Raw genomic sequence first — 72,089 nt, 5'->3', positions numbered from 1 at the left:
GCTTTGGCTATTCGGGGTCTTTTGTGTTTCCATGCAAATAGTGAAATTTTTTGTTCTAGTTCTATGAAAAATGCCACTGGTAGTTTGATGGGGATTGCAGTGAATCTGTAGATTACTTTGGGTAGTATAGTCATTTTCATGATGTTGATTATTCCAATCCAAGAACATGGTATATCTCTCCATCCGTTTGGATCACCTTTAATTTGGATCATCTTTAATTTCTTTCATCAGTGTCTTATAATTTTCTGCATACAGGTCTTTTGTCTCCTTAGGTAGGTTTATTCCTAGATATTTTATTCTTTTTGTTGCAATGGTAAACGGGAGTGTTTTCTTAATTTCACTTTCAGATTTTTCGTCATTAGTGTATAGAAATGCAAGAGATTTCTGTGCATTAATTTTGTATCCTGCTACTTTACCAAATTCATTGATTAGCTCTAGGAGTTTTCTGGTAGCATCTTTAGGATTCTCTATGTATAGTCTCATGTCATCTGCAAACAGTGACAGCTTTACTTCTTCTTTTCCGATTTGGATTCCTTTTATTTCTTTGTCTTCTCTGATTGCTGTGGCTAACACTTCCAAAACTATGTTGAATAGTAGTGGTGAGAGTGGGCAACCTTGTCTTGTTCCTGATCTTAGTGGAAATGGTTTCAGTTTTTCACCATTGAGGACAATGTTGGCTGTGGGTTTGTCATATATGGCCTTTATTATGTTGAGGAAAGTTCCCTCTATGCCTACTTTCTGCAGGGCTTTTATCATAAATAGGTGTTGAATTTTGTCGAAAGCTTTCTCTGCATCTATTGAGATGATCATATGGTTTTTCTCCTTCAATTTGTTAATATGGTGTATCACATTGATTGATTTACGTATATTGAAGAATCCTTGCATTCCTGGGATAAACCCCACTTGATCATGGTGTATGATCCTTTTAATGTGCTGTTGGATTCTGTTTGCGAGTATTTTGTTGAGGATTTTTGCATCTATGTTCATCAGTGATATTGGCCTGTAGTTTTCTTTCTTTGTGACATGTTTGTCTGGTTTTGGTATCAGGGTGATGGTGGCCTCATAGAATGAGTTTGGGAGTGTTCCTCCCTCTGCTATATTTTGGAAGAGTTTAAGAAGGATAGGTGTTAGCTCTTCTCTACATGTTTGATAGAATTCACCTGTGAAGCCATCTAGTTGACTTTTGTTTGTTGGAAGATTTTTAATCACAGTTTCAATTTCAGTGCTTGTTATCAGTCTGTTTATATTTTCTATGTCTTCCAGGTTCAATCTCAGATGGTTGTGCTTTTCTAAGAATTTGTCCATTTCTTCCAGGTTGTGCATTTTATTGGCATATAGTTACTTGTAGTAATCTCTCATGATCCTTTGTATTTCTGCAGTGTCTTTGTACTTCTCCTTTTTCATTTCTAATTCTGTTGATTTGAGTCTTCTCTCTTTCTTTCTTGATGAGTCTGGCTAGGCATTTATCCATTTTGTTTATCTTCTCAAACAACCAGCTTTTAGTTTTATTGATCTTGGCTATCATTTCCTTCATTTCTTTTTCATTTATTTCTGATCTGATCTTTATGATTTCTTTCCGTCTGCTAACTCTGGGGGTTTTTTGTTCTTCTTTCTCTAATTGCTTTAGATGTAAGGTTAGGTTGTTTATTTGAGATGTTTCTTGTTTCTTTTGGTAGAATTGTATTGCCATAAGCTTCCCTCTTAGAACTGCTTTTGCTGCATCCCATAGGTTTTGGATCATTGTGTTTTCACTGTCATTTTTTTCTAGGTAGTTTTTGATTTCCTCTTGGATTTTTTCAGTGATCTCTTGGTTATTTAGTAGTGTATTGTTTAGCCTCCATGTGTTTGTATTTTTTACAGTTTTTTTCCTGTAATTGATATCTAATCTCATAGCACTGTGGTCAGAAAAGATACTGGATATGATTTCAATTTTCTTAAATTTACCAAGGCTTGATTTGTGACCCAAGATGTGGTCTATCCTGGAGAATGTTCCATGAGCACTTGAGAAGAAAGTGTATTCTGTTGTTTTTGGATGGAATGTCCTATAAATATCAATTAAGTCCATCTTGTTTAATGTGTCATTTAAAGCTTGTGTTTCCTTAGTTACTTTCAATTTGGATGATCCGTCCATTGGTGAAAGTGGGGTGTTATAGTCCCCTACTATTATTTTGTTATTGTTGATTTCCCCGTTTATGGCTGTTAGCATTTGCCTTATGTATTGAGGTACCCCTGTGATGAGTGCATAAATATTTACAATTGTTATATCTTCTTCTTGGATTGATCCGTTGATCATTATATAGTGTCCTTCTTTGTCTCTTGTAATAGTCTTTATTTTAAAGTCTGTTTTGTCTGATATGAGAATTGCTACTCCAGCTTTCTTTTGATTTCCATTTGCATGGAATATCTTTTTCCATCCCCTCACCTTCCGTCTATATGTGTCCCTAGGTCTGAAGTGGGTCTCTTGAAGACAGCATATGTACGGGTGTTGTTTTTCTATCCATTCAGCCAGTCTTTGTCTTTTGGTTGGAGCATCTAATCCATTTACATTTAAGGTAATTATCGATATTTATGTTCCTTTAACCATTTTTTCAATTGTTTTGGGCTTGTTATTGTAGGTCTTTTCCTTCTCTTGTGTTCCCTTGCTACAGAAGTTCCTTTAGCATTTGTTGTAAAGCTGGTTTGGTGGTGCTGAATTCTCTTAGCTTTTGCTTGTCTGTAAAGGTTTTAATTTCTCCGTCGAATCTGAAAGAGATCCTTGCTGGGTAGAGTAATCTTGGTTGTAGGTTTTTCCCTTTCATCACTTTAAATATGTCCTGCCACAGCCTTCTGGCTTGCAGAGTTTCTGCTGAGAATTCAGCTGTTAACCTTATGGGGATTCCCTGGTATGTTATTTGTTGCTTTTCCCTTGCTGCTTTTAATATTTTTTCTTTGTATTTAATTGTTGATAGTTTGATTAATGTGTCTTGGTATGTTTCTCTTCGGGTTTATCCTGTATGGTACTCTCTGTGCTTCCTAGACTTGATTGACTATTTTCTTTCCCATATTATGGAAGTTTTCAACTCTAATCTCTTCAAATATTTCTCAGCCCCTTTATTTTCTCTTGTCCTTCTGGGACCCCTATAATTCGAATGTTGTGCATTTAATGTTGTCCCTGAGCTCTCTGAGACTGCCCTCAATTCTTTTCATTCTTTTCTCTTTATTTTGCTCTATGGTAGTTATTTTCACTATTTTATCTTCCAGGTCACTTATCCGTTCTTCTGCCTCAGTTATTATGCTATTGATTCCTTCTTGGGAATTTTAAATTTCATTAATGTGTTGTTCATCACTGTTTGTTTGCTCTTTAGTCTTCTAGGTCCTTGTTAAATGTTTCTAATATTTTCTCCATTCTATTTCCAAGATTTTGGATCATCTTTACTATCATCACTCTGAATTCTTTTTCAGGTAGACTGCCTATTTCCTCTTCATTTGTTTGGTCTGGTGTGTTTTTACCTTGCTCCTTCATCTGCTGTGTATTTCTCTGTCTTCTCATTTTGCTTAACGTTCTGCATTTGGGGTCTCCTTTTTGCAGGCTGCAGGTTTGTAATTCCCATTATTTTTGGTGTCTGTCCCCAGTGGGTAAGGTTGGTTCAATGGGTTGTGTGGCATTCCTGGTGGAGGGGACTGGTGCCTGTGTTTTGGTGAATGAGGCTGGATTTTATCTTTCTGGTGGGCAGGACCACATCCAGTGGTTTGTTTTGGGGTGTCTGTGAACTTATGATTTTAGGCAGCCTCTCTGCTAACGGGGTGGGTTTGTGTTCCTGTCTTGCTAGTTGTTTGGCATGGGGTGTCCATCACTGTAGCTTGCTGGTCGTTGAATGGAGCCGGGTCTTAGCGTTGAGATGGAGATCTCTGGGAGAGCTTTCGCCATTTGATATTATGTGGGGCCAGGAGATCTCTGGTGGACCAACGTACTGAACTCGGCTCTCCCACCTAAGAGGCTCAGGCCTGACACCCGTCTGGAGCACCAAGACCCTGTCAGCCACACAGCTCAGAAGAAAAGGGAGGAAAAAAAAGAAAGAAAGAATAAATAATAAAATAAAGTTATTAAAATAAAAAAATTTATTAACAATAAAAAAATTTTAGAAGGAAAGAAGAGAGCAACCAAACCAATAAACAAATCCACCAATGATAACAAGTGTTAAAAAGTATACTAAAAGAAAAAAAATAGAACCCTAGGACAAGTGGTAAAAACAAAGCTATACAGACAAAATCATACAAAGAAGCATACACATACACTCTCACAAAAAGAGAAAAATGAAAAAATACGTATATATTAAAAAAAGAGAGCAACTAAATCAATAAATAAATCTACCAGTGATAATAAAATCTAAATACTAAACCAAGATAAACATAAAACCAGAAACAAATTAGATGCAGAAAGCAAACCCCAAGTCTACAGTTGCTCCCAAAGGCCACTGCCTCAATTTTGGGATGATTCGTTGTCTATTCAGGTATTCCACAGATGCAGGGTACATCAAGTTGATTGTGGAGATTTAATCTGCTGCTCCTGAGGGTGCTGGGAGAGGTTTCCCTTTCTCTTCTTTGTTCGCACAGCTCCTGAGGGTCAGGTTTGGATTTGGCCCTGCCTCTGCGTGTAGGTCTCCTGAGGGCGTCTGTTCTTCACCCAGACAGGATGGGTTTAAAGGAGCAGCTGATTAGGGGGCTCTGGCTCACTGAGGCCGGAGGGAGGGAGGGGTACGGAATGCAGGGCGACTCTGCGGTGGCAGACGCCAGCATGACGTTGTAACAGCCTGAGGTGTGCCGTGTGTTCTCCCAGGGAAGTTGTCCCTGGATCACGGGACCCTGGCAGTGGCGGGCTGCACAGACTCCCGGGAGGGGAGGTGTGGATAGTGACCTGTGCTTGCACACAGGATTCTTGGTGGCTGCAGCAGCAGCCTTAGCATTTCATGCCCGCACCCTGAATCAATGGTCTCTTTGCCTCTTAGGCAGGTCCAGACTTTTTCCCGGACTCCCTCCCGGCTAGCTGTGGCACACTAGCCCCCTTCAGGCTGTGTTCACGCAGCCAACCCCAGTCCTCTCCCTGGGATCTGACCTCTGAAGAAGCCGGAGCCTCAGCTCCCAGCCCCCACCCACCCCGGCAGGTGAGTCAATAAGTCTCTCGGGCTGGTGAGTGTTGGTCAGCACTGATCTTCTGTGTGGGAATCTCTCTGCTTTGCCCTCTCCACCCCTGTTGCTGCACTGTCCTCTGTGGCTCCAAAACTTCCCCCATCACCCCCTGTCTCCGCCAGTGAAGGGGCTTCCTAGTGTGTGGAAACTTTTCCTCCTTCACAGCTCCCTCCCTGAGGTGCAGGTCCTGTCCCTATTCTTTTGTCTCGGTTTTTTTCTTTTTTCTTTTGCCCTACCCAGGTACATGGGGAGTTTCTTGCCTTTTGGGAAGTCTGAGGTCTTCTGCCAGCGTTCAGTAGGTGTTCTGTAGGAGTTGTTCCCCATGTAGATATATTTTTGATGTATTTGTGGAGAGAAAGATTATCTCCACGTCTTACTACTACTCCGCCATCTTGAAGGTCACTCCGCCATCTTGAAGGTCCCCCTACCATTGCCTTTTGATGGAATGGCCCACCTAGGATACTTTCTTGTACAGCTTCTTTGCTATTGTCACTTCTGACTTGGTTTGCCATGCTTTCATGTTGGTGTGTTGGTCTAATTTCTAATGAGTATACCCTCAATGATCCAGATTATCCATATAGAGTTCTGTGAGCACCCTAGGTCGCAGGACTTAAGTATCATGTATGAAGTACTAGTCAGAAAACTGGAATTAGGGTGCCTAAGTTGTAATCCTGGTTCTACTACCACGTTGTATTACACTGAATAATTACTAAATATTTCTAAGCCTCAATTTCATAATCTGTAGGGTGATGGCAATAATAACATTGACTTCATAGGATTGTTCAAGGTTGTATAGAGTGATGAATGTAATTTATGCAGGGCAGTATGATCATTGTATGTTAGCTATGGGGGTGGGGGGAAGCACATATTATTACAGCTATTCTAGTAAAGCCCTAAATTTCAGTAGAAATTTACCTGATCGGGGATGTCCTCTTCTTTGGGCTTATGCCCTCAGTTTTGGATCAGCTTTCTTTTTTCCTGGACACTGTCCTAGAAATAGCTCTCCCTTAGTGCTCAATATGGAATGTAGCTTATTGGCTTCTCAAAGATCATGTATTAAAGGAAGACTTGCTTTCACTGCAAAGCTGACATCTTGTCCCTGCTGGAGTGAGCTTTTGTGCAATACTAATCAAGGGTCATTGACTTGGTCTTTCCGGACACTCTGAATAAATAAATATTGTCTTCAAACCTTAAGATTATAAAGGGATCCCCCTCCCCCCATAAAACGAATTGTATGTCTCTCTTGAAACTGTCAAAATTTTCCTTAGTTCTTCGTTCATGCCAGAGAGGCACTGGGGCTCATTATGCAAATTTAAATGACTTATACACAACCCAAATCACCTTAGGTTATACTAATGAGTTCTAGATAAGAAAGAATGGACATAAAACTGCATCAAGGGTATTTAGGAATAACTGCCCAACTGAAGGAATAATGAGATACATTGTACGGGAAAACTATGGAGAGATTTTTAAAGTAATGTATCACACCTTCAAACATTTTGAAAAATAGGTTCACCTGCTAATGTGTAACACATCTGAACTATGTGTGTGAGCAAGAAGCCCTTCAAATATTAAGCCAGGGGGTGGTCTTGGTTAGAAGAGGGGATTTTGTCAGCACCAGTCTTGAGGGCAAGGGAGGCCCATTCTACCCCTAAACCTACAAAGTTGGTGACTAGAGATGTCAGTGAAATGATTTCACTGTACTTAACAGGGATGAGAACTGCTAAAAGCTTTGACTCTTCCCGGACCATATAACTCTTCACCAAACCTATGAGCCACCACCCCACATGGGACTTCAGACCTAAATGAAAGTATTCAGTTGTCAAAAAAGCATGAGGAGCATTGCTAAATTTACAATTAAAAAAAAAAAAAACAAAAACAGATTTTTCAGAACCCTGCCCCTTCAGGAATTCTCAGTTTGGGGATCTACTTTAATGCCCTTTTCAGAGTTTATCAGGAAGGTTTCAATTTCTAAGGGAAAAAAATCCATTTTAGATAGTTCAAGTAGAAAGACATTTATTATTGAATGAAGTTTGAGCAGAAATGGTGTTAAATCACTTAAAACTAGTTCAGAGGAGAAAGAAACAAACTCTAGGCTCTTTCCAGGAATGGCTCCCGAGGCCACACTGAGGAACTGGGTCACCAGAATCCTACTGCTTCTACCACAGTGAGACAGTCGTAGAATCAGGAAAACGTTCAGAACAACTTCTCAGTCCAGGATGACACTGCCTCGGCCACAGTCCACTCTAAATGTATGACCAAGTCCTACCTCTGTCCTCATCGGACTCCACATCAGGACTCAAAGGGGGGAATCTGATTGGCAGGACCTAAAGCACGCCTGGGAGCCCAAGCTGCAAGGAGAGTGCTAAAAATGGAGATTTTAACTTCTCAAGCTCTGTATACTAGGAGGCCATCACAGTGTATACTGAATGAATGAGCAAGTTCATAGTCTCTGCCAAACTGCCATTGAAAATCCCAGATGGTCCTGATCGTACAGAGTCGATTCCAGGAAACAAGTAAGGGAGTGAAACTCACATATCTTGAGGGAAGGAAATGGTGTTGGGAAGAAATAGGCCCATGAACATCTGAGGGGAAGGTCTCTCTCCACATGTGGACGTGTAGAGGAGTACAGAAATCATCCTTTTTGTTTGGCAATGTCTGCTTCTCTCTGAGTTTGTCCTATTACCAATTTTGTGGTGGTGTGTTTTTTTTTTTTTGGAGTGATTGTTATGGCTGAGAAAGATGAATTTAACTGTCATCCCTACCAATAGCGGCCTTCTTGGTGTGCCAGTATCGAGAAAGTTGTCTTTATAAGGGGTTCTTTCAGAGGTATTTTCAGGAAAGCGTGGTTAAGCACAGGAAGAGGGGGCAGCGGGGGGCACTGAGGATAAGCACTATAACCCTGTGACTGTTTCTACCCATTTTAATATTAAATGAAACGAATCAATGTTATAATAGAAACAGATAGCTAAAGAGCATCAAATAAGTTTGTAATTATAATAAGAAGAACTAATATTTAAAACAATAAAGCAGTAGAGAAATGTGAAGGTTTCATTCTAAGGCCAGCTCATAAGGTAAAAATTGTGTAGTCAAATTAAACCTTGAATTTCTAAATCACCTATAAAATAGTGTGTGGCATATTTGTATGCAGACCTAGAGTGGAGTTCTTATGAACCCTATGATTCACATCACTGAGCTAGCCCAGAAGAAGAAATAAAAAAAAAGGCTATAATATTCAGATGTCTGGGCATTCCAACTACCTCCCTTTGGAAAAACGAGCAAATGCTATGAAGTGAATGGGGGTTAAATGGAGAACTTTAAAAAGTTCCTGTTGAAGGGATTCCTCAGATTGTTGTTTTTTATTAAGAACATTAATTGTAATTTACGTTACTGTTATTATGATGACTAATCAATACAGAAGAGTTAAATCATAGAAAGGGCACAAAATCAGCTCTAAAATTATCATGTGCTTATGGAAATACACAACTATTTAGAATAGAGATGAAACTTTAAAAGTTTGAATATTATTCCTGATTCTATCATTAATAATAACCTTAGAACAAGACATTCCATTTTCCATTAATCTTAGTTTTTGTTCTGAGAAATAAGGTAATAGCCATAGCTTCCATTACCTAATATTAGAGTGAATTTTCTAACCTTCCTGCCTGTAAGACCTTCTCCAGTCTGGCCATTTCACCAGGCTGCTCCTCATCCTTTAGTACTTATTTTGGTCCTTACTCCTTCAGGTGATTTCCCATCTGAACTGATCCTGTAGGACAGACTATAATTACCTCTATTAAAGTTTGAACTGTTTACTTTAATTGTTCATCTTTTGTTTATCTTAAGTTTAGAAAGTTCCTTGTGATTATTAGCTGTTTCCCCACTGCTGAGTACAATGCTTGGTTAATTATAAATGCTCAGTAAGCATATGCTCAAGGAATAGAAGATAAAACAATAGAATCTTAGGAATGAAAGGGAATAATTTTTAAATTTCTGATTCAGTGTTGGCATCTCTTTATAATAGTCTTGATATATAGATTCCAGGCTTTTATATTTAATAAAATGAAAGCCTACGTTCTTATACAACTTGTATTGTTACTTTATCCTTAAATTAAATGAATAGTGCCTGCCTCTAACTTCAAAAAGTGTTTATCCAAGGTCTTACTGAGCATATTTTAGTTCTGTTCTAGTTAAGGTAGGACCTTGTCCCTGACTTCAAGAAGCTCCTAAGTTAGTAGTAAAAACAGACATGAAGACAAGTAATTATAACATTTATATTTACCAAGCATGATATCATTAAGAAGTGAAGGTCTGTGTTGTGAGACCAAGGCTTGCCTAAATATATGACTTCCAGTGACACACTGAGTGATGACTAGTACATTCTGTAGAAATTTCTACCAGATGGCATTCCAGATGTATCACAGAGGAATAAAAATCATGACAGTGCTTATTATGTGCTAGGCACTATTCTAAGAAATTTTCACTATGAAATCCATTTAATACTGACATACCACTGTGAGGTTGGTACTGGGACACAGAGAGGCTAAGTAACATGCCCAGAGTCCCACAGCTGGCGACAGTCTGGCTCCTGAGTTTGCATTCTTCACCACCACACCGCACTGCAGGAGAGAAGCGTTTTCCCATGGAAGCTTCGTAAAAGGACGGGTCATTTGCCTGAATTCTATTAGGCAAAAGCAAAGTAGAAAAACAATATCTAGAACTAAATAGATATAGACTCGTGTGTGTGTGTGTGTGTGTATGTGTGTGTATATATATACATATACATATACATATATATATATATGTATATATATATAGAGAGAGAGAGAGATTAGTGTTAGTATTATACCATTTAGTGATTAATATAAGAATTTTTCCAACAGTATAACTCCATTTATACCCCTTCCTTCCTTTATATTCTCGTTAGGATATTTTATATATATATATAATTTCTCTGGATTATTTATTGATCACAATTTTTTAAACCCCTGCCTGCTAATGCTTACATATGGTTCTTCTGTAGGTCTTTTTTTTTTTTTTTTTTTTTACAGACTGATTTTTCTCATTGTATATCTCCGTTTTCCAAAAAAAATTATGGATTATATTTGTTGAGACTCTGGGTTGTATTACCTTTCTCTGAGGAATCAAAGTTTTTATTCTTATAAGCAGTTAAATTGCTGCAAATCTGCTTGGACTGGTAGAAGCTTGGTTTTTAAACGTCGTTAAGGTGGGTCTATTTTAGTTTTGTCCTTAATCCTAGTGTAAATAGCTTAGTCCTTGAGTAGTACTCCTAAACCTTGTAGGGTTTCAATAAAAAGCCGAAAACCTTTATCAACCTCTCTCCTAACTTGATGAGACCCCAGTTCCTACTTCAGTGTAGTGGGCAGCTCTGAAATCCCCATTAGCTCCCTCAGCTTTAAATTGCTATTACCCTGAGCTCCTGGGTGCCTTGCCTCACATAGACACCATTCAAGGTTTGAAGAATTTGAAGGGAGTTTATATGCCAATTTTGGGGCTTCTCCCTCTGTGGTTTCATTCTTTTAAAGTCCCCCCCACCCCCACCTCTCAATTCCCAGCCTCTCTGCATCCTGAGACTTTATCTTCTTGTACATCAGACTAATTACACTGTTTCTTTTTGCCTGATCTTATCCATCCATGGCTGGGAGAACTAGGGGTTTCCTTCAGAGGAAAAGCTGTATTACCTCGGTCTCACCCATGTGGTTTCCTTCTGTAATGAGTTGAGCCCCCCGAGTTTCCACCTGATTTGGTCACTCTCCAGTACCTTCAGACATCTTTTTAAAGATAATTGTTATCAGCAGGAGAAGTAATCCAATACAAGCCACTCTGCAATTACTGAAAGTCAGAACCCAAAGATATATTTTAAAACATGAATTTATTTTTATCTAAAAAAAGAATTCTATTTGTAAGTAACAGAAGTAGAATGGCACAGTGGAAAGATCTGGCTCTGAATCACTGTTCAAACTTGGATGACATCTGTGACTGCAGGTGAGTTGCTTCATCTGTAAGCTTCATGTTCCTCCTCCCTAAAAATGGCCCTTTTCCTTGGAATGCTGTGATTCTCAAAAAACATTAGTTCCTTAGCTCATCCCTCAAATGAAGAAGACTGAATTTAATATGAACACTACTGGGGAGAAGAGAGCCCTAAGAGTTAGTACAGATCCCTAGAATGTCTAAAGAAACTGAGAGAGGCATGTGTACTATAAGAGTCTGATTCGTTAAGTTCTAGAAATAACACTATATAGCCTTATTTCTCATTTCTTGGTTTTGACCTTACCTCCTTCATGGGAGGGGGGAGGGGAGTGATCAAGGTAAAAGTTGCCTTCCCCAATTATTTTTTTCCCCCAATAATTTTTAACAGCAAATAAAGATGATGCTGCCCGTATATCTGCTCTCATTTTCACTAAGTCCTCTTTGAGAAATAAGTTAGAGAGATAGAAATTGGTGGTTTTTCAGGAAAGCATAAGCCACAAAGAATATTATGACAGTGAGAGGTTTAATAAAAGGGAGAATTATTTTTCTGTTTGGGTATATCATGAATGATTGTTTGATTGATTAAAGCGAATAATTATGCCATGTGACTCCTCTTTTGATCAAAAAGTTATTTTCCAACCCGTGTATTATGGTATTTTGTTAATCCTCTTCACTTGTTCCCTTGAATTAGCCATCTAGTCAACTATTAGAAAATAGTTTTAACAGCCTTTCATATACATTAATCATATTTACTGCTAGGAGAAAAGTCTACTTGTGAAATGTTGGATGGTAAAGTTTATAAACCAGAATTTGGGTTTGTGATCAAATTCACATTCCTAAAATTGAGGCCTTCCAGTCAATGATTTTATTTATTTATTTATTTTTTACCTTTAAACAAAGTAGACCTGAAAATAAAACTGAAAAATAGTGGGAACAAAGCGTGTAAGTTTCCATCGTTATATTTAGGATTTATGCTTAAGTTTGGGCAGGAAGAGGTAAGAGGACCGTGTCAGGGAGTCCTGGAGTGATGACACTCCTGCACTACAGGAGGATTTTTTCCTCCTTTTATTAATTAAAGAAAGAAAATAGCAATAGTACTTCTCAAAAATCTTTCCAGATAAATGACTATCCTAAATAAATTACAAAATATTGTGTAGAAAGGAAGGTACGTCAGGCAGAAGAAATATGCATATGGAAAAAATAGGGAGGAAGGAAAAGAATAAAGAATAGAGAACCCTGGGATGATACAACTACTGTGACACCAAGAAGGTGACATGTCATTATATCATGAGACAAGGTTATGTCAGAGAAAAACAATAGTCTTTGTTATCAGACAGCTGGGTGTGAATCTTGATTCTGCCTCATTCTTGGTGTAATTATGGAAATTATTTCCAAGTTTTAGTCTTTTCATCTATAAAAATGGAAATCATATCCAAAAGCCTAATATATTTCAAAGTTATCATTAGGGTTAAATTAGTTAACGATGTGAAAATATGTGCCACAATATCATATGGTGGAATCTTAGTGGGTAGAGTACAGATGAGTGGATCAAATCAGTGGGCCAAACTTCCAAATTCACTTTTGTTTAGACATATCTTCTTGGTACTTTTGTTTTTCTTTTTAAAGAAAAGCAGACCACCCCATAACCCCCCAAAATATTTTTGACTCCACTGTCTATATAAAAGAATTTCTTTTGTGTCCAATATGTAATTATCCTGCACAGTACAGATATATCACTAAAGTTATTTCAGCATTTTATGTTTTTCAGTAAACAAGTTCAAATTTCCATTTCTAAATTTTAAAGAGCAGGTTGAAAACCTACTGTTGCAAAAGATATTTCTGAAATTGTGTGTTCCAAAAAGGGTCAGAGCTAAAGAGATAGCTACTGCTCTTAGTGTTCAAATCCTAAATGATATTCCAGGTGGTGAAACAATACATGAGCTACTTCATCCACCCATCCCTTTGATCAAAACACCAGAAGGGTTAGCAGTAATGTTCGCTTGAGATGACCTCATGTAGCCACATGGGTCACCTTTTGTTTAGCTACATTTTACTGAACATTTATTGACCTTATCCACATTACCTTATATAATTGGCAGCAATCCTCTAAGGATGGTACTATTTTCTCTTCTTCATAAGTGAGGCAGCTGAGATTCAGTAAGTTTTCCCAAAGTCATAGGACCAGCAAGAGATAAAGGTAGATTCAGAATCAAACCTCTTGCTCATCAAAGCTCCACTGTTGCATTCATCCTCCCCAAGTGGATGATCACAGAAATCTCAATCGTTTCTCTTGGGTAAGGAGATCAGAGTAATACACACTGTATTTGGTCCAACTGTCCCACCCTGACCCTTTCAAAATTTTGTAAGTTGGAAGTATATGAAACAGAACACAGAGTCATTGGTTGAGAAAGTAAGCCACAAAGTGACAGCCTCCTGAGTGCATGAGTGACTGACTGTGTGGTCACCTGGGTACATCAAGACAGCTTCCAACTATGGTGCTTTGGCCCTGCTCATTGTTTGTGAGATAATTGTGTGTATGTACTAACGTCAGGTGTGTTTGTTTCTGCACACAGACTCCCCTGCTGCCCAACTTCTTTTCTCTAAATGCCACCTGAACAGGTTGACTAAAACCCTGAATCTCTGAGAGTTCCCCAGTGTCAGTAGTGTGAGGGTCCTCAAAGTTTGTGGTCTGTGAGTGTCTCTTGAGCACATTAACCAGATAAAGGTTTTGTCCACATCGTTAAACAAATGATTTCAAAGATGACTTTTCTCTAGGCAATTAATGGTCATAATAGATACCAGGTAAGTTTTTCAGAGGGAAGAGGAATTGCAGTCTGAATGCTGGGCAAATACTGTCTGTGTCTGTGTAAATGAATATATTCTGCCTGCGTCATGCCCTTAGCCTTTCAGCAGGTTTTCCTCCCCATTCTTTGTGACCCCATTTCCCATGTATTTCTTGAAAATTTCACGTCATGATGTGTGATTTCAAAACCAAAGTAACACTGGACACCTCTGTGTGGTTAATTGGCAGTAACTAGATTTTCATCAAAGGATGTTAGAGTAGATGAAACTAAGGAAATTGTCAATGACCTTATGAAATAACCATGAAGGAATCAGTACTGATAGTTAATGGTTTGTTTTATGTAGTGATCCAGTTTCATTCATTCATAGCTCAAATAAATATTTGCTGGGGATAAAACAGTGAATAAAACTATGCAGTTTTGCCATCTCATGCTATTACAATGCATCAGGATACAACCATTAATAATACAGCATGCTCTGATAGCCCGTAAGAGGGGCATCTAATTCAAGAAGGATAAGGGGGGCTTTGGGTGGAGCCGGTGAAAATGGACTTAAAGGATGAATAGGGGATTTACTTAGAAGGAGGCAAGGGGAAGAAACACTATGAGGAGAAGACAGTGAGTTCAGCTTTGTACATGCTATCTTTAAGGTGTCTCAGATACATACTAATAGTAGCTAACGTTTCCACGGAGTGCTGATAACATGTCAGAAAAGTTTTAAATGTTGTCTCCAGTGTTCTCAACAGCCTGAGGAGGTAGATTTTTTTTTAAATCTTCTTTTTTACAACAAGGTTAAAATAAATATTTCTGACTCATTAATGTGTTGATGGTCATTGAAGCCATGGGAGGGTTTGAGGTTGCCCAAGAGATATGGAAGGTGGAGGAAGAAAGAGAGTTCATGAACTATCCTGAGAAATATCACAAAGTAGGCAGAGAATAAACAACTGAAAAGATGGAAGAAAAGCCAGGAGAGCACCATATCATGGAAACATGGAGAAAGTTCACCTAAGGAAGGCAGGAGTGGTCCTCCCTTCCAGAGGAGAAGTCAGGGCCTATAAGTACTGAGTGTGAGGACAGGGAGGGGGCGCCATCTTGCAGGGAACCGAAGAGAGAACAGGAAGTAAGGAAGTAGGGCAATGGGGAGACTAGAATTCATTCAAACACCAGGCTGAAAGGAGAGAAGAGAGAGAAAGCACTCCAAAGTGGAACTTGAGCTTGGAGATTTTGTAGGTTTATAGACATGATACCTATAAAAAGGTACGTAGAGACTCTGAGGAGGGCGGGTGCTGAATCCATGCAGGATTATCTTGGGCTGGGAGGAGGGATGTTTCTTTCACACAGCAGGAAGGAAGGAGAGAACGTTGCCTCTGGATGTGGGTGGGTTTATATATGCTACATTCTCCACCATATTACACAATTAAACCAAGTAATGAACTAGTCACCCCAAACTACCCCAGTCCAACTGAGATTCCCAGACACACTGAGTTGTGTGTATTTGCCTCTTGTTTAGTCAGTCACATACTAGGTGGTATTTACTTTCAGTTGTAAAGACAGTTTTTAAAAATCAAGAGTGAGCATAAAATTAACATATTCCACCACTTCATTTATTCATTTTTTTTCTGATTTGGTCACCACTCTTTAACATTGGGAAATGCTGTCAGGATTTCCCATTAATCTGTTGAATTCAGAGAAGGGGAGTGGTGAAGTTTGGTGACTTCAATGTGGCTTTGAAACAAACCTGTCTACACCATCTTGGATCTTGTATTGGAATCCTTTTTTTTCAGCGTTGCTGAAGTTATTTTTGGAACATCATATGGATTTTTCATTGAAACATCTGTGTTAACTTTTATTATCCCTGGTCTGCTTTGTAATTTTGGAAACATATAAAGAACGAGCAATCCAAAGCACAGTAATATAGTGGGAAGCATCCTTCATAAGTCAATTGAGGAATTTAATAATCTCTTTAGAAATAAGCTCTGCAGCTATGAGAAAAATGTGTGGGTTAAAGGCCTTCCAATTAAGAAAGGTTTCTCTGTGGATTTATAGGCTGGTGGTTCACTCTTCCTGGTCGTGTTTCCATAGCAACTGTCAGGTAGATTTTCTGCTACTTGCTAGGAAGTTGGAAATGTTGAGTCTGGTTGAGCCTTTTCAATTCAGTGAAGCTTAAATGAAATTCTTTACAAGGAACTGGCATTTAGCCTGGGTCATTTATTCATACCTAGAAGGAAAAATCAATTATAGTAATCAAATGTGCAAATTTTTTTTATTGGGATTATTTTTGGTACATATTTTGTGCTGTAATCTATTTTTAATGCCAGGGTGCTAAAGGTTTGAAGGGCTGCAGCTGGCCTCTTCACTATCTGATGGCTTGTGGCTTTAATTACAGCCTAAGACATAGGAAGGCATGCCTTTTTCTGGTGTACTTTTGCAAGCTATAATCACCCCTGGTGATATTCAGACACAAACTAGTATCCAGGAGACTCATTAGGTGGAGACACCTATACCGCACAAAGTACAGTACACAAACTTTTATTCTTTTTTCTTGTCCTGTTGGTTATTCAAATAACAGCCAGGGAAATAAATAATTTATATGCCATTATTTAAACTTCCCGGGAGTACGGTATCTTCATTTTCCCTTCAGATTAAACCCACTTGGGTGTTGCTCACTGTGGTTTATATCAACCCACGCTGAGTGATGTCTGACAGTTCCATGTAGGATGGTGTCCTTTAATCTTTAAAAAAAAATATCAAGCATGTAGGTGGGCAAAGTGAGCACACCTGCCATTGCTCCTTACATAACACACAGGATATGCCACGGAAAGGACAGACATCTATGGGACGTCACTTAGCGTGTTCTTTTGTTAGCATATTTGCTCGCTGGCACAGAAACGGCAACTTCTACAGGAAATAAGGCACAGTCCTTATTTCACACTGAGATTCTATTTATATACCAGCTCCCCTGTGGACATTTCTTATAAGATATATTATTTACCACAATGGCTTTGGATGCATATTTCAGTTCGTTTTGTCCCATCCCTCTTCTTTTCTTTTGTATTTGTACCCCACGCCTTCAACTATTTTATTGATAATTTATATAGTTTACAGTATAGAATTTTATTGATATTCTATACTACAGTGGATTATTGGTGAAAAATACAAGTCAAACGAAGAGAGAAAAAGAGAAAGAGGAAAAAGAGTTTTTCTTTCTTTTTTTTTTTTTTTTAAATGTCTGAGCTGAAATGTCTTTTACTTACTTGCCTTGCCTTGTCTTATTTTCTTCCTTTTTGGTCTAGAAACTGTGCTTTCTTCTATTAAGCTAAATAAAAACTTTCTGAGAAGAGCAACTGGAGATGAAAGAAGCTCCCTCTTCAGTTGCTATACTAGGAAGTGGAAATGAAATCAGTCAGCTCTGCTCTCAACTTTATTTACTCTAAATGGTGGGCAATTTTCTCCTAAAAGAAATCATAGTTGGAGTTGCAGGGCTCCGTCAGAAGAAGGTGCACCTCTACCCAGGAGCCGAGAGACAGAGAAAAGTGAGGTTCTAAACGTTTGTCGGGATTTAGAGAGCTGGAGAGCCATTCTGGGTAAAATAAAGAAGTGAGAGCATCTTGCTTTGAGGGGAGTGGCAAACATTAAATTTTGGCTATCACTTTTCCAGGGGAAAAAACAAAACTATCTCTTCTGCTGGTGTTTGTATTGATACGTGGGAGCAGAGCTTTCCTCCACCACCTCCTCCTCCTTCCTGGCAGGTGAAAGAAACCAGCCCCTTTGGTCCAGCTCTCGGCCAGGCTGGGTGCCCACTCACAGGAGGAAGTACAAACAGTCGAGGAGGTCACTGGTCCATCTCACGCTACTCCTTGGCTGAGCACAGATTCAGTTCAGCAGAGGGGCCCTTCCAGACCCTGCTTGCTGTCCCGGACTTCAAAGTCCCTCTGCCCAGCCCTGGAGGCCAGGGCTCCTACTGAATGTCCGACAGCCTCCAGGCCAGCCGGAACTGTCTCATTCTAGACCTCAGATCCACTGTGACTTCACAGTGAGACAGCATCCCTGGCACGAGCTCCCTGCCTCTTAACTTCTGGCTTTTCTCTGGCTGATGGTTAGCGTCCTGCTCCGTAGTGCTGAGCCGAGCCACACAGTGGGCTCAGATAACTTCTGCCCTCCTCCTCGTCTCTCCTCATCATCCTTCTGATCTGTATCTTGCTTCCTTCCTTTATTTAGGGCTGTTCCCCCAGTCCTTCCGCTCTGGGCCTGCTCCTTCCTCACTTTCTCTGTGATGTCATGGCAGGCACAGGAGTCCTAGCAGCAGACCCTGGTCAAGTGCCCATTCTCTGCATCGCGGGTCACCGCCTCCGTCAGTGCTCCCGCTCCACCCACAACCGCTGAGGCTTTACTTAGATACCAGTGCAAATGCTAGTAAGAGTCTCTCCTGAGTCCTAGCAAGCTTCCCACAGATGTATCTCCTTTCAGAGCTCTGAAAATGATTAGCTACGAGATCTTAGGCCAGTTGTTTAACTTCTCTCAGCCTTGGTTTCAGCATCTCTGAAATGGGTACAATTGTACATAAATCATAAGGTTGCTGTGAAGATTAAATTAGTTCATGCATGTACAGTCTGTAGAAAGTGCTCCAGAAATACTCTCTTTTATTACTGTTCTTGTGGGTAATTTTTTGGTTGCAAGGAGCTCAAGCTTCTTTTAAATTTTTTTTTTAACATCTTTTTTGTAGTATAATTGCTTTACAATGGTGTGTTAGTTTCTGCTGTATAACAAAGTGAATCAGCTAAACATATGCATATATCCCCATATCTCCTCCCTCTTGTGTCTCCCTCCCGCCCTCCCTATCCCACCCCTCTAGGTGGTCACAAAGCACCGATCTGATCTCCCTGTGTTATGCAGCTGCTTCCCACTAGCTATCTATTTTACATTTGGTAGTGTATATAATCCTACAGATAGGTATTTGAATCTCATCTCTGCCATTTACTGCCTACGTGACCTCGAGTAGATGTGAAAACTTCACTGAACCTATTTCCCTTCTAGTAAAATGAGGAAAATCATCACTGCCTCCCAAAACCATTAGGGGCATTAACTGAGTGAGGGACTTGTGGCATCCAGTGCAATGCCCACCTGACAATAATAATAATAACAAATAATATCCTCTCCTTCTCCTTCAGCATGTTGATTTTCTAAAACTTTTATTAATTATTCTTTTTATTGTAACTCCCCATTGTATGCCCAAAACACTAACTCATAATCTCCCTCCATCAGAATATTACTCAGCCATTAAAAAGAATGAAATAATGCCATTTGCAGCAATATGGATGGACCTAGAGATCATCATACTAAGTGAAGTAAGTCAGACAGAGAGAGACAAATATTATATGATATTGCTTATATGCGGAATCTAAAAAAAACATGATATAAATAATGTCCCTCCATCATACTATCTCCTTTCTTAAAAATCATCTCTCTTTCTTCTCTCATTCTTAGGGAAATCTGTTTCCTCAAAGCCACAAATCTTAGAATAAAAGAAGGCAAACCCTCTACTCTCCAGCTCCGTCCCCCTCACAATGTGAAATGAATATTTTTAAGAGGCTGCTTCCAAAAGAAAAGGAGCATCTCTACTCACTGGGGTAGGATGGCAAGTGGTGAAGAGAGCATGTTTTAACCTTGGTGTGGGGAGTGGAGATGAAGAAGGGTGCCTTCTGAGTACCCCAAACCCTAAGGAGCCCACTCCTCATTCCAAGCATGAAGTTATCCTACCCGATACGGCTGTGAAGCAGTAGGGGTGTTCTGTGTCCAGTTTTTAACATCCTTATCCCAGTTTCACATTTGGATATTTTTTTATTCCATCAAGCCCAGATGTGGTCCTAATTCCCTTGTTATACTTGCCATCTCTGCAAGTGCAAAATTTTTTGAAATTATTCTTGTCAAATATGCCCCTTCCAGATTGGCTAACTTGAAGATCAGAGCTTTCTGCACAAGAAAAGACTTCCTGGCTCAATGTGTCAGTTCCTTTTCATGTAGCTGGATCTTTCAATTTGTAGCATAACCCCTGTAGCACGATAGAGAGAAGATGATATGTCTGAAACGCTGAACTGCAGTCACCCTTGTCTGCCATTATGTTTCCACAGGCATTCTATAAAAAGCTGCAAAACCTCGGGGTCTGAGATCTGACACCTGAAATGGCTGCAATCACTCAAAGGCACCCCTTTTCCTATCTCTTGCTGATTGACCCCATCCCATTGTGTCTTTCAATACACAGCCCACAACTCTATATTTAGGGCGATGACCAGACATCCATGCTGGCTCCAAACACTTCTCACTCCACTTGGATAGCTTCCCCTGTGAGTTAGATGTTAGACTCAGAAGAACGATGTTCCTGTCTCAGCTTGGCCCCCCATTGTGTGATATTATACACTTTCCAGAGCTTTCAGGTGTTTCGTGCCCTACAAAATAATAAACAATCGTGACAGCTAATATTGCTGAGTACTTGCTGTCTGCCAGATATTATTCTAAGTATTTTTCGTGTGAGTATGGGTGGGTGCACCGACTTTTTTAAACGTCACCACAATCTTATGAATGAGGTCCTTTTGCAAGAGAGGAAATTGAAGCCCAAACTCTCCCCGGTGTTACGTGGTAGAGCTGGGATTTGAACTCATACTGTCTTGCTCTAGAGCCCACATGCTTAACCACAAGTTACTTGTTTGTAATACATACAACTACAGTCCCGTCTCATTATCTGCAGTAGTTCTGTCCTATAAAGTCATCGTGAGCACTGAATTAGCAAATACCTAGCCACTGCTCCCAGGGGAAATACAGGGTTGAGTTCCTGCAAGCCCCTGCTCACAACATTTTCATCCATCAGTATATAACCCATCAATACATAACCTTGGTTTATGTGGGTTTCTGTTTAAAGACACCTCACTTTATATATATTGTTGAGTCATTATCATTGAACTCACAGCCAACAGCATTGGCTCATGCCTGAACAAGCTTATCTCACACACCTATTTTCTCTGTAAGGCACCACAGCACAGTCTTCTTATGCTTAGGAACTAGTCAGCATTTCAGTACTACTTGGGGGCCGTTTTAAACAGCAAAATCACCCATAAAAGCACAAAATTGCAAGAAAAACGTGGCATTAAATAGACCACAAAAAGCACACTGGTTTACATCATGAGAGCGGAAACAAGAAGGCAGCATGTTGCCTTGTTCAACCTCAGCTGGGAACGTACACATCAGGTGACTCAAGTGTTTTCATTGTTCTGCGCATGTTGCCAGATGACTGTGAAAGCTCTCTGAGTTACTGATTTGAGTGTTTGAATAAATTTTAGTGGGTAGGTCAATTCACAATACAGAATATGCAGTGATGAAGATTGACTGTATACAGTAATTGGGGGAGAAAAATCTCAGATCTCCAAATGAGAGTGGACTACCAGGTGGGGTTGAGAAGAATCCAGTCCAGTCCAGACAGGGGCACTTCCGTGCAAAGGCTTGGGGCTATTCCACTACCAACACAGGCTGTGTCTCTACCTGTCTCCCCAAATCAAAGAACAAAAATGAAATATTCTAGCCAACTGACTGTGTGTTGAATAAGGCTTTATCTCTCTATATCTTGACTTGATATTTCTGTATATCTTGACTCCTTCCTTTGGATTTCAGGAAGATGTTTTGATTCACAGATACCTAACTTCTGTACCTACAAATTACATTTCTCATTCTGCAATGGATTATAATGGCATCTGAGCAGTAGATATTAAAATATGTTTTCTTTGCAGAGAAGATAAGTAATTGGTGGGGTGAAACAGTGGAGATTACTTCATACCTGTCCCTACACCCCACCTCTGGGTGTGCCTCTCTCTGGAGTATATTGTAACCACATCTGGCCATGTCTGCTCAAACAGTAAATGTAAGCTGATTTATAAAACTGAGAAGTAGAGATGGATGAGCTGGGGAAAAAAAACTGGGTTTCTGGTGTGGTTCTTTATCATTGTGCTGCTTCACAATGGTATGTGGACCAGCAGCATTGGCACTACCTGGGAGCTTGTTAAAAATGAAGAAGCTTAGCCTCCCCCCAAGATCTACTGCATTTTTAAAATTTTTATTTTATATTGAGGTATATAGTTCATTAACAGTATTGGGTTAGATCAGGAAACTTGCACAAGCCTCTCAGGTGGCCTCATCCACCAGACGGCAGACAGCAGAAGCAAGAAGAACTACAATCCTACAGCCTGTGGAACAAAAACCACATTCACAGAAAGATAGACAAGATTAAAAGGCAGAGGGCCATGTACCAGATGAAGGAACAAGATAAAACCCCAGAAAAACAACTAAATGAAGTGGAAATAGGCAACCGTCCAGAAAAAGAATTCAGAATAATGATAGTGAAGATGATCCAGGACCTCAGAAAAAGAATGGAGGCAAAGGTCAAGAAGATGCAAGAAATGTTTAACAAAGATCTAGAAGAATTAAAGAACAAACAGAGATGAACAATACAATAATTGAAATGAAAACTACACTAGAAGGAATCAATAGCAGAATAACTGAGGCAGAAGAACGGATAAGTGACCTGGAACACAGAATGGTGGAATTCACTGCTGTGGAACAGACTAAAGAAAAAAGAATGAAAAGAAATGAAGACAGCCTAAGAGACCTCTGGGACAACACTAAAGGCAACAACACTCGCATTATAGGGGTCCCAGAAGGAGAAGAGAGAGAGAAAGGACCCGAGAAAATATTTGAAGAGATTATAGTCGAAAACTTCCCTAACATGGGAAAGGAAATAGCCACCCAAGTCCAGGAAGTGCAGCGACTCCCATACAGGATAAATCCAAGGAGAAACACGCCAAGACACATAGAAATCAAACTGGCAAAAATTAAGACAAAGAAAAATTATTGAAAGCAGCAGGGAAAAACAACAAATAACATACAAGGGAACTCCCATAAGGTTAACAGCTGATTTCTCAGCAGAAACTCTACAAGCCGGAAGGGAGTGGCATGATATACTTAAAGTGATGAAAGGGAAAAACCTACAACCAAGAATACTCTACCCAGCAAGGATCTCATTCATATTCGATGGAGAAATCAAAATCTTTACAGACAAGCAAAAGCTAAGAGAATTCAGCACCACCAAACCAGCTCTACAACAAATGCTAAAGGAACTTCTCTAAGTGGGAAACACAAGAGAAGAAAAGGACCTACAAATACAAACTCAAAATGATTAAGAAAATGGTAATAGGAACATACATATCGATAATTACCTTACACGTGAATGGGTTAAATGCTCCAACCAAAAGACACAGGCTTGCTGAATGGATACAAAAACAAGACCCATATATATGCTGTCTACAAGAGACCCACTTCAGACCTAAGGGCACATACAGACAAAGTGAGGGGATGGAAGAAGACATTCCATGCAAATGGAAATCAAAAGAAAGCTGGAGTAGCAATACTCATATCAGATAAAATAGACTTTAAAATAAAGAATGTTACAAGAGACAAGGAAGGACACTACATAATGATCAAGGGATCAATCCAAGAAGAAGCTATAACAATTATAAATATATATGCACCCAACATAGGAACACCTCAACACAAAAGGCAACTGCTAACAGCTATAAAAGAGGAAATTGACAGTGACACAGTAATACTGGGGGACTTTAACACTTCACTAACACCAATGGACAGATCATGCAAACAGAAAATTAATAAGGAAACACGAGCTTTAAATGATGCAATAGACCAGATAGATTTAATTGATATTTATAGGACATTCCATCCAAAAACAGCAGATTACACTTTCTTCTCAAGTGCGCACGGAACATTCTCCAGGATAGATCACATCTTGGGTCACAAATCAAGCCTCAGTAAATTTAATAAAGTTGAAATCATATCAAGCATCTTTTCTGACCACAACACTATGAGATTAGAAATGAATTACAGGGAAAAAAATGTAAAAAACACAAACACATGGAGGCTAAACAATACGTTACTAAATAACCAAGAGATCACTGAAGAAATCAAAGAGGAAATCAAAATACCTAGAGACAAATGACGATGAAAACACGACGATCCAAAACCTATGGGATACAGCAAAAGCAGTTCTAAGAGGGAAGTTTATAGCTATACAAGCCTACCTAAAGAAACAAGAAAAATCTCAAGTAAACAATCTAACCTTACACCTAAAGGAACTAGAGAAAGAAGAACAAACAAAACCCAAAGTTAGCAGAAGGAAAGAAATTATAAAGATCAGAGCAGAAATGAATGAAATAGAAACACAGAAAACAATAGCAAAGATCAATACAACTAAAAGCTGGTTCTTTGAGAAGATAAACAAAATAGATAAACCATTAGCCAGACTTATCAAGAAAAAGAGGGAGAGGACTCAAATCAGTAAAATTAGAAATGAAAAAGGAGAAGTTAGAAGAGACACCGCAGAAATACAAACCATCCTAAGAGACTACTACAAGCAACTCTATGCCAATAAAATGGACAACCTGAAAGGAATGGACAAATTCTTAGAAAGGTATACCCTCCCAAGACTGAACCAGGAAGAAATAGAAAATATGAACAGACCAATCACAAGTAATGAAATTGAAACTGTGATTAAAAATCTTCCAACAAACAAAAGTCTAGGACCAGATGACTTCACAGGTGAATGCTATCAAACATTTAGAGAAGAGCTAACACCCATCCTTCTCAAACTCTTACAAAAATTTGCAGAGGAAGGAACACTCCCAAACTCATTCTATGAGGCCACCATCACCCTGATACCAAAACCAGACAAAGATACTACAAAAAAAGAAAATTACAGACCAATATCACTGACGAATATAGATGCAAAAATCCTCAACAAAATACTAGCAAACAGAATCCAACAACACATTAAAAGGATGATACACCATGATGAAGTGGGATTTATCCCAGGGATGCAAGGATTCTTCAATATACACAAATCAATCAATGTGATACACCATATTAACAAATTGAAGAATAAAAACCATATGATCATCTCAATAGATGCAGAAAATGCTTTTGACAAAATTTAACACCCATTTATGATAAAAACTCTCCAGAAAGTGGGCATAGAGGGAACCTACCTCAACATAATAAAGGCCATATATGACAAAAGCACAGCAAACATCATTCTCAATGGTGAAAAACTGAAAGCATTTCCTCTAAGATCAGGAACGAGACAAGGATGTCCACTCTCACCACTATTATTCAACATAGTTTTGGAAGTCCTAGCCATGGCAATCAGAGAAGGAAAAGAAATAAAAGGAATACAAATTGGAAAAGAAGAAGTAAAACTGTCACTGTTTGCAGATGACATGATACTATACATAGAGAATCCTAAAAATGCCACCAGAAAACTACCAGAGCTAATCAATGAATTTGGTAAAGTTGCAGGATACACAATTAATGCACAGAAATCTCTTGCATTCCTATACACTAATGATGAAAAATCTGAAAGAGAAATTATGGAAACACTCCCATTTACCATTGCAACAAAAAGAATAAAATACCTAGGAATAAACCTACCTAGGGAGACGAAAGACCTGTATGCAGAAAACTATAAGACACTGATGAAAGAAATTAAAGATGATACCAACAGATGGAGAGATATACCATGTTGTTGGATTGGAAGAATCAATATTGTGTAAATGACTATACTACCCAAAGCAATGTACAGATTCAATGCAATCCCTATCAAATTACCGATGGCATTTTTTACGGAACTAGAACAAAAAATCTTAAAATTTGTATGGAGACACAAAAGACCCCGAATAGCCAAAGCAGTCTTGAAGGAAAAAAGTGGAGATGGAGGAATCAGACTCCCTGACCTCAGAGTATACCACAAAGCTACAGTAATCAAGACAATATGGTACTGGCGCAAAAACAGAAACATAGATCAATGGAACAAGATAGAAAGTCCAGAGATAAACCCACACACGTATGGTCAACTAATCTATGACAAAGGAGGCAAAGATATACAATGGAGAAAAGACAGTCTCTTCAATAAGTGGTGCTGGAAAAACTGGACAGCTACATGTAAAAGAATGAAATTAGAACACTCCCTAACACCATACACAAAAATAAACTCAAAATGGATTCGAGACCTAAATGTAAGACTGGACACTATAAAACTCTTAGAGGAATACATAAGAAGAGCACTCTGACATAAATCACTGCAAGATCTTTTTTGATCCACCTCCAAGAGTAATGGAAATAAAAACAAAAATAAACAAATGGGACCTAATGAGACTTAAAAGCTTTTGCACAGCAAAGGAAACCAGAAACAAGACGAAAAGACAACCCTCAAAATGGGAGAAAATATTGCAAACAAATCAACGGACAAACGATTAATCTCCAAAATATATAAACAGCTCATGCAGCTCCATATTAAAGGAACAACCCAATCCAAAAATGGGCAGTAGGCCTAAATAGATACTTCTCTGAAGAAGACATACAGATGGCCAAGAAGCACATGAAAAGCTGCTCAACATCACTAATTATTAGAGAAATGCAAATCAAAACTACAGTGAGGTATCACCTCACACCAGTTAGAATGGGCATCATCACAAAATCTACAAACAACAAATGCTGGAGAGGGTGTGGAGAAAAGGGAAACCTCTTGCACTGTTGGTGGGAATGTAAATTGATACAGCCATTATGGAGAACAGTATGGAGGTTCCTTAAAAAATTAAAAATAGAATTACCATATGATTCAGCAATCCCACTCCTGGGCATATACCCTGAGAAAACCATAATTCAAAAAGACACATGCACCCCAATGTTCATTGCAGCACTATTTACAATAGCCAGGTCATGGAAGCAACCTAAATGCCCATCTACAGACGAATGGATAAAGAAGATGTGGTACATATATACAATGGAATATTAACTCAGCCATAAAAAGGAACGAAATTGGGTCATTTGTTGAGACGTGGATGGATCTAGAGACTGTCATACAGAGTGAAGTAAGTCAGAAAGAGAAAAACAAATATCGTGTATCAACGCATATATATGGAACCTAGAAAAATGGTACAGATGAACTGGTTTGCAGGACAGAAACTGAGACACAGATGTAGAGAACAAATGTATGGACACCAATGGGGGAAAGTGGCGGGGGGGGGGGGTGGTGGTGTGATGAATTGCGAGATTGCGATTGACATGTATACACTGATGTGTATAAAATGGATGACTAATAAATACCTGCTGTATAAAAAAATAAATAAAATTAAATTCAAAAAAAAAATTTTAAATCTGCCACACAACCAGTGTGAATTGGCAGACAGATCTTAAAAATAAGCAATGGACCAAACGGTAGAGAAAAAAAAAAAAAAAAAATGTTGGGTTAGTTTCAGATGTACAGCAAAGTGATTCTGTTATACATATACATGTATCTATTCTTTTTCAAGTTCTTTTTCCATTTAGGTTATTACAGAATATTGAGCAGAGTTCCCTGTGCTATGCACTAGGTCCTTGTTGGTTATCTATTTTAAGTATAGCAGGGTGTACCTGTCAGTACCAAACTCCCAATCTATCCCTCCCCTCCACCCTTCCCCCTGGTAACCATAAGTTTGTTCTCTAAGTCTGTGAGTCTGTTTCTGTTTTGTAAATAAGTTCATTTGTATCATTTCTTTAGATTCCGCATATAAGCGATATCATATAATATTTTAACAAGATCTGTATGTGCTTCACATGTACAAGAATGTGGGAGAAGCAGCGCTTTGCAAAATCAAGCCCCGATCCTAGTTTGCTGTCTGTACAGTTGATTAAGCACCTCTTTTGTATGATCATGACTGACCACAGCTTTTGCATATTCTCATAGTAACCAAAACCTCACACAACCCCCAAACCCTCCATGCCTTTGGCAGCAGGTCAGCAGTGGCCATATGTCCTTGGCCACCTGGCCCGAGCTCCTTTTTTGCAGTTTTACATCCATTCTCACTTTCAGCAGCTGGTTGTGTTTATCATCCAGAACCAGTAACTGGACTGAAATGTTTGTAAGTTTCAAAATAGTTCACTCAGCCCTCTTGATGGAACATATGATGTTTCTCTTGTCATATATCCTAGGTGTCAAATTGTGATGTTCTTAGCTAACTCTGAGCAGAATATATAGGAGAGTTTTTAATAAATCATATGTTTTTCTTACCCAAGCTTCTGTCCGAAATTTTTGCCTCAGAGGCCCATGACTGTCAAAACTAGACCATCATTAAGTATCAGAAGATTCAGTGTAAGTTCTTAACTTTTCCAGTTAATCACTCTTTTCTCCCATTTCACATTCTATAGAATAATAAGAGGTAGTAATCACTGCTCTAGTTCACAGACTCTTGGTAAAGATCAAATTAGAAAGTAACCAAGTGCTTTCAGAAGCGTAAAATGCTTTAGAAATATAAATTATTTTCATTACTATTACTAGCAAGGATAACTCACAGTACTAAGGTTCCCAAAAATCAGCAATTTACTAATACACAGGAGAATATATATGTATATATATTAATTCTGAGGCAGAAAAAAGTTTTCGGTATAATGAGTATGACATTTCTATAATCACCACTTGGAGTGTATAGAATCAGATCACATCTTGTAGCCACTTGGATATTTGCCTTTGACAGTGACTGCTGGACGTGGAGCAGACAGGTAGACATCCTAGTTCTCTTTCTGTAGTCTGAGCTATTTAAAAATGCAGTGATAGTATTTGGACCATTGTTAATGGAAATGTCATCCTTGATATTTATAAGACTGTCCTAGAGACTGCCAACTCTTTTAAATGCCTCTTTTCAAGTAGCCCTTGAATGATTTTCACCTTAAATAGCCAGTCATGCAGTCCTGCCCTGCACACACAGCAATGCATTTTTCAAGCAAGCTTACGGAGGGCTGTAAGAGATAACCTTAACTCCTCCTCAGATGTAGAATCTGGTTGCCCCTTTGTTTCCAAAGATTAAATAAGATGTGTGTCATTTGGGAGGCCATTGTCTGAATAGCTACTGAACATTTCAACCCACAAGAACCCATATAATCATCTAACCCATATTTGTTGGTGAACAGAGGGACCCCCAGTGCCTGTGTAATTTCCTCATGGTAAGTGAGGTGTTGGGTGGGACATACTTACTGGTCTGAGCCATTAAGATTCAATGCAGTGCCTTCCTACTTCTGGAGTAGAATGGAACCAGCCCATCCGACCATGTCTGCTCCCAACACTGAATGGTTCCCCATGAAATGAAGGAGTGATGGAATGCATTTCCCTGAGCTGAGAACAGGCTAGCAAACAGTGAGTTCATCACTGGAGATAATGAAACGTAGAAGTTGTTTTTTGCTTCTTTCGTTAAAACTGAAGACATTGTGTTCTAATTAACGCCATGTGCTTCTGGGGCTCAGTGTGCCCACCCAGCATGGGATTCTTCCACCCAGGAATGCATGTGTGCACAGAAATAACATCCTGAAACTGCTCTTATCTGTTCTGCAAGAAACAGGGGGATAACGTCTTCTGACGGCATTTGTCCTCCGTTTTTCAAATTTTCCACTCGTTTTCATTCCAAGGTTCTGTTTGTTTTGTGTGTGTGTGTGTTTTAAGTTCAGTTCAAAATGAGATGTCTAGTAAGAATTTTGGAAAAACATATCCCCTTCATTTAAAAACAGTTGGCAGACAATTACACCAGAAGTAATAATATCATCGTAATAACCTCAAATTGCACTGCCTAATATTTTAGCCTGTTAAGAGCTTGGACTTCTTGCCTCAGAGTAGTTTGATGCCAGGCGCTGAGGAGTCAAGGGTGGGAAAGACCGGTTCCTGAACTAGGATGATCATAATAGCGTGAAGACAAAGGGTGGATTCAATAGGGTGATGGGCACTTTGGTAAAGGTTAGTAACAATCACTGCAGAAGCCTGGGGTTCCAACGAAGCTTCCTAGATGAGAGGTTGCCTGCATATGAAAAGGATGAGTAGGAATACATCAGATGAAGCAGGTGGGAGAGGAAATTCCAGGAAAGAGGAATTGCACAGGCAAGGGTCCAGAGGTGTGGAGAACGTCCATGTACAGTGAATGCCAAGCAGCTTGTAATTACTAGAGGACAGCAGCACTTTGGAGAATGGAGGAGAGTGTGGGTGGAGGGCAGAGCAGCAGCCAGGTAGATTTCATGGGCAGGAGTTTCAGCTTTATCTTTAGTCACTGGGCACTCTTGAAGGGGTTGGGTGTTAAAATCAGCTCTGCTCTGCCACCACTCTGAAGAGGATGAGGGTGAGGAGCCAGGACCAGAAGCAGAGCAAGAGAGAGCTGGTGGGATGGGGGAACCAGTGAGGAAACTACCCAGTCGTCCAGATAAGAGGGAATGAGAGGTTTATCTAGGAAGGTGGTAGTCAGAAAGAAGATGGAGCAGCAGGTCCAGGAAATAATCAGGAGGCAAAATCATCATGAGTTGGAAGTTTGTTGAATGTTTTTAAAGAAGTGAGAAGAGAGTTCTGAAGGAGAGGGTATAAAATGGTTATGATGTTTCAGGCTGAAGTCCTTAAATAGGTGGTTTTGCCATTTATGGGAACAAGGAGGCCAGGAAGAAAAATAGTTGGGGGTGGTTGGAAATCATAACTTCACCTGTGAAGGCTGTGAAACATCTGAATGGAGTTGGACATTTAGGAGAAGGTCTTTGTCTAAAGCTCAAGTGAAAAGCATAGACTATAATTTTAGGACATATTTTAACACATTATTGCTTGGTGACTCTCCCAATTTATTGCCTGCATGTTTCAATTCAATATTTTAAGAACCAACCTAAACTCTCCATCCTAACCAATATAATAGTGGTATGGTTTTTTCAGGAGCTGTAATTCTTGTGTTTTTTGAGGTTAATATTTTTTTTTCTTCAGTGTTTAATATTTTTTTGCAATGATGTAATTTTTAGCCATTGACTATTTATTTACTTAAAAATGTGAAACATGCTTATTTGTGACTAGACGTTATATAGAAAAGGAAAGCATTCAGCATTCAAAAGGTAATATTCATCTTCCTAAGTTTCCTATAGGGTTCCCTTAAAATAAACCCGACTCCCTTTCAGATCCAAATAACAAAAACAAAATATTATTCATCCTACACTGTAAGGTTTCATATTATTTGGAAGTGTATGTCACTTGATGGTTTTTGTGAATAGTTCAATGACTTTTTATTAAGAAAGAATCTTCCATTCCTATTTTAACATATTCTTTCAGATATCTTAGATGATTGCAAAAATATCCTGAGACATCTATGGAAACGTTTATTGTAAAATATTTCAGCTTCTGCTTATTTTTATTACAATAAAAAGAATAAGTGAATCTGTATCCATTGTTGCTATGGTAACTAACATATTTTATATATTGAGAAAGAACATGAACATTTCTAAATGCATTTTTGTCTTTCTGATATATGTCTCTGTATATATAAGACCATATACTTTGGATGACTTCAAGTCCAGGAGATTCTAGGACATGCCCTCTTGTAGCTATTCTGTACTGTCATCCCCACAAAGAGAAAGATGCCATCAGACCTGGGTCTTGGCATTTAGTTTGGTGGCCATGAACTGTACACATGGTGCAAGAAGTGAATTGATCACTGCTATTTTTAAAGAAGATTGGCAAACATTCCTAACGGTATTTATATTTCAACTGATTATTAAATTCTATAAATATCTCAATTTCTTTTAATAGACTTCAAATCTGAAAATCATTGATAATCCACCCATCTGCCTGTGTCCTATGTTGGCTATAAATTGTGTTGCATATACATTCATTTATCAACAAATATTTATGACAACTTTCTAAATTTAGAATCTATGCTAGATTAATAATCTAGAGATGGTAACAGTCACATACCAGATAATTATACAAAATAAGCAAAATGATACCTGCCAGGAGGGAAATATAAACAAAGTATCATAGGAACAGAGAAGAATCAACTAATTTAGGCTGAAGGAATCCAGCAATATTTGAAGGACAGAGGGATGGGGGGAAGTAGGAGAGAGAGAAAATGCCTGAATTAAATCTTAAAGAATGAGTTTTACACTATAGGACATTTTAACCTAAAAAATTAATGCTTATATAGACAACTGAGCTAACATTTAACAAATACAGCAAATAATATCCATTATGTACTTACAAATCTGTGTGTGTGAGAAAAAATATTCAAAGCAGTAGCATGATTAGATAATGAGAGTTCATCTACGCTGTAGTTACTGAACTTATGTTATATATCAGATACTCACTAGATTCAGATTTGACACCTAAGGGGTTCAATTTTATGAAACTTAACCTTAAAAAGGTGTGATAATCTTGAACTACAGTAAGACTTTGAAAAATATATCTAATCTTAAAGTATAATTTCACTAAAAACTTATTTTAGAGTAAATAGATTTAAATTCCCAGATTAGTTAAATTATATTAGTTTATTCCTTGAAAACAAGCAGCCACGTGATGGGTAAGCAAAATCAGACATCATAGCTTTTACAGTGATAATCAGTGTGAGGAAATAAATTTTTCTCTCCTTTTTTTTTTCCTTTCGGTATTGAAGACTCAATAGAAACATGGCAGCTACAGAGGTAAACAAGAAGTACAAGTGAACTAAAACACAAAATCAAAACAAAAACCACTGAACTGGAAGTCAGGAGACCTTGGAACCAGTCTTTTCCCTGCTTATTCACTTGCAGTGTGGTTTTGGGCTATGCCCTAGCTTCATAACATCAGGGGCTTAGACAAGGTACCAGCACTGAGCAAGGCACAGAGGAATCAGGGATGGGTAAGATGCAGTACCTGACCTGAGACACTTACATCCTAGTGTTGAGATACCAGAAAGATTCAGTAGTGCAGTGAGGTTGCTGTGGAACACAGAAAGGGAGCTCAGCCTATGGTTTCTACGACTCCACTTCCAGTCACCAGTTAAGGCTATATAGGCAATAGGATAATTTGACCTAGAACCCATGCATTCATTCTAGACTCATATGCAAAGCCAAAAATCAAACCAAAAAAAGTAGAATAATATGGAAAGTTACCCTTACCTGTTGAAATATATATTTATAATATTTAAAAGGGTATGACGGAAATACACAGAAACACCAATAGAAAAAAGTTGAAAGTATAAAACATTCCCAAAATGGTGGGGTCTTTTTTTGAATTTTATTTTATTTATTTTTTTATACAGCAGGTTCTTATTAGTCATCCATTTTATACACATCAGTGTATACATGTCAATCCCAATCGCCCAGTTCATCACACCACCCCCACCCGCTGATGCCTTCCCCCCTTGGTGTCCATATGTTTGTTCTCTGCATCTGTGTCTCTATTTCTGCCCTGCAAACCGGTTCATCTGTATCTTTTTTCTAGGTTCCACATATATGCGTTAATATGCGATATTTGTTTTTCTCCTTCTGACTTACTTCACGCTGTATGACAGTCTCTAGATCCATCCACGTCTCTACAAATGACCCAATTTCATTACTTTTTATGGCTGAGTAATGTTCTATTGTATATATGTACCACATCTTCTTTATCCATTCGTCTGTTGATGGGCATTTAGGTTGCTTCCATGACCTGGCTATTGTAAATAGTGCTGCAGTGAACGTTGAGGTGCGTGTGTCTTTTTGAATTATGGTTTTCTCTGGGTATATGCCCAGTAGTGGGATTGCTGGATCATATGGTAATTCTATTTTTAGTTTTTTAAAGAACCTCCATACTGTTCTCCATAGTGGCTGTAACAATTTACATTCCCACCAACAGTGCAAGAGGGTTCCCTTTTCTCCACACCCTCTCCAGCATTTGTTGTTTGTAGATTTTGTGATGATGCCCATTCTAACTGGTGTGAAGTGATACCTCATTGTAGTTTTGATTTGCATCCCAAAATGGTGTTTTTATTGTAAGCAAAAGTTAGCATTTCAAGTCAATAAGAACTGGAATATTATATAAAAAATATTGTGAACCAACCAGCTAACCACTTACTGTAATTAAACATTTAAATATAAAATATGAAAACAACAAATTCCAGGAAAACAACAGGCAAAAACATAATATGAAAGAAAAAAGACATTCTAAAATGACATCTAAGATGAAAACAAATGAAAAACATTGACAGATGAAATACTTGAGTCCATGAAAATTTTAAAAACTTCTGTAACATAAGAAGTCATAAAATTGAAAAGGATTCCACAAACTGAGAAAATAATTGGAAATGTATGTTAGGAAAAGGTTTAAAGCCCTTAATAATTTTTAAATGTATACTACTTTCTCACCTATTAATTTAGCAATTATAAAAATTACTAATGCCCAGCATTGATTTGCCCATGAAAAAAATGACCATTGAATAGATTACTCCAGGAAGTAAAAGTTTGTAAAAAACTTTTTTAGACTAATTTTTGATTATGAATGGACTGTCTTTAAAATATGAAAAAATGTTGATGTAGCAGTTCTAGTTCTAGGAACATATTCTAATTAAATAGGTAAATAATCATAGATGTGTACAAAGATGCAGTAACTAAGGTTTTCAAGAAAGCACTATTAGTAAAGGTGAAAAAACACCATTAACCAAAATGTGTGAAACACATGACATTTTAAAAACTATAGTAAATGTGTATTTGTCATTATGGAATAATATTTTATTTATTATATAGTTATTTAAATATTAATAATATCATCATGGAAATATTTTCATCAAAAAGTTTTAGTGAACTCACCAAGCCCAAGAAGTATAATGTGCCTGTATTTTTGAATTACCTAAATTATCTGCTCCTCTAAGGTAACTATCATTGACATTGCCTATATGGCATTTTGCTTTTTTAAATGCATTTTGCATATAAAACTGAATTGAAATATAGAGTCCAAAGACAGGGTGAAAAAGAGAAAGGAAAGGATTTGAACATGTGGCATGCTGGAAAATAAAGATTTAGCAATGAGTCAAGAGTGTCTTAGAAGAGGAGAATTCAGCTTGGAAGAGATTGTTATAGAACAGGCATCAGAGGCTGGAGTCAGTAATAAGTTGCACCTAAAGAATTAGAATACATTTGCACGTGGTCTAAGAAAACATGGCACAAGTAGGCAAAGAACAGACCAAGGAGAATAACACATTCATTATGAATCTATGACTTCCGGATTGGAAAGGCAGTCATGAGATAGAAAAGCTAATAAGAAGAACAAAGATGGGTTCTCGGGCAGAGAGGAAACAGACTTTTTGAGGAACTGAAAATGGGTACTTGCTGAGCCTCTGAAATAGAGGTGAGCAAACTATGACCTATCTTTTTTTTCGTACAACCAATGAGCAAATAATTTTTAAAGACTGAAAAATATCAAAAGAATTTTATTTCTTCATATAACATGAAAACATGAGATTCAAATTTCCGTGTAGATAAAGTTTTGTGGGGACACTGCCATGCTCATTTGTTTATGCAGTGCCACGGATGCTTTCACACCACAAAGCAGAGTTGAGTACTCATAGCACGTGGACCATAAGACTTAAAATACTGACTTCCTAGCTCCCTGCAGAGAGTTTTCTGACCTCTGATCTAAAGACTAAAGGAAACATGAATGAACAGGCAAGTATTTAGGAAGGAAATTACATGAGGATTGCTTGCTTGAAGTCAAGAGTAAAGGAGATTCTGGAACATTAAATCATTGTTATTCATAGTTTAGAACAGGGGTCCCCAACCCTTGGACCGAGGACCGCTACCGGTCCGCGGCCTGTTAGGAACCGGGACACACAGCAGGAGGTGAGTGGCAGGCAAGTGAGTAAAGCTTCATCTGCTGCTCCCCATTGCTCCCCATTGCTCACATTACTGCCTGAGGCATCCCCTCCCTCCCCACCCCGTCCGTGGAAAAATTGTCTTCTATGAAACCAGCCCCTGGTGCCAAAAATGTTGGGGACCGCTGGTTTAGAAGATACAGAAGATTGGAATCTTGGTTCACACCCAGCCTGATCACCAGTTAGCGCCTCACCAGCACCTGATGCCACAAATAATCCCACATTGTCTCAAGGGTCTGTTGGCTCCACCCCTCCATAAAACTCTAATATAATCAAGTGTCTTTGGGTTTCAAGAATCAGAAGTTGTCCCTAACTAGTTCTAATGAGAAGTCAAATTTTTTAGAACATCATACAGTGGGCTTAAGGAAGTGAAGTTTAACTGGATCATACAGGAACTAGAAAACCACTGGATTCTTAGGGTCCCACTTTCTCCATCCATTTCCCTTAGGGTCTCTGTCGTCCTTCTCTTCCTCCTCTCACTGAAGACTGTCTTTCCCTGCTTAATCTCTAACATTCACATGGATTAAGGTGACAGCCAACTCATTATCTCCATCATAACCTCTCCGCCTTAAAATCCTGCGCGCGCACACGCACACACACACACACACACACACACACACACACACACACACACACACACACACACACACACACACACACACCCTGCACCAGAACTGGACAGGTCCTGCAACCCTCCTCTTTCACATTACTGGGGAGAGAATGAGATTCTTCACCTCAGCCAGGTGATTGATTACATTGGCAAAGGTGTATGCCCCTGATCCAATCAACTGTACTGTGGTGGGTGAGTTACATAGCCTACTTCATACTTACTAGGGCCTTACTTTAGGTGGAGGATGATAATTAAGGGGAGAAAATGGTAATGCGTGTGCTACATATTTATAGAGAGGGAGACACCTTTCCTCTTCTAAAAAGCCTTCGCTTACTATGCAATCTGATTTAGATGCCTTTTCTCTGCACTTCTAGAGCATCTTGTTTCTACCTCAATGCTGGGCAAATTCACTAAGGATGAAATTGCATCTTTATTATTTGGGTCTTTCCCACATTTCTAATACATAATATGTGTTCAACAAATGCACATTGAAAGGATTCATTAGTATACAAATGAATAACAAGCACTTGTGGGATCAAACACAGGCAAGGTTGATTGGGTAGATGAAAGATTAGCCTTATGTATGCGAAAATTAAATTAAATATATTGGTTGTGAGCCCTGAGCCCTTTGTAGATCCTAGATTATATATATAATCCCAATTTTATAAAAGAAAACAATTAGTGAAGATAAAAGATAGGATAATTTAATTTACAAAAACTATCAGAAGTATAAAGCTAATTCACCATTTAAAATTCAATGTAATTTACCATAACAACAGACTTAAGGGAAAAAAAACATCATCTCAATAACTTCCAAAAATCTCTCAGAAAACCAGAAATAGAAGGGAATTTCCTTCACCTGATAAAGGGCATCTATTTAAAAAAAATCTATAGCTAACATATGCTTAATGGGGAAATACTCAACAATTTCCCCTAAGATCAGGAACAGGACAAAAACTCCTTATAACACTCCTATTATACATCAAACTGGGAGTCCTAGACAGTGTAATAAGGCATACTAAAAACTTCTAAAAGAATCTACAAAGCACTCAGAACTAATAAGTTATTTTAGAAAAGTCACAGGACACAAGGTCAGTATACAAAAATAAATAGTATTTCTGTACACTAGTATTGAAAAATTGGAATTCAATAATTTTAAAGTAACATTTACAATAGCACCAAAACAAAGCAATACTTAGGTATAAATCTAAAAAGTACGTGTACGATCTATATGCTGAAAAGTACAAAACACCAATTAAAGACATCAAAGAAGATCTAAATAATTGCAGAGACACTCCTTGTTGAAGGAATAGAAGACTCAATATTGTTAAAATGTCAATTCTTACCAGACTGAGGACTAGGTTTAACTCAACACCAGTCAAAATCCCATTAGGGTTTTTGTGTGTGTGTGTGTGAATACCACCAGCTAATTCTAAAATTTATGTAGAAATGCAAAGGAATTAAAATAGTGAAAACAATTTCTGAAAAAGAACTTGTCTCCAGAATACATGAGGAACTCTCAAAATTCAATAAGAAAACATCAAACAAAAATACCAGTTTAAAAAAAATGGGTAAAATATTTGAACAGACACTTCACCAACAAAGATATACAGATGGCAAATGAGCTCATAAACAGATGCTCAAAATCATTAATCATTTGGGAAATGCATATTAAAACCACAGTGAGATACCATTATAAACATGTTAGAATGGCTTTTATCGAGAAACACTGACAATACCAAATGCTGACAAAGATTTGGAGCAAGGGGAACTCTCATACACTGCTGGTGGAAATGCCAAACGGTACAGCCGCTTTAGAAAATGGCTTGACAATTTCTCATAAAGCTAAACATACATTTATTCTATGATTCAGTGATCCTACTCCTCAAAATTTACCCTAGCAAAATAAAAACTTACATTCCCACATACACACAAAAGTGAGTCAGCGGAGGTCAGTATCACTCAGAGCATCATAATTCGTCAATGTTTAAATCTGATCAGAGTAAATAAAGAAAATATATAAAGATGTAGATAAATTGATAGGAAAAATATTTGACTGCAAAATTTCCCTAAAAATAAATCTGTGTGAGACCTAAAGGATGGGAAGAATGGGGACTTATTGTTTAATAGGTACAGAGTTTCAGTTTTATATAATGACATGAATTATAGAGATGGATGGTAGTGATGGTTGTACAACATTATGAATGCATATCATACCACAGAGCTGTATATTTAAAAATAGTTAAGATGGTAAGTTTTATGTTATTTGTATTTTACCACAATAAAAAATTAAAAACAATATGCAAAGACACTAATAATAAAATGTTAAAATCTCAAAAAATTTTTAAAAATAAAAATAAACGTATGAATTTATCTTTACTCAGTGTAGTAGGAAACAAAGTTAAACTGCTTTAGCCCAGTCATTTAGATACATGTCATTGGTAGAACAGATTAAAACTAAATTAAAAATGCCTGATCTTTCACATCCGTTATGTCATGAAATTGTGAGGGTAGTCTCCTGCATGTTTCAAGAACAAATAGACCAAGAGTTTGGTCATTGTTGGAGAAATGTGCACTGATTGAGACATTTTTGTCCCTACCAATAATATAATGCATAATTTTAAAGAATTTATAAATGCTGTGACCTGTACCCAGATAGTTTTTTGCAGAACTAGGTATGTTCCACCTGCTAGTCACCTCAGGAGGTTACTACAATGGTTTGCTTTACTACTTATGTGTCACTAGGGTTGACAAGGCTAATATTCCACCATGGGTTCTTTCCCTGACCTCGAGAGATTATAAAATGACATTCAGCAGATTTCACACATTTAAATATGCTGGTACTGTTAATGTCATTTTCTTTTCCAGTCACACAGCTGACTGGATAAAAATTCCCAAGACCCTACTCAGGTTCCTATAAAGCAGTGAAATGGGAATTTGTGCTCTCCCGCCTCCCCCCCGCCCCCGTCTAATGCTCTTCTCCTCTTTAATGGTGAAACTACCCTGTGTGCTGTTTCTCTATTTATAGCCCAGACAATTCAGCTGCAGGCAGGTGGTTCTATTGAAAGATAAACAGACTTTTAACAACCCCCCACTGGTTCATAAATGGTCAACTGTGCTGACATAGCAGGCTGCAGGTGACTAAACCCATCCAGGAATGTTGGTCATTTACTACAGCGCTTGGGACCCTGCAGTGTCTTTAGCCAAAGAACAGCTGATACTCTCAGCATTTTTCTCTCTTAACAAAAAATCAAAATCAATGGTCATACAAACTGGTTAAAAGTATCAGGTGCATTTTCATCTAATACACCAAAATCCAAAAATAACCTCATTACTGTCTTTGCCAAAGTGCTTATTGATTGTTGAGGATCTTTTAGAGGATTTTGTTGAACATTCTTGCCTTTGAAAATGTGATTTGGTCCAGCTGGAGTGGCCTCAGGCACCTCAGAGACACATCCTTCCTCCCTTCTCCCATTGCTCCTTTTTCTGTCTTTCCACACCCCTGGGGTGAGATCTTGCACATTCTTACATGAAAGGAGTGGATAAAGAATGACAAGAATTCCTCTTTCAGCAGTGCATTTCTGCATACCCTTTTTCAATTTCCCATTCCCACCATGGTCTCATTGCATCTTTATGCCATCCAGTTAATGAACTCATGTTGGATCTTCTTACCTCCTAGCTATTTAAGTCTCCCACTGTAGTATGAGCTATTCTTGTGGTCATAAACTCATTCTCATATAAACATATAATATTATATTAGTTTCAGGTGTACAGCTTATGACTCAATAGTTGTATATATTGAGCAGTGATCACCACAATAAATCTAGTTAACATCCGTCACCATAGATAATTACAAAACAATTTTTTTGGTGTGATGAGAACTTTTCAGATCTATTCTCTTAGCAACTTTCACGTTAAAAATACAGTATTAACTATAGTCACTATGCTGTACATTACATCCCTGAGTTATTTTATAACTGGAAGTTTGTACCTTTTGACCACCTTTGCCCATTTCACACCCACCACCCACCCCCTACCTCTGGCAACCACCAATGTGTCAGTCTGTTCTCTTTATCTATGTGCTTGTTGTGTTTTTTTTTTTTTAGATTCCACATGTAAGTGAGACCAAATGGTATTTGTCTTTCTCTTTCTAACTTATTTCACTTAGCTAATGCCCTTAAGGTCCATCCATATTGATGCAAAAGGCAAGATTTCATTCTTTCCTATGGCTGAGTAATAGTCCATTGATTACATATACCACAGTTAGGTTGTTTCTGTCTTGGCTATTGTAAATAATGGTGAACAAATATGTGGGTGCAAATATCTTTTCAAGTTAGTGTTTTTGTCTTCTTCAGATCAGTACCCAGAAGGGGAATTGCTGCATCACATGGTAGTGCTAGTTTTAATTTTTTTGAGGAGCCTCCATATAGTTTTCCACAGTGACTGTACCAATTTACATTCCCACCAACGGTGCATGAGGGTTCCCTTTTCTCCACATCCTTGCCAACACTTGTTATTTCTTGTCTTTTTGATAATAGCCTTTCAAATGCATGATCAAATGCACTTCTCAGAGTGTTACTACTGAGAAAATTTCCCCTAATCACTGTTCTTTAGGGAAACCCCTGCATTGTTCTTTAGTGGAATAGGAGCTCTTTATAGGCTTGCATTAACAAACAAGTTGATCTACCCATCAGCTGGGCATGGTGTGAACTGAGATGAGATATTGGTTTGACATAGGTAGATGAATGGAGTCTGAACTCCTTGTTCCTGTAACTTATTTATTTTCTCAAAACCTGCTTGGAATCAATTCTGAATAAACCATTTTTGTTGTTCAGCAAATCACTGCTGTGTCCATTTGACCTTATGACTTAGTGGTTATGAAAATACCAGCTCATGATGGATACCTCTAGTCACATAATCAATTAATATTGCCTGGTTAAGTGTTCTTTATCTAAACCAATAGTATGCTGATAGTTTCCTTTCAAATGGCATGACCTGACTTCAGAATCCTTTAGTTCTACATGGCCACTCTCCTATCCACATCTTTATCTACTCCATTAGTGCAATATTGTAATTTATAAGAAATATATACTTGGTCATTCAGATGACCAAAATGTGTTTCTTATATGTATTTGATCTTTCTCTATGGTTCCTGGGACACAGCTCCCAACATCTTTGGAATTTCCGGAGCATAAGAGCAATGGGAACATCTTTTGTCACAATATTTGGTCTCAGTTCCTCAGAGCCATAGTGGTGAATTGAGTGCCTTGTTATTCATAACAAGCCCCTTTCCACCACAACTGGGTTTGAGTAATAAATTGTCTTTTTGAAAGTACCTATGGATGGGGGCTGGTTTCCCAAGAAACCAACCATGAATAGAGAGTTGGATTTTCAGTCCCACCCCCTGATTTCTGGGGAGGGAAGAGGTGCAAGAGATGAGTCAATCACCATTGGCCAGTGGTTTAATCAACCATGCCTATGTAATGCAGCTTCTATAAAAACCCAGAAGGACAGGGTTCAGAGAGCTTTTGGGTTGGTGAACCTATAGAGATTTGGGGAGAATTGTACACCAGGAAAGGACATGTAAACTACATGCTTTTCCACATACCCTGCCCTGTGCCTCTCTTCCATCTGTCTGTTCCTGACTTATATCCCTTTATAATAAACTAGTGATCTAGTAAGTCAAATGTTTCTCTGGGTTCTGTGAACCGCTCTATCAAATTAATCAAACCCAAGGAGGGGATCATGGGAACCTCTAAGCTATACCCAGTCTGTCAAGAATATAGGCAATGACCTGGGATTGCTATTAACGTCTGAAGGGAAGAGGGAAAGGCAGTTCTGTGGAATTGAACCCTTAATCTGTGGAATCTGATACTATCTGGATAGAAAGTAGTGTCAGAATTGAGTTGAATTCTCAGACACCCTGCTATTGTCTAAGAACTGCTTGTTGGTGGTGAAGAAAACCTACCCCTTACCCCTAACACGTTGAAATTGGTTTCATAATTACCTTTTTTTAAAATTTTATTTATTTATTTATTTATTTATTTTTGGCTGTGTTGGGTCTTCGTTTCTGTGCAAGGGCTTTCTCTAGTTGCAGCGAGCGGGGGCCTCTCACTATCGTGGCCTCTCTTGTTGTGGAGCACAGGCTCCAGACGCACAGGCTCAGTAGTTGTGGCTCACGGGCCTAGCTGCTCCGCAGCATGTGGGATCTTCCCAGACCAGGGCTCGAACCCGTGTCCCCTGCATTAGCAGGCAGATTCTCAACAACTGCGCCACCAGGGAAGCCCCTTAATTACCTTTTAATTAGCCAAAATTATCCAGAGAAACAGACAATAGGATGAACTGATGGATGGATGGATGGATGGATAGATAGATAGATAGATAGAAATATAGACAGATAATTTTAAGGAATTGGCTCATGCACACAATTGTGGAGGCTGGCAAGTCCAAAATTTGTGGGGTAGGGCAGCCAGCAGGCTAGGAATTCAAGAAGAATATCTATGTTTCAGTCCTGAGGCAGAATTTCTTCTACTTCAGGAAATCTGTCTTTGCTCTTAATGCCTTCAACTGATTGGATGAGGTCCACCCATATTATGAAGGGTAATCTGCTTTACTTAGTCAACTGATTGTTAATTATTGATTTAATCTGAAAATACCTTTATAGCCAGGTCTATGCTAGTGTTTAACCAAAAAAAAGGGCACTATGGCCTAGCCATGTTGACATACACAATTAACCATCACATCTGCTCTATATACCTACACCATCTTTACATCTACCAGCTTACATAGGCTAAGCAGGAGAACTGCTTGTATCTGGTATCACAGCCTCAAATTGCTTCAGTATTCTCTCTTGCTCTCAGTTCTTCTCAAAATGGATGGACTTCTGAGTTACTCAGTGAATGAATCAGAAAAGAAATACTAAATATGTTATGTGCTGCCTCCAAAATCATAAGGGACTTGTCAAATGTTGTGCCTCTTTCTTAGTGATAGAGGCTAAAAGGTAGAATAGCATGTCATTCACCTTGGGGGATGTTATGTTGCAGACCAATGGGTTCCTAAAAACTCAACCCTGTGAGCAAGGGTTCTTAATAATTTTGGTATTTTTCTCCCACTCTCTGGTGCCTGTGTGTATCACCAGGGCATCCAGAGTACTTGCCAATTTCTCCTGCCTAGGATTGATTGATAGGGTATCATCAGTATTGTAGACCAATGTAACAAAGGAATGTCAAGTAGATCAAGTTCCCTTTGAACTATATTGTACCAAAGAGTAGGAGACATAATTTAGCCCTGGGTCAAGATTGTAAACCTGTACTATTATTCATCCTAGTTGAATGTGAAATGCTCTTGATCCTCCTCATCACAAGGATGGAAAATAATGCATTTTCAGGATGAATAAATAGCCACACACCAAGTTCCAAATGCTGTATTTATCCATCCTAGTAAAAATACAACATTTGACATGGCAGCTTTGATTGGTTAAGCATAACTGATTAATGTTATGCAATCTATTGTAACCCAATGGTTTATAAAGGGGCAATACCAGTGAATTATTTTTTTATGATGGGGAACAACACTCCTACGTACTTTGACTATAAGAGCAATACTAATCAGTACCATCCCACCTGATTTGTGCTATTGCTTGTGATTTACTTTCTTGGCTGGTGTGAAGTGGGATCTTCAAGAGCTTCTACTTGACTTGCCAACCATAATGGCTGGGCAAGTAATCTGTGTCAAGAATCTGCCTGTAGTTAGGTGAATTCATACTAATTATTCAATCAGAGACTGGGGCAACAACTACAGGGTAGGTCTGGGGAGCTATTAAACTAGAAGTCAGAAAAATGATTTCTCTAAAGAGCCAGAGTAAATATTTTAGGTTTTGCAGATTGTGTGGTATCTATCGCAACTACTCAAAGGTGCTGTGAGAACACAAAAGCAGACATAGACATTAAAAAATAAATGTGTCTGTGTTCCAATAAATCTTCGCTTCATAAATTGATGATGGGAAGAATTTGGCTGTGGGTCACAGTTTGCTGATTTCTGCATTAGACCCATATGAAATGAACTGGGTCAGCACTCTATGTATTATTACCTGACCTCTTTAGAGTCTCACTCTAAGAGGAGGACCATGATGACATTTTGTTTCCTTTGGTATCAGTGTCAGTTCAGATCATCTATCCAACAGGACTCAGAAGATCTTGGTATTCCCCTTTCCTGAGTATACACTGTTAAATGGACTTGGAGAACTGAGGGATGAGCACTTGTACTGTGTATACTTTCTGTGACATTTCAGGGCCCTTCTGTTGGGGTCACAGGTTCACTTTCAATAGATGTGCTCTGGGTCTGAGAATTTGCTCAGGTCTGCAATGGGAGGAAAGTATCATGATTTTCCATTGCAACATTTGACATCTGTCTTCTGTTTCCTTGCTCTTGATTTCTTGTCATTATTATAAAATCAAGCTGTACCCTTGCTGCTGGCCCATCTATCTCACACCACAGATCTCTGCAAGTCAAGACCCACCGGTTGTCATTCTGGTTTTGCTGGATGTTACAGTGATTATATCCATCTCACTTCCGATGATTAAATGATGTCATTTGGGCTTGAATATTCTAGAATCCTCTTATCTCAAAGACACTAGGAAGCCCAGTTTCAAAGCAGCTTCTTCCACTGTCAAGACTGACTTACAGACAGTAGTCACCATTAAACTTTCTCCACATGTAAAATGAGATTGAAAACCAGAAGAGGTATGTCACCAGCTGATGTTTGTTGTACAAAGACAAGATTAAAACACTTGATTGCCTGTGAAGAAAGTGATTCATTGTCCATTACAAAATGAGTTGGGAGCACTTCTAATCCATGTCTGGGATAACGAAGAGAAAGGCTCTTAATATATGCCTCCCCACTGAAACTGTGAGGAAGTTACTTCTTACTATTTCTCTTCATTTGCTAGCTGAAGTATCACATTTTCTTTCCCAAGTAGCATCTAACTGGTAGCATATATGGTGATAAAATTGGTTAGGTATGGAGTGTGAAGGCAATTTTAATACTGAATTTATTTAGTCCAGAACATTTCTTTTTGTACATCTAAGTGTATCTTAAACAAATCAGTTCCATCTGATTAAACTCACTTTACATGATTAATGTACTGTGGACACTCTTTCACCTCTGGTGCTTTTCCCAAAGATCACAGGAAGAGCATTTAGATGTTCATTTTGCGTGTCACCCTGATGTGCACAAAATCCAATAGATTCAAAAGGAAACATTGCATTAAATTAATTCGGCTTCAGGTTCAAAGGCTCATCATGTATGATAAACAAAACCAAAGGAAATGATGAGATGCAATGTCACATTTCATTTAATATCTAAATCCACTCACAACAAGGTAGTATCTAATTCACTGTAGCCTCACTACATATGGCACAGCTCCTTAGGGAAAGAAAAAAGCTCTGAGAACTTGGAGTTGGCAAATATAATGTGAAGTTATAAATGATTTAGAGCAGCAGTTCTCAACCTTGGTTGCACTTTAGAATTACCAGGGGAGCTAGTAAAATTCCCAATTCTCTGGTTTCACCTCAGGCTAATTAATTCAGGATTTCTGTAGTTAAGACCTAGCCATCAATATTTTTTAAAGCTCCCCAGATAATCTCAATGTGTGAGTAAGCCCGAGATCCTCTGATTTAGAGAGTGGTTCTCAAAGGTTGACATGGTTCGAATCACCTAGAAGACTTGTTAATACTCAGATTACTGGACCACACCTCGACAGTTTCTCAAACAGTAGGTCTAGAATTTGCATTTCCAACAAGTTCCCAGTTGATGGTCTTTCTGTTAGTCTGGGGACCACACTTCGAGAACCACAATTAGGAAGACCCCAGTGGGTCTCAGATAAGACGTAAATCCTGTGAGATTACCAATGATATGGTCATAGAAAGATACATCTAAGTACTTCTGTGTGGGGGCAGGGGAGGACCCCTACTACATGTGAGTTCTGTAGGAGTAGGATAAACTATTCCAAATAAATAAAGGCCCTATTTTAGAGACCTGAAGTTCTATAGAAGGAAAAATTCAACTAGCATGAGAACTTAAATATGAGTGTGGGGCTGGGGAGGAGAGAGGAATATGTTTGTGATTTGAAATATTTAGGCCAAATAAGGAAGGGGGAAATATCTAAATCTAGATTTAAATCTTCATTAGTTCGGCAGACTCAAGAATAAGTTATTTTACAGGTGACTTTTATTATCAGCATTAAGGGAACAGAACTAGAAAATATGACTAATAATGATGATGATGGTTATAAATTTGTATTGATTTTGGAGTATATGTCACATGATGTCTTTGACTATTCATAGTTTCATGTTCTACAAATTTGAAATATTTCTTGAAGTATAACTAGGCTCAAACAGAAGAGGATCTGTTTCAATTTCTTCTCCTGCCCTGGGCTGATGCCAAGATTACATAACATTATCAGTATGGTGTCTATGTATATACTGACATGGAAAAGAGTCCAAGATATTTTGTTAACAAATAAGTTGTATACAACCTTGTATATTACATAGATATGAAATTGAAAGCATATACCCTAAATATTTACCTGTGTTCCTTTGTGGGGAAGAATTTTAGGAGAACATCAGTTTCTATTCTTTTCCATTTTGCAATTTTTATATTATTTACTAATAATACTTTACATTGCAAAAATTTAAAAAAAAACTTTCAAGAATATATTTTGAAAATTGATCTAAATGAAGGATAAGGACAAACTAAGAACACAGTTGCCAAAACAAACTACATTTCCTAGCCGCTTTTGAAAGGAATTATAATCATGTGCATAGACTCTGAAGAAATGTAAGCACATGTCATGTCCTTACACGTGACACATGAGAATATTTAAAGGGACAGGGGCATGTCTTCCTCACCTCTTTCCCTCATTCCTCCCTCCCTCCCTCTTTCTTTCCTTCCTTTTTTAATTGACTATATTTTTAGAGCAGTTTTAAGTTCACAGCAAAATTGAGAGTATAGAGATTTCCCATATACCCTCTGCCCACGCACATGCATACCCTCCCCAACTATCAACATCCCCAATCAGAGTGGTATATTTGTAAGAATTGATGAACCTATGTTGACATATCATAATCACCCAAAGTCCATAGTTTACATTGCAGTTTACTTTTGTTGCTGTACATTCTACTGGTTTGAACACATGTATAATAACATATACCCAACATTATAGTACCATATAGAGTATTTTCACTGCCCTAAAAATCTGCTGTGTTCCGCTTTTTTATCCCTCTGCCCAACCCTCACCCTCTGACAACCAATGATTTAGTCTAAATTTTAGAGTACAAGCTCAAACTGCTTGCCGTACAACAGGCCAGTAAATGGAGAGACAGGTTGTTGGGGGTAAAGCATAGGGACTTTAGCCAGCAAACGTAGAAGACGGTGGACTTCTGCCCCAAAGAACCATCTTGCCTGAGTTAGAGTTCAGCCTTCTTTTATACTAAAAGGGGAGAGACTAGAGTCAAACACTTCCTGGTTTCGGTTAGCCTCCAGAGGGGATGTGTTAATTTCTTCCTCCCTGCAGTCATTCACAGGTGGACCTGGTCAGGATGTTTCCTGTGAGCTTAACAAAGGTATTTTAGCTTATTGCTTATTACCTGGGAGGCAGGTTCCCAGAGATGGGCCATTATGTATAATTTATGCATAATTTAAGCTTATAGGTCATATCCCTTTAGTGATTAACTTGTGATAGAATACAAAAGGTTCCCCCCTATTACACTTCCCCACTGTCAATGACCATTCCACAGTCTTGTGAGAAAAGGGATGAAAACCACTCTGGCTGGCTACTTCCTTCCTTTCCTGCTGAAAGGAGGTGACGAATATTCCTTAGAATCTTTAGTCAGTCCTTTTTTATCTACAACTATATGAATCCGATGAAACCTCTTTGCACTTTGTTGTCTAATTTGTAATTGAACTTGGAGTTTTGGTTCCAGTTCCCAATACATATACTAAATTCCTGTGCTATTTATTTGGACAAAATTACACAAACTGTTTGACCCTTCTGCAGCTACAATGGAATTCCCATCTACTTCAGTTGGATGGGCAGACCTGTTGGAGGCAAAGTCATGAACAGAGGTTAGAATAGAGCCCAAAGTTTTAATGTAATTGGCAACCGCTAGGTCTTTCAGCATTTATAGATTCTCCTGCAAGGCCTTATCCCAAATTAAATTAGTCGCTTGACATATTTTAACGACATTCCCTTTTAATGTATGATCCATTTTCTGGGATTTTCCTGTTAATTGTGGTCTCCAGGATGAATGTAGTTTTAATGCCTTAATCTAAATCAGGGGATAATTTTCCTAAGGAGGGCTTTAACCCTGTCAGAGAGTTTCTCACCAGGTGAGATCTCTTTCCCCCCATCCTGAGAAAGTAACCACACAGACACTAGTAGGTTATCTGAAATTTCTTGCAGTTTGAGGCATTTGAGTAAAGTCTATTTTTCAGTCCTTGGTGGGGCAGATTCCTTTGTGTTGAGTCCCCACCTGGGGAGGTCTGACAGCAGTCTTTGGGTTATTTTTAAGACCTTGGGGGAAAGAGCTCTGTCTCCTTTTCTAGGGTTTTTACGAGTGCCATCTGTAGGCTTAGAGCATGTTCTGGTGGGACTCTGATGTCAAGCTATTCTGGTGTTAAATTTCAGGGTGAGGTCTATGGGAAAGTTAATCAGCTCATTCCCCACGATCAGTTTCACCCAGGGCTCCTATGGGGAATTGGTCACCTCAAGTCCAAGGCAGCCCCTGGGCCTCTTCAGAGTGTTCCTCTTTCTACCATATGAGAGGCTCTCGTCTTTTATTGTTCTGTTTTAGCCAAGGGCAATCTGTTTTCCAATGTTTCTCCTCCTTACAGTAAGTGCATTGTTCCTTCCCCAATGGGGGCTTACCACTATTCCCGTTACTCACCTTCCGGGAAGCCAGTGCCGCTGCCAAAAAAGTGGCATTTCCTTTTGCATCTTCTTCTGTTGTTGTTCCTATTAGACACATTAAAAGCAACATCTACCAATTGATAAGGGTGCATTCCAAATATACCATCTACTTTTTGCAATGTTCTCCTGATGTCTGAGGCACTTTGCCCAAAAAGGTCAAATTTACCATTCTAATATTTTCATGGGCCTCAGGATCTGCATTAGTGTGATGTCTGTAAGCCTGATAAATCCTTTCCAAAAATTCAGAGAGGTCTTCATTTGTTTTGCTGAATTTCTTGAATTTTGTTCAATCTCTTTTGCCTTGGTTTCCCTTTTCAAGGCCCTGCCAAGATGCACTAATGAGTAGTGCTTTAATAAGGGCCTTCTTCCCTCCCAGGGTCCCCATTTGGTTCAGCTGTGGGTGCTGCCAAGTGGGCTTCCAGTGTAGAGGATCCTCCCTATAAGGAGGGTTGAGATCTTTCCAACTAAACAAGTATGAGAAACCCTGCAGGCCGGTTGTTTGCGTTTAGGCCCCCACGACATAATGTCATAAGGGAAATAGCCCTGTCCCAGAAGTGGCTCCTGACCCAAACTGGGTGCCCTGTCGGGTCTTAGATGGCGATACCAGACCAAGTCCCTGTGCCCCAGAAACTAACACAGGATTTTCTAATTGATCCCTATAAGGAGGGGAAGTCTTGAGCCCCAGTGTCAGGAACTGAAACTGGATAGGAATGGAAGGTGGTGGAAGGGGGGGATATATTGGCATAACCATCTAAGGAGTCTGGGACAGCCAGCTCAGCCAGAGGAGTGAAGATTTGAAGCAACATATCCTCACTCTTATTCCCTTCCTTTTCTTATTTTCCCTGATAATAGTACAAATGCTTGCACAATAGACGATTTCATCATTTTTCCCTGCTTCTTCACAAAATAGCTATGGAGTCATTCAAAAGCCACTGTAAAACCATACACAGCAATTGACTAACCATTAAAAGGATGCCTTTCTGCTCTGACATCAACCAACTGGGATTACAATGCAATTGAACAGAAACTTGATTACTGCTGTTAACAAACAATTTAAGATTATTACTAAAATTATGACTGGTATCATTTTCCAGGACATACCAGAATTTTAGGAGTTCCATATAATTTCTAGAATATATATATATTAATAACATTTACCCATATCATAAATATAAGAAGATTTTTATCACCACTCATTTGACAATGCCTTCCATGCAATCTAACACAGCAAATAAGCCCAATTAGTTTAATATTCCTCTCTCTGAGATGGAGAGAAACAAATAATTTGAGGTGTTCCAGGGACCCTCCAGAAAACTCCAAAGTAAGCCAGAGGTCAAATGAACCCCACTTAAAACTTTATCTTTGGGAAATTTGTCAAAAATATCAAAAAGTTTTAACCAGTGATAATAAAAGTTCTCAGTTAATAAAAGATCGCAATGGCAAATACAGATCACTTAAAGAAACTCACCATTACCAGAAGCAGTTCAATAATTTAAGAAAATGTTGTTCTCTTAGAGAACCAAATTCAGGTTTTGTACCACTTTACCTTTAAAATTTGTTTTCTTCATTAAGTTCAATCTTATCTTAGAACTTGAAACTAAGTTATGGAGAGACTATTCTAGATAGACATTCCCAGAACATTATTCCCATAGAGTTTACCCAAAACTCTTCATTTACCTCTACTACATTTACCTCTATTTTATTTATTTAAAAGCTTTGTCACATTGTTCTTTTTCTTGCTCACAAACTTTGTGACAGGAATAATAAGATCTTATTTTATTTTAGTAAACCTAGGTACAATAAAAGTAGTATACTTGGACTTCCCTGGTGGTGCAGTGGTTAAGAATCCACCTGCCAATGCAGGGGATATGGGTTCGAGCCCTGGTCTGGGAAGATCCCACATGCCGCAAAGCAGCTAAGCCCACACGCCACAACTACAGAGCCTGCGAGCCACAACTACTGAACCCACGTGCCACAATTACTGAAGCCCGCATGCCTAGAGCCCGTGCTCCATAACAAAGACATGCCACTGCAATGAGAAGCCTTCACATGAAAATGAAGAGAAGCCCCCTCTCACCACAACTAGAGAAAGCCCATGCACAGCAACAAAGACCCAACAGTGAAGACCCAATGCAGCCAAAAATAAATAAATTTATTTTTTAAAAAGTAGTATACTTAATGTTGATGACTCTAAAGACATACCTATATCAAACCAACAAGCTTAAGCTAACTTTAACACCAGATATTAATTCAATACTGAATATTTCCCAAATCACGTGAACCTGAAACTCATTCTAGCCAGTTTCTTTTATATTTGAGTATTTATATAAGCACTTAATTTCCTTTAAGCCAATTAAACAGAGCTCTTTTTCAGATTGATTTTGGCAATACCACACATCTGTAACGCATGTACAAACACACAAACACAGGGACCTCATAGTTCCCATTCCAAAATGTTAGCCATGAATCAGGTACAACAATGTAAAACCCATCAGTTACAAAAGAGGTTGGATTCAAATTGAGTTTCTAGCAGATGGGACAAATCAAGGTCACCTGTCTAGATGACTAAACACTTTTTACTAATATTTATGGAGAAAGTACTTCTCTTTCTATCTGAAGCTTTTGGTGATTTTAGGACCCAAGTGGAACCTTTCTATTCTTCCTTGGAATGTCCCACTCTTGGACAAGAACAGACAGCTTTTTTCCAGTTCCTTTCCTCCATTTGACATACATAAATGTCTTAAGTATCACAGAACTGATTTGGCTGTAAATGGAGAAACAGTAACCTAACAAAATGAAACAAAGAACTCAAAAAACAAACAGAAAATCATAAATAAACCCTCAAGTTTGGTCTTGGAGTTTTACATATACCAACGACACAGGAGACCATAAATGACATAATTAACACAGCAAGGGTAGCAGTATGTGGTGCACAGGGTCCCAAGGTAACCCTGCCTAACCCCCTTTGGAGACCCTAACAGGTACTGTGGCCACACATTGTTACAATAAAATACCATCCTCTCACCCATGGGTTCATAGCTGTAATCAGATTCCTTATCCAAAAATGCACCTCAGAGGACCTTCTGTAGGGATAATTGAAACATTCCCCATTTTTAAAGATAGAAATTCAAGACGAACAAAACACAAACAGCACACACAAATGCTAGCATACAAAGAAATAAACGAACTGGTTCACAAATCAGGTAAAAGTCCAACAACTCTTTCCTCTCTCTAATAGGGTACCCCACTCAAATACAAAGCAAATTGGCGTATTCCAGAGAAAAAGCCCCAAACAGAGAGGAAATAAAGTTTCTGGCTGTACACACCAGAGTGACTTACCTTACTGTATGGAGCCTGTCGGCTCCCAAATGCCAATTCCTTGCTCCAGCCGCCAAGCTCCGGGGCAGCCGGTGCCACTTCAAGGAACTCTGAAGGGCAGCTCCTCAGGACAAGTGGTCCCAGGAACTGCTAGGGCCTTACCTGAAAATTCTTCAACTAAAAGAGGAGGGACTAAAGTCAAACACTTCCTGGTTCCCATCAGCCTCTGGAGGGGATGTGTTCATTTCTTCCTCCCTGTAGTCCTTCACAGGTGGGCCTGGATGTTTCCTGTGAGCATAACAAAGGTATTTTAGCTTAATGCTCATTACCTGGGAGGCAGGGTTCCCAGAGATGGGCCATTATGTATAATTTAAGCTTATAGGCAACATCCCTTTTGTGATTAACTTGTAATAGAAAACAAAATGTTCTTCCCTGTTACATAATGTTACCTGTTGGTTTTTTAAAGATATTCTTTATCAAGTTGAGTAAGTTCCCTCTAATCCAGTTTACTGGGAGTTTTTACTATGGATAGGTGTTAGGATTTTGTCAATTGCTTTTTCTGAATTTCTTGATATGATCATGTGATTTTTCTTCTTTATCCCATTGATGTGATGGGGTACATTAATGTTTAACCAGCCTTACATGCCTGGAATAGGTCTCACTTGGTCCTAATATATGATTCTTTGTACATGTTGTTAGATTCCATTTGCTAATATTTTTTAAAGGATTTTTTTCATCTGTGTTCATGAGAGATATTTGTAGTTTTCTTTTATTGTAATGTCTTTGCCTGGTTTTGGTATCAGAGTGATGCTGACCTCATAGAACAAGTTAGGGAGTATTCCCTCTGCTCCTCTCTTCTGAAAGAGATTGTAGAAAATTGATATAATTTCTTTCTCAAATGGTTGGTAAAATTCAACAGTGAACCCATCTGGAACTGGTGATCTCTCTTTCAGAAGGTTATTGCTTATTGATTCATCTTCTGTCATTGATCTTGGACTATTCAGATATTCTTCTTGTGTGAGTTTTGATAGATTGTGTCTTTCAAGGAATTGATACATTTCATCTAGGTTATCAAATTTGTGGGCATAGAATTGTTCATAGTATTCCTTTATTATCCTTTTAAAGTCCACAAGATCTGTACTGATGTACCCTGTTTTATTTCTGTTATTAGTAATTTGTGTCCTCTCTTTTTTTCTCTTAAGTAGCCTGGCTAGAAGCTTATCAATTTTATTGATCTTTCAACAAACAATGATGGTTTTATTGATTTTTCTTTATCAATTTCCTGCTTTCAATTTCATTGATTCCTACTCTATTTCTTATTGTTTCTTTTCTTCTTTTTCTTACTTTGGATTTAATGTGCTCTTTTTCTAGTTTCCTAAGGCAGAAATTTAGATGATTGATTTTAGATAATCTGTTCTAATATATACATTCAAAGCTATAAATTTCCCTTTTAGCACTGCTTTTACTGCATCTCACAAATTTTGACAAGTTGTGTTTTTGTTTTCATTTAGTTCAAAATATTTTTGAACTTTCATTGAAATTTTTCTTTGAATTATGTGTTATTTAGAAGTGTGATGTTATTCTCCATGTATTTGGGGGCTTTCTAGTTATCTTTCCACTATAGATTTCTAGTTTGAATCCATGGTGCTCTGAGAACAGACATTGTATGATTTCTAATCTTTTCAATTTTTTAAGGTGTGTTTTATGGCTCAGAATGTGGTCTATCTTGGGGAATGTTTCATGTGAACTTGAGAAGAATGTGCAGGCATACCTTAGAGATATTGCAAGTTTGGTTCCAGGCCACCACAATAAAGCAAAAATTGCAATATCAATAAAGCAAGTCACATAAATTTTTGGCTTCCCAGTACATATGAATTTATATTTATACTATACTGTAGTCTATTAAGTATGCCATAGCATTATGTCTAAAACAAAGGTACATATCTTAATTTAAAAAATACTTTATTGCTAAAAAATGCTAACCATCATCTGAACCTTCAGAAAGTCATAGTCTTTTTACCATAGTGACATCAAAGATCACTGATCACAGATCACCGTAACAAATGTAATAATAAAGAAAAAGTTTGAAGTGTTGTGAGAATTACCAAAATGTGACACAGAGACATGAAGCGAGCAAATGCTGTTGGAAATATGTCATCATTTTTCCAAACTGTTCAACGCAGGGTTGCCACAAACCTTTGATTTGTAATAAATGCAAAGTGCAGTAAAGTGAAGCACAATAAAACAAAGTATGCCTACATGTTCTGCTGTTTGTGGATGATGTAGTCTGTCAATGTCAGTTATATCCATTTGATTGGTGGTGTTGTTGAGTTCAACTTTGTCCTTACTGATTCTGTGCCTGCTGGATCTGTCCATTTCTGAGAGAGGTGTGGTGAAATCTCCAAAATGATAGAGGATTTATCTATTTCTCTTTGCACGTCTATCAGTTTTTGCCTTGTGTGCACACTTTGTTGCCAGGCACATAGATATTAAAGATTGTTATGTCTTCCTTGAGTATTGACCTCTTTATCATGATGTAATGCCCCTCTTAATCCTTGATAACTTTTCTTGCCTTGAAGTCTGCTCTCTCTCTAATTAATATAGCTACTACTCCTGCTTTTAAAATTAGTATTATCATGGTAATTTTTCTTCATCCACTTATTTTTAATCTATATGTGTTTTTATATTTAAGGTGGGTTTTTTGAAAACAACATGTATTTGGATCTTGTTCATTGATCCACCCTGACAATCTCTGTCTTTTCATTCATACATTTGGACCATTAACATTTAAAGTGACTATATATTGATATAGTTAGATTAATATATATGATATTGTTACTGTTTTCTATTGATTGCCCTTGTCTTTTGTTTCTATTTTTGTCTTCCACTTTTTTCTGCCTTTTTTGTTTTTAATTGAGCATTTCATATGATTTTACTTTCTCTCCTTTCTTAGCATATAAGCACTTTGGTTTTTTTTTTTTTACTTTTTTCAGTGGTTGCATAAGAGTCTGCAATATACATTTACAGCCAATCCAAGTCTACTTTCAGATAACTCTATACCATGTCATGGGCAGCATGAGTACCTTATAATAAAATAATCATCCAAATTCCTCCCTCTTGTCCTCTGTATCATTACTGTCACTCATTGTACAACTATAAAATATACATTACATATTTATATGTATATAGAAATATATGTATATATATAAAATATACATATACACAAGCATACATTTTTGGTATTATTTTGAACACGCTGTTTTCTGTTATGTCAATTAAGAATAAACAAAATATAAAAATGTTTTTTTTTTTTACTTTCACTTATTCCTTCTTTGATATTTTTCCTTACTTTATGTAGATCCAAATTTCTGACCTATATTGTTTTTCCTGTCTCTAAAGAACTTCTTTTAACATTTCTTTCAAAGCAGGTGTACTGGCAACAAATTTTCTCAATTTTTGCATGTGAAAGTCTTTATTTCTACTTCACTTTTGAAGGATAATTTTACAGGCTAAGAATTCTAAGTTGGGGTTTTTTTCTTGCAATCAATGCTTTAAGTATTTTACTCCATTCCCATCTTGCTTGCATGGTTCCAAGGACAAGTTGAATGTAATTCTTATCTTTGTTCCTCTGTACGTAAGGTGCTTTTATCCTCTGGCTTCTTTCAGTACTTTTTCCTTATCTTTGATTTTCTGTAGTTTGAATATGATACACCTTGGTGTAGTTTTTGGCAGTTATCCTGCTTAGTGTTCTCTGAACTTCCTGGGTCTGTCGTTTGACTTCTGACATTAATTTGGGGAAATTCTCAGTCATTATTGTTTCAAATATTTCTTCTGTTCATTTCTCTCTTCTCCTTCTGGTATTCCCATTATCTGTATGTTACATTTTATGTAGGTGTCCCACAGTCCTCAGATAGTCTGTCCTTTTCAATCTTTGTTCTCTTTGCTTTTTCATTTGGAGGATCCTATTGACATATTCTCTAACTCAGACATTCTGTTCTCAGACATGTCCAGTCTACTAATGAGCCCATCAAAGGCATTCTTCGTTTACTACAATGCTCTTTTATCTCTGCGTTTGGTTCTTTCTTAGGATTTCTATCTCTCCACTTACATTGCCCATCTGTTCTTGCATACTGTCTACTTTATCCATTATGGCCTTTAGTATATTAATCAGAGTTGTTTTAAATTCATAGTCTGATCATTCCAGTCTCCCTGCCATGTCTAGTTCTGATGCTTGCTCTATCTCTTCAGTTTGTGTTTTTTGCCTTTGGTATGTCTTGTAATTTTTTCTTGGTGGTTGGATGTAGTGCACCAGGTAAAAGGAACTGTTGTAAATAGACCTTCAGTAATGTTGTGTTGAAGTGTGGGTGGAGGGGAAGTGTTCTATAGCTTATGATTAGGTATTTGCTCCTTCCTTCTTCCAAGAATGCAGATATGGTGCCTGGAGCATGAGTAGCTAACTGAGACCATGAAGCAAAAGCCATAGAGATGATAGTGGAAATATAAAAGATAGAAAGAAGCTTGTTCCCAGTATCATGGGGTGTTCTAACCCTGCATTTCCTGAATCCAGACTTCTAGAACATGAAAGGAAAATAAACCTTATTTGCTTTTAGCCACTATTTTTCTTCAGGCTCTACATCACTCAGAACTGAACCGTATCCTAAATATTACATTGATGAGGAAGAAGGTCTATATTTCAAATCTTGGTTTCTAGGAGATGTTGATGGTGTGAACATAATATATAAAGTTATCACAACTAAGGTATGGCTTCAGGAGGAGAAAATAGACATTCTATGGTAATTTCTGAAGTCCTGGCAGAACTTTGAGGATTTTATTATTACTTATAGGAAAGAAAATTCCTGCTGATACCATGACAGGGTAAGTTGGAAAGACTTCTTTTGAAGCTGTCTTCTAGATGCAGGAACTGAATCACACCTCTCTGTTCATTAAACAAGTTGTATTAACTTCCTAAGAGACCAGAAAATTAATACAGAATGGAGGAAACTACCTCCCAGTGGAAAGACACTTAATTAGTAGAAGTTTAAAAGTTACTGGCTTTAGTTTTTTAATTTAGAGCTTTTCTGAACCGCCATTACACCATCTTAACAAGAATATACAGAAAATCAATAAACTGTAAAGTTCAGTGTAGTGTAATATGACTAAACTTGAAAATATTGTGCAATATGGTATTATCGTGAGCTAATCCTACCAGATTTTTTTCTTGTTACTACAATCCCTTTTAATGCATTGTAGTCCTCAGATAATGTACCTTTTATTTTAAAGTTAAGTCATTTCTGTACAGTGGGGAGTGATCCCTTGAGGAAACTTGATCTCAAGTCATTTTTTTTTTTAAAGCAAAATGAATGTCAGGTAAAGTTTCTAGATAACCCCTGAAAATTCAGAACTCATCCACAGTAAATTCTCAGTGTGTAAAATCAAGAATTAGTGAAAGCATAAAACAATAAATAGAATAGGGTTCTTTTCAGATTAACAGTTTACACAATGCTAGTGCAATTCTGAAGTACAGCAATGTGTATATTTCCCATTTCTTTGAAATAAAAAGAGGTCTGCTCTTAAATTTGGGGGGAAGGCTTCTTTTTATTCTGTGAATTTGGGAGTTGTCAAATTTAACTGGCTTCTAAAATCAGCATGTTCTCCATTTAACTCATGAATGACTCTTGGAATAACTAGACATTCAAATATTCTCATTCCAAACCATTTCCTTCTTGCTTCCCATATTATCAACACAATCCCCTTCCAAAATATTAAGAAAGTTTTGAACTACTCTATTTAAAATGCTCAACTTTTTTTTGCAAATTAGCCAAGCTGCTAGTAGTCCAGTGTATCTTAGGTTTGCGCCGGGCTACTCCACATTATGTCCCTGGATATGAGGTGGGGCAGAGAAGCCAGAGTTCCCTAGACTCACCTACTAGGATGAGTCAGGAACTAAATTAGCTGTTCCTCATTTTGGAACTGGCAGCAGAGAAGCCAGGAGGGCAAAATACATAATGCATGGTGGACAGTTGCCTCAGGACGTGGTCATCATTGGTGTCTTTAAGTCAGGCAAGCAGAAACATATGGAAGCTGAGTTATAGCAAAGAAAACCAGAAGAGTAAGTGTGCATAATACCAAGTGTGCACTTATTTCGAATCATGATCGTTGCTGGAAGCATTCAGATGTCTGGCTCATCATGTGTTTGAGGGCTGGGGTAGTTTTTCAGGGCCTGGAAAGTAGACTGGAAAGAACAAAATTGCCAAGGCATAGGAGACAGGAGTTCTTAGGCAGGCTATCAGACCCATACTCTGTAACAAGGACAAGGACAGATCCTCATTCGAACTCAAGTGGTTCAAGTTGAAGAATTCTGCTCCCGAAACCCCAACATCACAATTGAGTTTAGCTTTGGCTGGGAAGCAGTGAAGGACCTATATGGAAACTGAATCATGAGACATAGAAATAAATATAGGTATTAATGGATTTAAAAACAAGAAAAAGAAGGGAAAAGTAGAAAGGAGAAGAGAAGGAAGAGGACAGATTGGGAGGAGAGAAACAGAAACAGAAGGAGAAATGTTTAATGATCCTTAATTCTGTGCAAGGAACTGTTGTTGGCATTTTATCTGTATTCACTCGTTGAACCCTTACAGCCCCATTCTAGTGGATTGAGTGGTGGCCCCCAAAAAGATATATCATGTCCTAATCCCCAGAACCTGTGAACGTTACCCTATTTGGAAAAATGGTCTTTGCAGATGTAATTAAGGATCCTGAGATGAGATCATCCTGGATTGTCCAGTGGGCCCTCAATCCAATGACAATTGTCCTTTTTAGAGACATACAGAGGAGGCATTGTAACAATGGAGGCAGACTGGAGTGATGCAGCCACCAACCAAGGAATGCCAGTAACCCCCAGAAGCTGCAAGTGTCAAGGAACAGAATCTCCCTTAGAGTGTCTGGAGGAAGTGTCTCTTCTGACACCTGAATTTTGGACTTCTGGCTTTCAGAACTGTGAGAAATTAAATTTCTGTTGTTTGAAGTCACCACGTTTATGGTGATTTCTTATGGCAGCCATAGGAAACTAATACACCCATGAAGTAGGTGCCATCATTATTCACATTCTACAGATGAGTAAGCTAAGCCTCAGAAAGGTTGAGAGAGATCCCCAAGGTTGCCTCGTTATCGGTGGCAGGGCAAGGATTGGAATCCGAACCATCTGGCTTCATAGCCCACACCTTCACCCCTACGCATCATCATCGATTCAATTACTCTGTATATGATTATAATATATCAGGAGGCTGGAGCTGCTCTCGAGAAAGCTCAGAAAATAGTGCAGGCTGGAACTTGTGACTTGTCAGTGACTTTAGCTGTGGTGTACTAGGGAGATAGGAGATGAGAAAATGCTGTAGGAGTGCACACAACCACTCCAGTAATTAAACTTCTGTTAGAAGCTCTTATATTATCCTATCTGGCTAACATACTCCACAAAGATGATGCCAGTAAGCATGATTTTAGGAATGTAATATAAAGCCAGAAAATGATTTTAAAAATATGAATCTATTAGAAAGTTTATAAAATACCATAAAAATAATGTAGTTATAGAGATTTATCATTTCCTTTGTCAAAAATACAGCATGTCTGAATATTACTGAATCAACTCAGGAAGGGATGAAAATAATCTATGTTATTTCATTTCCAAAATAGAAGTCAAGATTAGAAATAAGATGTTTCAGTAGAACTTGGCCTTGGGTTTATGAGGCATTGAGAACACAAACTTCAAACTGTGTATCCAGCATTCAGGAGTCATGAACTGAAGTGCAGAGTGAAGTCATGAAATTCACTTGTAACTTAGTTCTTATCAGGGGGTTACCCAGACCCTTGAGATTTTTATTCTTCCTCTAACTTCTTCTCCAACATGTCCTGGGCCACCTAACTTAACTCCTAATCTCTTGAAATTCTTATATGCGAGCTGGGGAGTGACAGTGGTTCCTGGTGAATACTTAACTACCAGGCTATCCACAAAAATGTCTAATGTATAGCATTTGTCAGTGTCCATGGTGTAAGTACTCCCACCATGGACAGTTTCAAGCTACCAAAATGCCGTTACTGGATCTGGAGTAGGAAAGGGATACACAGTCACACACCACTAAGTTGTATTTCCATCATCCAGATACAGTAGACATAAATCATTTCAAGCACAGAGATAATATTAAAAGGTAGTAAAATCATTCAGAAATGATGGTTTGAATATTTATGACTTCTGTTTTAAATATAATTTATTTAACTTTGCTTATGTAATTTAAATTTTAATAGTACCTATGTTTAATAAGAAGCTCAAAAAATTCCTGAAAATTTAGCAATTGACTCTCATGCTCAATAAAAGGTGGCTCCAGAACCTATTACTAAACTCAGGTTTGGCTGCTCATCACTCAGGAATCAATACTGAGAGACAAGCGTTGGGTAAAAGGAAAGATAGCTTTATTGACAAAACTGGCAATGCTGGGGATAAGATGGACTCATGTCCCGAAGAACCAACTCCCAGTTGCTGATCAGGGGGCAAGAACTTTTAAAGGGGAATTTCAGGGGTGCATGAAATTGGTCATGCAGTGGTGCGATCAGCGTCATCTTGATTGTTTTAAGGACAGTTCATCTTCAGTTCCAGGGTTGGTTTGTTTCCACTTCCTTGAAACCAGTTTTTGGAATTGTGCAAGAGAGAGCAGCTTATGTCATGGCTACAGTCTGGTCATCATGTAGTTAACTTCTTCCACCTGATGGGGGTTTCAGTATCTATAAGACAGCTCACAGGATATGGCTCAGAATATTATCTATAGCCTTTGTGGAAGAACTAAATGTCCTTGATTTTGTTTAGTGGCTGAACTATTATTATTTTGTCTTGCTTGACTGTTTTCCTTTGCTTCTGCATTTTCTCACTACTCTGATTAAAATTATTCTTTGGAACTTAGGGAAGGCCTAAAGTTTCTCTACAAACAAGAGGCAGGTGGAGGACATGGGGGGTTCTGTCCCAGGAAGACCCCATAGGGTCTTTCTCAGTTACACACCCACTGGGGGTAGGATGTGTTTCCTGATCATCTCTGCCTTTTAATTTTTATTTTTGCCTGGTTACTTAAGATTTCGGATTCATTTACCGCCCCATGCCTGCTGTCCCTTTGTAACCTCACTCAGTGTCCATTCTGAACATAACTTTAATTCTTTCTTCTCTAAAATATGATTAATGCAGTGCTATGTAATAGGTGTTTATGGATATTTTGGAATGATGGGGCTTTTTTATGCTAAAATACTTTACACAACTAAAAATTGAATATTAGACTATCTTTATTCTTAAAAGTTATGTGGTCACCCTGATCCTTGGAATTTTTCTGTACTTATCTCCACAGACTTTGACTTTCTTCCTCATTCACAGGCCACTTCCCTCTTTCTTCTCCTGTTTATTCCAAATAAAAAATCCTATTAATTTGTTGTACAAAGTATATTTATTTGCACTCTTCCCCCAGTCACCTTTGAAATCATGCCCCGCAAGCCTCAGCATTTCATATCTAAAGTAGGTGCTCAAGGTATTTTTTAGCATATAAATGGTTCTCAATCTGAGAGGAATTCTAGAGCTATTTGGTAAATTAATACTGCCACATCAACCAGCAAGGATAAGGACAACTTCATTATCAGAAACTATGACTAGGAAGTCCATTAGAAACCTTGATGGATGCAAGGTTTTAAGATAGTCAGAGTTATCAGATGCCAGGGCAAATCAGAAGAAGGAAGGCATGGCAGGAGGAGGTTGAATTCATGTAAGCATTGACATCCAGGAGTCCACGGGGTGACCTCAAAATGTAGACAAGTTTCTCACTTAGGAAAGCACTTACAATATGCCTTCTGTTAAAACAGAAATCATCACAAAACAAAGGCAACCCAAGCCATCAGATAACCAAAAACAAGACCCTAGAAAAAGAGAAATCTGTAGCTTTTGAAAACAGAAATATAATTTGTCTCTACCCATTCTTTACACAATTCTAGAAGCCAAGGCAATGTTATTGTTATCTTCATTTTACTTGTACTGCTCAACACAGATTGTTATTTAATAATGCTGGCCTTTAATTTATAGATAGAGTAGTTAAATCACACATACAGACCAGCTGTGGACACTGCAAAGCTGCTGTCTTGTCCAGCTTTGGTGATACATTGAAGTGTCAATGATGGGAATGGCAACCCCAGGCGTGCTGCCATTCATCATATTAAAACATTATAAAACCAAAGATTAGCAACATATGTCATTTCTGTTGCCTTTACTATTATGTATAACTATGTCTCTGTGACATAAATGATAGCAATACCTCTGATGTCAGAGAGCATAAGAAACTTAGAACAATTCTACACTATATTAAAGTAGGCCATCACTTATATTTCAACCCAAATTCCTGTTTTCCATATTATAATTTCAACCATGCTTATCTTATGTCATTTAGATAGCACCAATTTTATATAAAAATAAATTAGTAGTCCTTAAGATGGGTGTGTACATTTCTGTAATCACAAAGACTATTACAGAATATAAGCATACTTCCTGACTTCTGTGAAAATAATCCTGTCTTATTGTATTTCATATAATAGAAGAACACACTATATTAGACATGGCATAATAGGCATATTTGTTTGAAATCCATTTCAGGTAAAATTCCTATTTTACCAAGCTTGGATGGATATCAAAATTGCTACAGTGTAGTCAAACATCATCAAAATAAAAATTTATTTCTAATGCGTACACAAGGGAGACTCTATTGAGTCTTTTCTTATATGTTTATATAAAGCAGATGTTTAATGAACATTCTTTTTAACACCTCTCCACCTCTCTTTGGCTCTTTATGCCGAGAGGAGCATATTGTGGACTTACAAACTATGTGTCCTAGGAGTAAAAATATACTTGTGCCTGTGTGGATCTCATTTTCTCTACTTGTAGTTGAATGTGGTATGAGAGAGTCTTGAGGAAATTTAATATTATCTAAAATGTACTCTTGGTAATTGTTCTTTTATAATGTGCCCATTATTTGAATTTGTTCTTATAAAGCAGGGATTTCATATTTGACCCTAGGTTGTGAGTTTTTGAGGGCAGGAATACATCCTATTTCCCTTTGTATCCAAGCAAATCTAGACATTTAATAGATGTTCATTAATGTTTGTTGAATGAGCAGGATTGCAGTGAGTCTGAGCTTGAGCCTCAATGCTAAAGCTATTTAGTAGAAAACTGAAAAATCTGGTAGACGTACAAGGTCAAAGGCAAAGAACTTTGGAGGAAGGAAAGAAAAGAGGGAGGGAGAGAAGGATGGAGGAAAGAGAAGAGAGATAAAGAAAATAAATATGTGTATTTTCTTCCTACTAAATGACAGTTTGGAAAAAAATCAAAATGTAGAGAATTTTTTATATCTCATAGTGAGAACACATACAAGTTTATACATAGAATAATGTAGGAAAAGAGAATCTTCAGCTTGTTCTCTGCTTAATGACCAGAGATTTGTAAATACGTTAATTAAACAGAATTTTCATTGCATCATATGACATATGTCACCTCTTTAGAAGTCTGATACTGTTGATTTTCCCTCTGACACAATGCCTACAGTTTAGGTCACTAAAATAAAATTCAATGGCACTTAAAGAATCAAGTCTAAATAAATTATCATGCATTCTCAAAAACATGGATAATTAAGCATAGGATTTTTAAATTCCCAAATATATTGCACACCTTAAATGTAAGCAAACGTGTTTTATATCTTTAATCACATAGTGCTGATTTTTTTTAATTGAAATTATTGTTGATTATGAGGTAGATTCAGTAATAAATGATAGACTGTCAGTCTCTTGAGACTTCAATTAAATATCACTTTTCATCCATATTGTTTAATTCATTCAATAAACATATATTGAAGTGCAAGTTCCAGGCAGTGAGCTCAGCATAAGAGTTACAAAGATGTATGATGTGGTTCCTGCCTTGGATGACCCTGCAGTCTAATGAGGAAAACAAAGAAGCAAAAGACAGAGCTCACAGCCTGAAGGAGTCAGGGAACATTTCTTGGGAAGAGATGATGTTGGAATGACCACGTATGTGTGTGGAGGGGAGCAGTAGTGGTTAAAGCCCAGTGGGTAAGCTATCACGAAGGATTTTGCACATTATGCTGTGAAGTTATAACCATTGGTCATGTTTCAGGAGGGAATTACTTTTTCTCATTTGCTCTTTAAAAAGAGGACCATGGTGCTATTATGGAGTATGGATTTGAGGTGAGCAAAAACAGAGTCAGGTTAGGAAACCATTGTATCATCTGAGTGAAAATCATGGGGCTCTGAATCAAATCAGTAACAACAGGCACAGAAAGAAGAGGAGGTATATGGCAGCCATGGAGGTGCCACTTGTGTTTGCCTTTAAGAGAGAACTTGATTGCACATCAGCTGTAAGATGTGCAATTAGCCAACTTCCTCTAGTTGCAGTGTCTCTGAGATCTGCTGCAGCATTTGAATGGAGACCATCCTGAGTAGCCCCAGCCGGTGACCAGCATGGCTACGGCACTAGGATTTGGCCATTTCTGCCCATCATGAGACTCTTCTAATGGTCAGTCCCTAGTGCTGAGTTCCCTGCTGGGTTGACTTTAATTTTGTAAGATCTGCCATGTTGTCTGAAACTTCCTGCCCAATCCTGTTTCCCCTGCCCTTTCCTTTCGTGATGTCTGATCTGCAGCACAATCCAATGGCTCTTCCCTTCCAATTCTGCTTCCTTCCCTCTTTGTCTTTCCTAGATGTTGCCCCTGAATAAACTGCTAACACTCAGGTCTCCAGCTCAGCATCTACTTCTAGAAAAATGCAGTTGCCATGGGGTATTTGAGAAATAACTGGAAGATAGAATTGACAGGAACTTTCATTGATTGGTCATAAAATAAGTCAGAAGGATGATTCAAAGACAAACTCAGGATCTTTGCTTGGATGGCACTTCAGTTCACTGAAACATGGTTACAGGAAGATAAGCAGGTCTGGATGTGGTAGGGTTTAGAGATGGTGAAATTGAGATTCCTTTGGGACATGCAATAGTTTGGCCACATAAGTAATTATATAGGTTTAGAGCTCAGAAAAGAGCTCCTAAGTCTGTCTGTCTGCATTAAGGATGCATATCTTGTAGTCATAGGATTTTGTTTACCAACACTGATTGATTAATGAAGATACAACTCTAGAATGCAGTAGTTGTACAATTCCAACATTAATTTGAGTAGTTGTGATGAAAATTTGTAATTATATTGTATCACACATACACACACAGAGAAATCTATGACTTCTACAAAAGAGAGAATTATGTAGTAGTTAGCACACAGGATTTTCTACTCATTGATTGTATGAATTAGGGTAAATATTTTCATGACTCTTTTTAATTGTAAAATAGGATCAAAATAGTACTAACTTCATAGGTTCCTAAGAAGCTTGAATGAGAAAACAGATTATAAGCCCTTAAAATAGCTTATCTAAGCTCCCATAGTGCTAGCATGGTAATTTATGTAGTTCACATGTAATATACACTTGTTAAGACAGTTAATGAGGTATGAGTGAAAAGAAAAATAAGTATTTCTGAATTCTGTGGACACAATACCCTAATTAACAAGAACTGACTTGTTAAAGTCAAAGTCTTACCTAGTTCATTTCCAAGCCAGTTTCTGCCATATCCTCTTCTGGTTTTCTAGAATTCATAGCAAGAAATGGTTCAAGGTGCTAAATCTCCCCACCTCTGCCTAAAAACGTTATTGTCAGAGAACCCATCTGCGCCCTCCCAAACAAACCCCTTAGAAATGTTAAGGTCATGCACTCCATCAGTAATCTTAGGCTTCAAAGGAAATAAAAAGTTATACTTTTTAAAAAGATTAGTGGTGACATTCTTATAGAAATAATGAGTGAGTCACTATCAGCTCAAACACCTATAAGTTTTTACTTCTGTCACAATTAGTTAACTGAACTGTACCTATGAGTATTTTTGCAAATCAGCACCAATTATAAGGTCTTAATTTTCCTTCTAGGTCCTGTATTAGGGATTGTAATTTGAATGCCAAGAAGGCTTGTGCATTTGCCTCTTTGTCCTTCTCTTAAAAATCCAGTCTAATCACTGATGCTGTCAAGATTATATCTGTGTTTTAAAATTGAGATATAATTGACATATAACATTATATTAGTTTTGAGTGTACAATATAATGATTCAATATATGTATATACTGTCAATCCATCACCACACATAGTTACAATTTTTTCCTTCTAATAAGAACTTTTAAGATTTACTCTCTCAGCAACTTTCATTTTGCAATAGAGTATTATTAACTATAGTCACCATCCTGTACATTACATCCCCAGAACTTATTTATCTTATAAGTGGAAGTTTGGACCTTTTGATCACCTGCACCCAGCTCTGATAACCACCAATCTTTTCTTCATGTCCATGAGTTCATATTTTGTTTTTTCGATTCCATATTTAAGTGAGACCACATGGTATTTGTCTTTATCTGTTTGACATTTCTCTTAGCATAGTACCATCAAGTTCTGTCCATGTTGTAAATGCCAGGATTTTTTATGGCTGAATAATATTTCATTATAGATAGACAGACAGATAGATAACACTTTCTTTATCTATTCATCCATCAATAGACACTTAGGTTGCTTCCATATCTTGGCTATTGTAAATAATGCTACAGTGAATATGGGGGAAGAAGTATCTTTTTAAGTTATTGTTTTTGTTTCCTTTGGATAAGTATCCAGAAGTAGAATTGCTGGATCATATGGTGCTTCTGTTTTAATTTTTTGAGGAACCTCCATATCGTTTTCCATAGTGGCTACACAAATTTATATTCCTACCAGCAGTGCACAAGGGCTCCCTTTTCTCCATATCCCCCTCAACACTTGTCATTAGTTGTCTTTTTGATAATAACCGTTCTGACAGGTGTGATAGCTTATTGTGATTTTGATATGCATTTTCCTGAAGATTAGTGATGTTGAGCACTTTTTCATGTACGTGTTCACCATCTGTATGTCTTCTTTGGAAATATGTCTATTCAGCTCCTCTGCCCATTTTTAAATTGGATTCTTGGCTTTTTTGCTGCTGAGTTGTATGAGTCCTATATATATTTTGGATATTAATCCCTTATCAGATAGATGATTGGCAAATATCTTCTCCCATTCAGTAGGTTGCTTTTTCATTTTGTTGATGGTTTCCTTTGCTGTGTAGAAGCTTTTTAGTTTGGTGTAGTCACATTTATTTGCTTTTCCTTTTGTTGTCTTTGCTTTTGTTGTCAAGTCCAAAAAATCATTGCTATTCTGATGTCAAGGTAGTCACTGCCTTGGTTTTCTCCAAGGATTTTTATGGTTTCAGGTCTTATATTCAAGTCTTTAATCCATACTGAATTAACTTTTGTTCATTAGTGTAAAATAGTGGTTCAGTTTTCCCAAAACAATGTGTTGAGGAGACTTGTCCTTTCCCCATGGTATATTCTTGGTTTCTTTGTCATAAATTAATTGACCATAAATGCTTGGGTTTATTTCTGGGCTCTCTATTCTGTTCCGTTGATCTAAGTCTCTGTCTTCATGCCAATACCATATTGTTTTGATAACTATAGCTTGGTAATACAGTTTGAATTCAGGAAGCTTTATGCCTCCAGCTTTGTTCTTCTTTCTCAAAATTGCTTTAACTCTTTGGGGTCTTTTGTGGTTCCATACAAATGTTAGGATTGCTTGTTCTATTTCTGTGAAAACTATTGTTGATATTTTGATGGGGATTGCATTGAATCTGCACATTGCTTTGGGTAGTTTGGACACTTTAACAATATTGATTCTTCCAGTCCATGAGCATGAAATATTTTTTCATTTACTTGAGTCTTCAATTTCTTTAATCAATGTCTTATAGTTTCAGTGTACAGATCTTTCACTTCTCTGGTTAAATTTATTCCTAGCTATTTTATTATTTTGATGCAATTGTAAATGGGATAGTTTTCTTAATTTCTCTTTCTAATAGTTTGTTATTAGTGTATAGTAATACAACTGATTTTTGTATATTTATCTTGTATCCTGAAACTTTACTGAATTACTAGTCTAACATTTTTTAAAATTTATTTATTTTGTTTATTTTTGGTCTTCGTTGCTGTGCACGGGCTTTTTCTCTAGTTGCGGCAAGCGGGGGCTACTCTTCATTGTGGGGTGTGGGCTTCTCATTGCAGTGGCTTCTCTTGTTGCGGAGCACAGACTCTAGGCATGCAGGCTTCAGTAGTTGTGGCTCATGGGCTCTAGAGTGCAGGCTCAGTAGTTGTGGCACACAGGCTTAGTTGCTCCATGGCATGTGGGATCTTCCTGGGCCAGGGCTCAAACCCATGTCCCCTACATTGGCAGGCGGATTCGTAACCACTGTGCCACCAGGGAAGCCCTAGTCTAACATTTTCTGGTAGAGCCTTTAGATTTTATATATATAATAGCATGTCATCTGCCAGTATAAAGACAGTTTTACTTCTTCCTTCCCAATTTGGATGTCTTTTATTTCTTTTTCTTGCCTAATTGCTTTGGCTAGGACTTCCAATACTGAATAAAAGTGGCAAGAGTCAGCACCTTTAACCTGTTACTGATCTTAGAGGAAAAGCTTTCAGCTTTCACTATTGAATATGATGCTAGCTATGGGCTTGTCATATATGGCCTTTACTATGTTGAGGCATGTTCCCCCTATACCCTCTATATCCTCTTTGTTGAGAGTTTTTTATCATAAATGACTATTGTAAGATAATGTTTTCTAAACCCTCTGTTAGAACACATGACCTGATAACAGTATTTTGTTCCATTTAAAATGCCTATTGATAGTCTAGAAAAAGCAGTGAGTATGCTAACATGTTGGAGTTTTGTGAAATTCCAATTTTTAATAAATTAATAAAATAGGATATTTGAATTGAAGCCTATTCCAGTAATTCTAGAGTAAATGGTTGTCCTAAGTATGGGGTCGATTCACTATCAATGATCCTACAATATTAAATCATTTTATGTAAATGAACTTAGAGCCTGAGTAAAAAAAATTCATGTTGTCAGAGCCCAGTGAATAATATATAAAGACACTAGTAGCAGAAAATAAGGGCTATAATGTTGTTCATGTTGCATATTCTCTTCAAGGTAGCCCAAGTTTATTCATATTCCAATGCTGGCTGATTATTTTTTTAGTGTATATATAATTTAGACTGTAACTTAGCATTAACCTCTGCATTGCTTTGTTCAAAGTAGGAGCATTACAAGTTCAAATGCAAAGTTATTATATATTCTGAATGAAATGCTGTATCTGTTTAGCAATTCAGTTTATAGGATATTAACTACAAGTAGTATATTCTGTGTTAGAGTGTTTCCCTCTAGCATTCAGAGGCATTAAGTTCATTCTACATGTAATTTCAGATCAATGCAGCTGCTTAATTAGCAACTAGTTGAACTAGTAGAATTGCAAAGCAATTCCATTTTGATAGTTTTAACAACTATAATAATATTTCCTACATGATTGGCTCATAGAAATGACAACTGATAGTATCTGGCTTAACTTTCCACCCAATGCAAAAATTCATTGGCAATTGGCCATTCAGCTTTCACCTAACCTCAGTGATGGGGACTTCACTATCTGATGAGGTCGTAGATTTTATGGTTTGACAGCTCCATGTTCTGGACAGTCCTACAGCGTTTAAATATTCACAGTTCAGCAAATTTCTTGGCCATTAACTCTTATGGCAGAGATAAAATAATTGATAGTATTAAAATGACAATAATTTATATTAACTTAATTCCCTTTACATGTAGAGTGAATTTTATAAGAGAGAACATAAGCTGTATAAACAAAGGTTACCCTGTTTGTCTCATTCAGAAAGAAAAGGCCCCAGTAATTGCCCCAAGTATTAAAACCAACAGGCACTGCCTTCTCTACCCTATTTCAATGGCCTATGCTTAAATCTCAGTACTTCCAGCCTTTAGCTACTTGCCTCACCCCAAAATCCTTGTCCCCAGCTTGGTGACATAACCTCTTTTGGATTGTTCTTATTTCAGGATTTGAATTTACCATTCTCGACATTATAATGTATTCTGGTTTTAATCGACCCAGCTCCTGGTTCTGCATGAGAGACTTAGGTCTTTTTCTGACCACCCTTGTAGGTAGCCTATTAATGACTTTACAGACGGAGAAAAACTTTAAAGAAATATCCAGCAAGCATATTGAAGGCAACAAAGGAAAAAGATAGAAAGGGTACATCAGCTGACTAGTCCCATGGACTGTGCGTGGTGAGAGAGAGCCAATCTTACTGTTTTCATTTAAATTTGCCTCTTTTCTCTTTAAATGAGCCAACTTTAGATTGGAATTATGTAAAAGAAAGAAGTGGAAGGTGATATGTGTTTCTCATGGTAATTCGATGTCCTTAATCTTTCTTAGCTGGAACTTCAGTCTCAGAAATAAAGATCAAGTACACAGCACCTTCCAACAAGTCCCACTGAGGCATGGGTGGCCCTGGAGCAGGTGGATGTCTCAGGAGATCATTATCTGGCTGTAAGTACTTGAAGAAGAATGTCTGTGGCAGAGATCTAAGAAGCTCACAAAATTGAAAGCAAAGTGTTTGGATCTCTATTTGAAAATTTTTGACAAATGCTGCAAGGTGCAGAGGCAAGAATTACAAAGATCCCATTTCTCAGCTTCCCTTGCTCCCCTGCAGAGCTCTCATTGATTTCAAAGACACGTCAGGCTTGGATCAGCTCTGTGGGGCCTGGACCCAGGCGAGGAATGGGCCAAAGATAGGAAGAAAGAAAGGCTGAATAGGGGAAAAGGAAAGTTCTGTGGATGAATTTTAGTACAAAAGAGTACCCCCTTCTTCTGACCCACATGAATGCTCATACAGGTGATATAAGCATCCATCATGTATTTATAAAACATGTTTCTAACAGAAATTATATCATATACAAATTCAGGTACACATGATTATGTAACACATACAGAATAGATAAGATACATATGTTCTTTATTCAGAAAAAAATTAACCTGAGAGAAACTTGGATAGGGGCAGTAAGGTTACTAGAGAATGCCACCATAAATCCTCGTTTGGTTTTTTTCTTTCTTACCAATTAATCATTGATTACTGTTTTTCATCAGAGAGATCATAGCGAGAGATACTATTTTATTCAAGTCAATTTAGAGCCTGGGTAATGAAAGCTCAGAAAGAGAGAGATTTTTCTGGGAAAAATGTATTCATATGAAGACTTTGGAAAATAGGTATATCTCTATTTCTTCTGTAGGTCTTAAGTTTTGAGTTTTTTACATTTAGGTTTTGTATCCATGTGGCATTTATTCTTGTATATGCTGTGGCATGGGAATCTTTTTTTAAGTATTTTTATATAGATGACATTTTATCCCAAATCATTTATGAAATAATTTCCTTTTCCCAGTAATGCACAGTAGTACCTATATCATATTCAGTTACCATATAAG

This window comes from Balaenoptera musculus, chromosome 2 (genome assembly GCF_009873245.2).
Source record: "Balaenoptera musculus isolate JJ_BM4_2016_0621 chromosome 2, mBalMus1.pri.v3, whole genome shotgun sequence".
NCBI lineage: Eukaryota > Metazoa > Chordata > Mammalia > Artiodactyla > Balaenopteridae > Balaenoptera > Balaenoptera musculus.
The sequence above is the reverse complement of the archived record's forward strand: the minus strand, read 5'-3'. Positions refer to the sequence as shown.